This window comes from Phocoena sinus, chromosome 12 (genome assembly GCF_008692025.1).
Source record: "Phocoena sinus isolate mPhoSin1 chromosome 12, mPhoSin1.pri, whole genome shotgun sequence".
NCBI lineage: Eukaryota > Metazoa > Chordata > Mammalia > Artiodactyla > Phocoenidae > Phocoena > Phocoena sinus.
Genome location: NC_045774.1, coordinates 25,956,989 through 26,029,077, shown reverse-complemented (window position 1 = coordinate 26,029,077; position 72,089 = coordinate 25,956,989). Strand labels below are relative to the sequence as shown.

General features: G+C 41.2%; 1 long non-coding RNA gene across 1 annotated transcript; it reads right to left on the bottom strand.

The window, feature by feature from the left end:
• Positions 1 to 28,036: 28,036 nt before the first annotated feature.
• Positions 28,037 to 55,189, bottom strand: LOC116763804. Its single transcript, XR_004352623.1, has 4 exons — positions 55,041 to 55,189; positions 40,927 to 41,609; positions 40,154 to 40,218; positions 28,037 to 28,277 (listed from the first exon to the last, which is right to left on the bottom strand). It is a non-coding gene; the product is annotated as an uncharacterized LOC116763804 (long non-coding RNA).
• Between the last annotated feature and the right edge of the window lie 16,900 nt (positions 55,190 to 72,089).

Genomic DNA, 72,089 nt, shown 5'->3' with positions numbered 1-72,089 from the left:
ACTACAATAAGGTATCACCTCACACCAGTCAAAATAGCCATCATCAAAAAATCTACAAACAATAAATGCTGGAGAGGGTGCGGAGAAAAGGGAACCCTCTTGCACTGTTGGTGGGAATGTAACTTGATACAGCCACTATGGAGAACAGTATGGAGGTTCCTTATAAAAGTAAAAATAGAACTACCATATGACCCAGCAATACCACTACTGGGCATATATCCTGAGAAAACCATAATTCAAAAAGAGTCATGTACCACAATGTTCATTGCAGCACTATTTACGGTAGCCAGGACATGGAAGCAACCTACGTGTCCACTGACAGATGAACGGGTAAAGAAGATGTAGCACATATATACAATGGAATATTACCCTGCCATAAAAAGAAACGAAACTGAGTTATTTGTGGTGAGGTGGATGGACCTAGAGTCTGTCATACAGAGTGAAGTAAGTCAGAGAGAAAAAAACAAATACCATATGCTAACACATATATATGGAATCTAAAAAAAAATCATCTTTCTGAAGAACCTAGGGGTAGGACAGGAATAAAGACGCAGACGTCGAGAATGGACTTGAGGACATGGGGAGGGGGAAGGGTAAGCTGGGACGTAGTGAAAGAGTGGCATGGACATATATACACTACCAAATATAAAATAGATAGCTAGTGGGAAGCAGCCGCATAGCACAGGGAGATCAGCTCGGGGCTTTGTGATGACCTAGAGGGGTGGGATAGGGAGGGTGGCAAAAAGGAGGGGATGTGGGGATATATGTATACGTATAGCTGATTCACTTTGTTATACAGCAGAAACTAACACAACATTGTAAAGCAATTATACTCCAATAAAGGTGTTAAAAAAAAAAAGAAATAGAAAAGAGGTTTTTTTCCTTGTGAGGAGAACTCTAAGGATTTACTATTTTCACAACTTTCATATATAACATACAACAGGTTAATTATATTTATCATGTTGTATTTTACATCCCTAGTACTTCTTTATCTTATAACTGGAAGTTTGTACATTTTGACCACTTTCACTCAATTCCCTCTCCCCTCATGCCCACCTCTGGTAACCACAAATATGATCTTTTTATATGAGTTTTTTTGTTTGTTTGCTTTTCAAGTATAATTGACCTACAGTACCTTGTTAGTTCCTGATACACAGAACATGGTGATTTGATATTTCTGTATTACAAAATGATCACCAAGATAAGTCTAGTTAAGGTCTGCCAACCATTCAAAACTATTGCATAATGACTGACTTCTGTAATTTTATGCTTAGGATGGCCAGCATCTCCAAGTCCCAGAAAGACATCTTAGAATAAGGGGCAGAGACCTCTTCTAAAGGGACAGCAGTGTGCTGACAAGGAGGAAGCAGGTTCAGGCGTCTGGAGTACCTGAGTTCAAACCTGAGCTCTGCAATGTGCCCTCCGTGGGCTAAGTTACTATCCTTCTTTACCTACCTAGTATGTGAAAACAGGGCTGTGGTACTGCCTACAGCACAGCGTAAATTAGGGGACTTCATTTAATAAAGGGATTGATCAGGTTCCAACCCTAGCATCACTCCTAACACTAGACCTTGGACAAGCAAATTTATTTACACTCCAAGGGTCTCATCTGTAAAAGAGTAAGAACAGTACCTCCTTCAGGGGGTTGTTATGAGAATTAAATGGCACACATGTGTAAAGTCCTTAGCCCAGGCCCTGGAACATGGGAAACACTCAATAAATGCTAGTCTACTAGACCACACGGCTCCCCATCATCATGGCAAAATTCTTCAAGACAAGAACTTTAATCCCTTTTCAAACTGGAGTTCATGCTCCTCATGTGAGAGCCAGGTCAAAACAGAGCTGTGGTTACTGTGCTCACCTTTTCCTGGGTTGTGGAGGAGATCAGAATATGCCACCCCCAAATCTACCACTGTGTCATAAGGATGATTCTGAGCTGAAGGCAATCGAGAAGAAACAGATGCCTCTCTGGCCTCCCCCTCTCTACCAGGAAGGGTAGGATGATTCTTAATCATAGGAGACAACTCTAGACTCTTATCAGCCCGGAGATGACACCAGAGGGATCTACATAACCAGTCTTACTAAAACAAGCCTTATCTTCCATTAGTTTCCCGCATACTTCGGCTTTCCCACAGTTTGCCACCCCTAAAACTCTAAACCCCTTTTTCCTCTGTCTTGTCACTTCTCTACAAAAGTGATTGTTCTTAAGATATTATATAATTCCCAGTTCTAATCACCCCTTTGAGTTACTTATCATTGAGTTCTCCTGCGTGTATGTGCCATGCATGCATTAATGAACTCTGTTTTTCTCTTGTTGCTATGTCTTTTGTTGGTCTAATTTGTAAGGCCCCGGCCAAAAAACCTAGGAGGATAAAGAAAAGGGTATTTTTCCCCTTCCCTACAGTGGACCAGTCGTCCAAAACAACTCTAGTTCTGAACTATTGTCAGGAGCCAGACAATCCCTACACCTGCGGTGGTGTGGGTCCCCAAGGTCAACAGCATGTGTCCAGATCCAGGGCTTACCTCTCCTGTTCACTTCTATACCTCCTGTGGATTCAACACGAGGCTATCTGAGAAGAAGCATCGAACCACAGTGGCCACTGGTCTCATGAGGTATTGCTTAGGGCTAAGCTCACCAAAGGCCATCACCGTCACCAACACTACTATCCCTGTGATCACTGTGGACCTATGATGTGGTGAAGATGACCTTGAACCAAGCTTACTGTTTATGAAAATAAGGGCTGTGATTTTTAGAGTTCTTATCTGAGTTCAAATTCAGTGTTTCTTAAATGCGTCAAGTTCTAAACAAATCACTGTACGAGGAGCAAACAACCAGAGGCAGCCAGCTCTGCCATATGAAGCAGCAAACTATAAAGACTGAGTACACATTGAAAGGAAAGCAATTATGATGCCTGCAGAACACCGGCAGTCCCACTGTAGCTTCCAGAAGACAGAGCTCACCCCAGGCCAGGCTGAGCTGAGATTGTTTTGTATTTGGTGCAGGGAAGCAGAGACCTGAGGTCAAGGAACTGTAGTAGGCAGTGACCCATATTCTGGGAGAATAAGCCAATGTCCGACTAGAATCCTGGATCACAGAGACTCCCTCCTTTCCATCTTTCTATTCCCAGCATATGGCTCAGAATGGATCCTCATAAATGTTAGAGAATGATGACAGATATTCCATGGCTTAAAACAAGACAGATTCCTGAGTTAACGTTTTTACGTGAAGAGGTGTGTTATATGGACATAGGCAGGTTTAACACATACCTACATGCATGAACGTATGTGAATATAGTCCATAAAGATAAGAATTTGCATTTATTTTATACGACAAGGGCTGAACTGTGCTACTAAGAAACTAGCTACTCAGTACTAACTAAGCTACTGAGAAACTAGCACTCTTGAGTCTTCCTCTTTACCATTCATGGTAAGACCCTAAGCCACTGACTTCCTCTGAGAATGAGTCCAACACATACATTCAACATGAAGAAAGAGTCAAGCGTTTATTTCCAGGATGACTAAGTGTGTATATGTGTGTGTAAAAGTTTATTTTATAAGGTCATGCAATTCATAGGAAATTATATCTGGGTTAATACTGATTATGATACACTGAAGAATCATTTACTGTTTCAATTATATGATCTCATTTTAACCACCACTTTTTGCTGTGATATTCTGTAAGGAGCTGTTTCACCGGCACGTTTTGATGGAATTATCTAAGGAAATATTGTCATAGCTCCTATCCAGAACCCAAAACTCCTATCCTACAGGCACAGTGTCTGTCTCCTTTAAGAGGAAAAGGAAAAGGTACCTTCCATAAACCCTAGAGCCTTCTCAACACACTGCATTTGAATCCATACTTCATATAAGTACTCAGAATTTGATGGAAATTCATACTTTTGAGAATATTACTTGCCTTTTGAGAGTCCGTATAATATCAGAATAACTTCCATTTTCTGGTAGTACGGGCACTGGAAAAGTTCCAGAAAACTGAAATAGAAAAATGTCCTTTTTTGTTTTGTGGGTTTTTTTGGTTTTTTTTTTTTTTTTTTTTGCGGTACGCGGGCCTCTCACTGTTGTGGCCTCTCCCATTGCGGAGCACAGGCTCCGGACGCGCAGAATCAACGGCCACGGCTCACGGGCCCAGCCGCTCTGCGGCATGTGAGATCCTCCCGGACCAGGACACGAACCCGCGTCCCCTGCATCGGTAGACGGACTCTGAACCGCTGCGCCACCAGGGAAGCCCAAAAATGTCCTTTAATTAATGAAGAGAAAATAGAAACTGAGTTCTACAGAACAGTGAGTTAATGTTTATTCTTGGCAAATTTCCTAAATCTGTTATTAAGCATGTGGTTTAAGAACATATTTTTTTTAATGTAATTATCTGTAGGGGCCAATATGGGTTTTTAGAGGCATAAAATCCCAAAATAAAGTAATAGACTTTCATGATAGTGATTCAGAATGATTGCTTTCTCTGCAAGAACCTTCATAATGATATTGCATTATTCCAACTCACAAGGGCTGTCCCAGAGGGTGTCTTAGCCGTCCTTGTTTAAGCAAACTTCTCAAACTATTTTCTGGTTTTCACAATTTCCCTCTCTTCCCTTGGCTCTGTCTTCCAGCAATAATTTCTACTTTCAAGAACTCCAATGTCTTATATAATAGTGATAATGTTTTGAAGCTATTATATCCATGGATTTTTTATTTCCTTTCCCACATAGCATGTGTATAATGGGCATTCTGCTGTGATAGTCCGAGGGGAAAGGAGGAGAGTGAGTGACGCTCCAGAAGGGCACAGTTCAGGAGAAGGTTTCATCAGACAGCAAGATAACGTGGAATGCCTGCCCACTGGGTCTTGGTGGAGGGTGAGTAGGAGAAGAGAGGCAAAGAGGGAGAGCAGCAATTTCAGAATTGCAAGCCAACACTTTAATGGTGGAAATACCCATACAGGTATAGAAAAGACTGAGATCATGATGGGTTAACAGCACGTTTGGGATGCAGCCACATCAGCATGGAGAAGGAGCCACAGAGCAGCACTTGTGAAGGGCAGTGGATAAATGATGCACCTGAGGCGGCACTCCAGATTCCCCATGACCCACGAAGAACACACTGTAACTAGAACCTGCCATGGCCCATGCTGAGGTACACCAAGACCTGTGGTGAAGATGAAGACATGGAATATGTCTGGGTCTACAGTCTCCTAGGAGAGGTACCAGGATGATGGCCAAATGACCACACAGGCACCATGTGACTCTCAGATCTTGTCTCTCCTCCACCATCACAAACCACGGGAGCTTCGTCCCCCTGACATCAAGATGCCACCTTGGAAAGGAGCAGGGGGCAGAAAGTGGACCAAAAAAGATGGAGCAGTTCCCTGAAACAAACTATACTGGAAGAGAAAACAACATCATAAATTGTCAAACGTAAAGTCAGTTTTCCCCTATGTAAAAGGATACGTTTTCTGAAGTATAAAACCATGACTCTCATGGGTGAAGGATTTTATTAAGTTATGAGGAAACTGGTAAGATTTTACAGCATTTCACAGGAGAATTCAAACACACATATATATAGGCCATCAGGAAGACTGAAATGAATACCAGAATTGGTCAATATCCAAAGGTCAATAATTAACTGCATCCGCCCCAGACACAATTTGCAAGAGACATTTGCATTACTATCAGTATTCTACAGCTCACAGAGTTGTAAAATAGCTCAAAGTCAGTGACAGGTAGAGATAACTTAGAAGGGTGTACTAGATAGGACAGTCATCTTTTTTGCCCATTTCAAAGTCTTTCACAATTCTTCTACATATCTGCTACTAAGGGGTAGGGGCTCTTGCAGAAGCTCAAATCAGTTATAGAAATTAAAGTTGTATGTTCTTTGTATATTTTAGAAGTAATGTGTAGATTACAACTCTCTATGATATCACCCTTCAGGGACATTACTACCATCTGCCACTAACATCCATCTGAATGATCCCTCATCAATGTTCTGTAGAACCAATGGTGACACACTGAGCCAAAGACCCTCAAAACCCAAAGAGCTCCTGAGCAGGAAGCCAGTGCTGCCAGGGTTGGGACTTCAGAGGAAGTGAGAAAAACACTTCTCCCCAGCTTGAGGGCCAACCTCATTTATATGAGGAGATGGAAAACCATGCTCTACAGGCTCATGTCAACTTAGAGAACTGTCCTTTAGATTTTATTTGGAGCCCCTCTCCCTACTAAAGATCTTTCAGGTCCATCCAAAGGGCCATCTGAGTACAGGAAATGATCTTTAGATGCATACTCTCGTTCTTTGACAATCATTAAAGACTCCTGTTTATGGTACTCTTCCACCCATCCATCTATCCACGTATCCAGTCTTCTAGTTGTTCATACTAGGCCAGGCACTGGGCTAGGCTTATCACCAATTAGTAGAAGTTTCCTATGTCTTATCAACTGATACCCTTCCGAGAGTTCTGTCTCCTGATTCAGGGAAATAGCATGGTGTCTGGGGGAAGGGGCAAATAAACTCCAATTTTTTAGTTGTCTCTCTTTCTTTCAGACAAATTATTAACATCTGTAAAATATGAGGATGTAATTCTCACCACCTCATAATCTGCTGAGGTGCCACCAGGTGGTTGGGTCTCAGGTTCAGGCCAATTGCTGGGAACCCATACTCTCTCCCTCCCACTTACATTCTTATTTTACTTCAGTCATTCATACAAATTTTACATCTCAGTCCTGATGGGTTCACTAGCGTAATATAATCTTTCACATTATTATAACTAATGTTAAAATGTCCTAATTCTGTTAAATTATTGATAACCTAATTAACATGACTGCTTTGGACTATAATTATCTCATTTTTCTCTTCTTTCACTATACCCTTGTCATCAATGATTTCATCTCTTCCTAAATTTTTGTCACTTTCTTCTCAACTCCTGATTGCCTATTGCATTTTTCTCACTTCTTATTTATAGCTGGAGTTGCTTATATTATCAAACCCAGACTCATCACCTCCCTGCTGCCCCCACAGAATCTGCTCCTCTGATTCTAAGCATCATCTTGTGAACAGTGCAGCGTCCCAACATTCCAGTTTGTTCATAACCTGACACCTTTCCAGCTTTCTGTTGTTCCATAAACATTGTTCTCTGTCAGGCCAGTGCTAAGAGGTGGAGATAGAAGGAGATAGATGCCCTCCGGAAGTTCAAAGACAGTCTATGGGAATTAAAGAGACAGTTATTTAATTCAACACATGGAATAACTTTCTTAAAATTTTTGTTTCTAAAGTTGAATGGGCTATTCCAGAAAATGGTGAGCTTTCTTTTACTGTACTGTTCCAGCCAAAGCTAAAGACTAGCCTATTGGGGTGAGAGAGGGCAAATAATGTAGCCTCTAAGCATAGATGTTTCTGGTTACCTATTGGGACATTGAAGAGGCAGCTCTAACCACAGTAGGGAGATCAATCCTGCAGCTGCCTCCTTCTCCCTTTCCATCTAAGGAGAGGGCCCCCAAAGTTGAGGAGTAGAGAGGAGGGTGATAAAAGGAGACATCCTTTATCCTGGTGACCTTCACTTATTGATTTCCACCGGACTAAAAGAGCCCAAACAAAATTTCTGTTTGGGAGCACAAGACTTAAATCCATACCCTCTATCATTAAACAATTATTTATCCAGTGCCAGCCACGTGAAGTGTCTAGTACAGACTTAAGTGAGAGAATGTTTGCCAAGGACATAGCACTTAATAGCACAGTAAACAATGAATAGGAGTTCCCTTTGGCCACTAGTGCTGTGTTGTTTTCACTTACGTTACTCTGGTAAAGTCCTGTTATTTAATTTGAGGAGAAGCAAATTTTCAAATCGCAGTCTCTGTCCTACTCCTTGAAATTAAAATGAAAAACTCATCTGATCCTGACTGTATTATGTTTGTAGCGTAACCAATTTCTGTAATACCACTCATGGGCATACTATATCTGTAACTGAAGGCCCCCCTTCAGCAGTGAGGGGGTATTTGTGCGTGTTCCCCCATGTGTTCCAGATATACTATTACTTCCCTGAGGACAAGGATTATCTTTGGATTTTCTTTAAGTCTAACTCAGAGCCAAATATATTAAATGCTTATAAAGATGTTCATAAAAATGACAAAGAGGGGACTTTCCTTCGTGCAATGCTTGTCATTTTTGTCTCACTCTAGTTTCAGATGAAGAACAAAGTGTTCCATCCATCCTCACTCCAGTTTGTACTGAAGAAAAAAACATACATGTAAAGACTTAAATGTTTGATTAGCTGTACGTGAAGAGCTCCCATCTGGAAAGGAAGATGACAACGCTGATGATGAACTCACTGAGGAAATGCATTAGGTAAAGCAGCTTGTCATCTTTTTTTCCAAATCATGCGAAAAGGATTGGGGGACACTCCTAACCATGGTGTGTCAACCAGGAGGGTATTTTACAAGTTTTTGGATCTGATATTAATGACTGCAACTGTTTCCTAGCAAGCTGTAACCACCGATTATTCCAAAAAAAAAAAAAAAAAAAGTGAAGATGTCCAACTTTATGATTAATTTATTGTATGACCTCCAGTATCTCTCCTGCCATTGTTTCTTCGTGGATGGCACAGCTATGATTACCCTTGCGTCTGGCTACCTCCTGGAATATCATTATTTTCAGTCATGTGACATTAGCGAAGGACATCCAACTCTTGGTCATCCGTTTCAAAGAAATGCAGCCTGAGCCATTGCTGACACAACCCAGATGGCTTTAGTCGTGTGCCACAGCAGAAAAGTAGACTGCAGACTCTGCTAAATGAAGCAGGTGGCAGGTTCCCAAAGGCCCTGCATCCTGACGTCTCAGAAGCCTGCCTCTAAGTATGAGACACATAAACATTAGTTGGTGGCCACTCAGGGTTCTCTGCTGCCTCGGTCCTCCTGGTCATGCTGCTGGCTATGGCTTGACCTCAGGGCCTTATGCAAAACCATGAAGATGGAATGACTTTTCTCATGCCTCTTCTCTCCTCTCTCTCTGTGCTCTTTCCTTCCATTTGGTGCCTCCCAACCAGGACCGGGTAAATAATTTGGGGGCCCCATGTAAAATGAAAATGCAGGGTCCTTTGCTCAAAAATTGTTAAGAATTTCAGGATGGCGACAACCGAGTATTAAACCACACATGGGCCCTTTTAAGTGTGGGCGTCCTGTACAAATGCACTGGTCTCACGTCCACGAACCATCCATGCTCCCCACCCCTCACCAACAACCTCGGTCTCCTTACACTGCCTTAAGCTTTAGTAAGAAGCCGCACTCTGGTTGTCCCAGGGGAACCACCTTTCCTACAGAGCCCCATAGAGCCCCCTTCTCCTTTACTTCCTTCCTCTAGAACCCTGCTCTCTGCTGAATTCATTTGCGGTCAGGTACTGATGTCTAACCATGGAATAATGAGGAGTGAGGAGTTTGCATTGGACCCAATGCCGAGTCCCTAGTGAAAGAGTGTGAGGCCCTGGGACAAGCTTCTGGAGGAAGGTACTCAGGCCTTCTCAATCAAGCACCAGTTTCTTGCCTCTTCTTACCTGTGGTTTGGCCAGGAGTGTTGGGATATTTTTAATCCCTATATCCATCTAATGTGTATTGAGCGCCTACTATTTGACAGCCATTGTGCTAAGTACTGGGAATGCAAGGGTCAATGAGATTTGTTCCCAGCCTTTGAAGAGCTCCCTTCTACTGGGGTTACCAGAAACAAAAGACATAATCATGGAGCTGATCCTTGTCCCTCCCCTAGAAATGTAAAAAAGAGCAAGTGAAGAGGGAGGTGGGGAAGAATCTCTAAGTAACTATATATTTACTCCTCACCAAATTATATTTGAGCTGGGCAATGACTGAGATAGTGAATTGGGATGAAAAAAATCACAGCATTGGGTTTAGTACTGTAGAGAAGGAAAGACTTTTTGCCTACCCTCTTATGTTCTGTGCCTGGGCCTGAAAATTAAACTGACAAAAGATAGCTGAACAATTTTCTGAGCTCATATAGATCTGGGAGAAATTTGAGCACCTACCAGCAAGAGTGAAAAGACCTTGTTGAATACCTGGTGCATTCAGTGGAGACCAGTGAAGGATCACGCCTTAGCAGTAAGGTTAAATTAGCTCTAGAGTAAAAACTATTTTAGACCCTTCCTAACAAAGCTGAAAATTTAGTCTCCACAATCAAGCTGATGGCAAGTAATGTAATTGCCTGCTAAATAATGTTCAACATTCTTTAAAGGAAGACAACAAAATCCAAACACTCAAGAGCATAACGTTCATACCATGTGGCATTCAATGAAAAATTACTAGATATGCAAAATAAAGCAACAAGTCCTATAACCAGGAGGAAAATCAGTCTGCAGAAATAAAGCCAACATGGGTGATGGAATTTGCATATAAGGATTTTAAAACAGCTATTTAAATATATTCTCATATTTAAAGGCGAATATAAACACCATGAGTCTTTCAGTAATTACACTAAATATAAATAGCCTCCATTTGGGATTTTACATTTTATATTTGCATACACTTCGATTAAAAAGCAGAGTTTGCCAGACTGGATGAAAAGCAAGACCTAGTACAAGCTGCTTTGGAAAATACCCTTAAATATAAAGACAAGGATAGATTAAAAGTAAAAGGATAGAAAAAATTATACTATGTCAACACCAATCACAAGAAAGCTAGAATAACTATGTTAGTGTCAGATAAATGGATTTCAAGAAAAGGAATATTATCGGGGTCAAGAAGATCATTTCAAAAACAGAAGTAGAATCACAGATGCAGAAGACAAACTTACGGTTACCAGGGGATAAGGGGGTGGGTGGAGGGATAAATTGGGAGGTTGGGATTGACATATACATACTACTATACATAAAATAGATAATGAATAAGAACCTACTGTATAGGACATGGAACTCTACTCAATACTCTGTAATGCCTATACAGGAAAAGAATCTTAAAAAAGAGTAGATATATGTGTATGTATAATTGATTCACTTTGCTGTACACCTGAAACTAACGCAACATTGTAAATCAACTATACTCCAATAAAAATTTTAAAGAAAAGTCATTTCATAACAACAAAAAGGTCAATTCATCAAGAGGACATAAAAATCCTAAATATACATTTTTTTAATAATACAGCTTCAAGCTATGTAAAACAAAAACTGATAAATTGCAGAAAGAAATAATCAAATCCACAATTATAGTTGAAGATACTTGATTAAAAAAAGGTCAATAGAAAATCAGTAAAGACCTGGGGACCCTAACAATCAGCCAGCTTGACTTAATAGAATGCTACCCTCAGTAACAGCAGGATACCCATTCTTTTCAAGGGCATATGGAACATTAGCTAATACAGACCATATTCTAGACCATAAAATAAATCTCAATACATTTAAAAGGATTTAAATCATATAGAGTATGTCCTCTGCTCAAAATAAAATTAAAATACAACACAATAATAAAATGATATCTGGAAAATCTCCAAGCATTGGAAATCAAGCACGCTTCTGAATAACTCATGGGTCAAAAAGAAATCACAAAGAAATAAAACACAATCCAAGCAGTCCTTGCCTTGCACAGGTTCTAATATGCACGGATTTCAGTTACCATCAATAACACCAGTCCCCCAACAGCATGGTTCAAATGTCAGTTCCCACAGTATGCTAACTGTAAGTAATGCTATAAGGCAGCGGTCCTCAACGTTTTTGGCACCAAGGACTGGTTTAGTGGAAGACAATTTTTCTACGGACTGGGTGAAGGGGGGCCGGGGGGGCGGGGAATGGTTCAGGCGGTAATGCAAGCGATGGGAAGTGGCAGATGAAGCCTTGCTAGCTGGCTGCTCACCTCCTGCTGTGTGGCCCGGTTCCTAACAGGCCGCGGACCGGTACCAGTCCATGGCCCGGGGGTTGGGGACCCCTGCTGTAAGGTATAAACTTCATTGTGAGGTCATCAGTCCATAAATCACTATGCAAATAACAGATGAGCACCATGATCAGTGACCAATCACATCACTTCTCCCAAAATCTGTTGGCAATTCCTTGCCGTGTATTTATTATTCAATTCACACATATGTAGTAAAGTTGTTTCCTCCTTGTCTGCCACTAATAAGCCACGTGACATTTTACTGAAATGGGTGAGCCAAAGAAGGAACTGACCAACAAAGATGAAAGTGTATCAAATAAGTGAAAAGTGATCACCTTGGAAGCACAATTTGAATTGAACGCAAATGGAATTATCGAAGAAATAGCTAATGTGGGAATGTTAACGTTATCGCTTTCTGAGAGACTCTAGATTTGCAGTCAGAGGAATGTAGTGACGGTGACATAATGAGGAAGTGACACCGGCAAAAATGTAACTCTGAAGGAACTCTCAGATTTTTCATACCATTGAATGTGCAAAGGATAAACTGTGAGAAGCTGATCCAAACTTAGAAAGTTCTGAGTGTAACGATTTACAGGGGCGTAGAAAAAGTGCTCACTCCATATCATAAATTATACGATGAAGAGGCAGCAGCACTGTTCAGACTACTCCTGATTCATTTTTTTTTCCAATTGTGCTAACATAAACATAATATGAAATTTACCACTGTAATGTTTCAAAATGTGTAGTTCGGTGACATTAGGTACATTCACATCGTTGTGCAACCATCACCACCATCCATCTGCAGAACTTCTTAAAATTTTCCCAGACTGAGATTCTGTATCCATTCCCTACGTTTTTACGAAGAAGTAAAATACTTTAATTCTCAAAGTGCTTCGTTAGAAATATTAAAGTATTTTTAATTACAGTATGCTAAATAAATATTAATTTTACCATTTTAAAAAATTTCCTATACATTTATAACAAAAAAATTTGTTATAAAGTTTCCTGTACATTTATGACAAAAAAATTTTGTCACAAAAAAATTTTAATATCATGACAAAAAAATTTAAAGGTCACAGAACAGTTGTTATTTTTTCCATGTTTATGAAGACCGCTTTGCATGATTTTAGTTTGCATGGTCATTTTTATTGTTTCACTACTGTGTAAAGCAAGCACTGCGTCTATATCAAAATTTGTGAGGCGAAGTCAAAGTGATCCTTAAAGGAGAATTTGTAGTCGTGTATGCTTACATTAGAAAGTAAGAAAATTCTTGCAATATATACGAGCGTCTAATCATCACATTATACACCTTAAACTTACAATGTCACATGTCAATAATATCTCAATAAAACTGGGGGGGGGGAGGAAAGGAGAAAATTCTCCAATTCAATTATCTATATTTTCACCTTAAAAGCTAGAAAAAGAAGAGCAAATTGAACTCAAAGTAATTAGAAGGAAGGAAATCATAAAGAGCAGAACTGATGATATTTGTCACAAAATTTAAATAACGATCCTACCCAGCCATAAGACAATAAAGAGCTGAAATTAATACAGTAAAAATGGATAAACAACAGAGAAAAATCAATGAAATCAAATGACTCAGCAATATTATTCCTACATATTTATTTAAAAGAAATGAAAACATATGTCCACCCAAAGACTGGTACACTAATGTTCGTATAAGCATTATTAATAATAGCCCCAAACTGAAAATAACACAATGTTCATCAAGAGGTGAATGAATAAATACATTGTGGTATGTCTATTTTAATGGAATATTACTTTTCAGTAAAAATGAATGAACTAGTAACTTACACAACAATGAATGAACTACTAACTTATGCAACAAAATCTTAATATTTTGAAAGCATTATGCAATGTAAAAATTAGACCAGCCACAAAAAGTTACAGCCTGTATATAATTCTATTTATTTAAAAATCTAGGGGCTCCCCTGGTGGCACAGTGGTTGAGAGTCTGCCTGCCGACGCAGGGGACACGGGTTCGAGCCCTGGTCCGGGAAGTTCCCACATGCCACGGAGCAACTAGGCCGGTGAGCCACAACTCCTGAGCCTGCGCGTCTGGAGCCTGTGCTTTGCAACAAGAGAGGCCGCGATAGTGAGAGGCCCACGCACCGCGACGAAGAGTGGCCCCCGCTTGCCGCAACTAGAGAAAGCCCTCGCACAGAAATGAAGACCCTGCACAGCCCAAACTAAATATAAATAAATTAATTAATTAACTAATTAATTAATCAATTTTAAAACTCTATAACAGGCAAATCTGATATCATTGACTGAAAGTAGATCAGTTCTTTCCTGGTGCCTGGGGTGAAGTGGGGAGATGGTCTATAGAAAAGGATTGGAAACTTTTCAGGGTGATACAAATGGTCTATATCTTCATATGGCAGTAACTGAGTGTCTCTGTTTGTCAAAAGACATGCAGTTTAACATGTGTGTATTTTATTGCAAATAAAATACATCATAATCTTAATAATCGTGAGGAATACTAAACTGTGAGTGGGAAGGCTACGTTCATCAACTTTGGATTCTTGTGAACCAAGAGGATTGATGGTGGTGTAGGGGAAGTGGACACTTTTACAAGGCCGCGTGTTTGTGTTTATGTTTGTATGTCGGGGTGCGGGAGGTGACAGACAGTGGATGGTTCATTTTGCCGTCTCCCACCACACTGCCCCAAAGGAAGCACCCCTTCCTTCACTTTGCTTTCACTTACTCTTCAAGGCGCTTATTTTCCAGCAGACAGAACTTTTACCATAGACATATTTATAACACAAAAATTCAGTCAACAATACAGAAAGCTGCAGCCTGTGTTCTCTGCATTAAATGCCTGGACAAATCCAGAACTGAAGGAAAACACATTTTTCTGCCCAAGAGTAATTTACAGCCTAATGCTTTACTACAAAGTGAGTATTACTCTCTCCAAATTCCCAAACAATAAGCCACTTACTTCCTCAGGGTTTTTTCCAGGAACTACGTCTTTCAGGCATATTGAGGGGTGATAACACATACACACACACACACACACACACACACACTCGGTGCTGTACTTCCTGGGGGAATTCAGACCCGGTCTGAACTAGTTACCGCGTCTGGCAGTTCCTCCACAGCCTGCGGCTTAAGAGGATGTGGGGCTGCCACTAGCAGCTAGAAGTCAGGATGGAAAGCAGCGGGACCTCAAAAACTGTCCCAGATGGCGCCCAGTTTCCTGCCTCGAAAGACAGCCCTGCTTTCTTTGAATCTTGGCCCCAGAGCAAAGGGTAAAAGGCCTTATTGCATTTCAGGGGTCATGTTTCCTGGGCCTAAACCTCCTACTCTGCAAACGGATGCCAAAGAAGCAGGCTAGGCAGCATCTGCCCGTCGGCGTCCTTTCTGAAGCCAGTGGCCAGGACTTGGGCTTCCTCCAGCACCAGAAGTCAGTGCACGCTCTTGTCTGCTGCAGACACGTGTGTGCTATGGAAACTACCCTGGGCTCTGTCTCACCCAATCCTTGCTGTTTTGCTTCTGTTCATTCTTCCATGTAGCACTATTTGTAAAGCCCAGGAGCGGCCTACCCAGCTCCTTAAACACCTTTTTCGCAAGCTAATTTTTAAAAGTGGTTGTATAGTCGGCCCTCCGTATCTGCGGGTTCAGCATCCACAGGTTAGTTGAATCCATGGATGTAGAACCCGCCGATTAGGAGAGGAGATTTTACTGCAGCATTTGAATAAGGAACCTGAGCATCCACAAGTTTTGGTTTCCTCAGGACCCTGGAGCCGATAGCCTGCAGATACCAAGGGATGACTCTATGTGTTATTTCAAGGTTGGATCACATGGGCTGCTTCTTGGGGAGGTTACACACCAGTGAGCTTGGCAGAAGTCAGTTTTGTTTTCTTAAGATTGTTTTCTCAAAGTTTCTAAAGCTTCCAATGACATAGAGATTAAGTTCTAGACTAGGATATACTGCATCTACTCCTTTCATCCAGAAAATTGTATCATTCAAATTGATCACACCAGTATTAAGTATTCAATAATAGTTCCCCAAACTAAAGGAGCTACGAATTGCTTTTTGCTCAAGTTCCAAGTGTTGGGATACCACTGTGTCATTTGAGAAACTCTAGTTTCCCTGCTGGAGGCTGAAGCAAGTGTGGACAGTGTGCTGGTCACAGAAGCCAGACCAACAATGCAGAGATCTGGGCTAAGAGACTCTGCCCTGTGCCCGTGTACAGCTTTCTACTGGGATCTGAACTTGACTTCTGAAACCTCTGACTCACCAATCCAATGGAGCCCATTTTAATCATTTCCAACTCCCTCCCTCATGTCCTTCTTGAGACTGGATACGGTGAGGCAGACAGATGACCTACACATTAGGTCAAAAAACTCAAGACTCTAAAGTTGAATCTAAAGCCTAAATTCATTTTCTTTGTTGTAGCAGAATTTATTTTGCCCCCAGAAATGCTGGCCAAAAGATGTTAATCAAGTTCTGAACTGAACCAAAAGTCAGAAACAAATTTTTTGAATCCACCTGTTAAAGAAAAGATCTTGTACTCTTTTGCTCACTTATATTGCTGGCTAAGTTTTCGGCTTGAAAAACACGTAAGTTGTTTCATTTGTCACAACCATAGATCCAATGAAAATCATGTGTATTTGAAAATATTTACATCTTAAAAAAAATTCCTTGCACTGCCTTAATAAGGTTTTTTTTAATAAATCAAACTTAAAACGACTTAATCTTTAGGAGACATCTGATATGGAATCCTAGATTTGAAATGATAAAATTAGTGTTGTTTTAGAATCTGATTAAACAGGTACCATCGCTCACAAACATAAATTCCCATCAAGCTTACAAAAAAACCTTTTATAGCTAAGTAAAATGAGAAGAAGTAAATACCATATTTCATAAGACAGGAAAAATTTCCCCTCTCTGCATAGTACATTAGGTACATTACAGGTGAGTTTTCTTGCCCCAGAAAATTATTAGACTAAATATTAATGGTATTGCAGGCAGCAGTAACTGTGAACTTAATATAATAGGGTTATTTTATTGTCAGCCATTTTTTCCCCAATGATGTTAACATTTTCCTAAAAATAAGGTACGCATTGATAGCACCAAACAAGAGTCATCTAATGTTACCCTGACAGTGAGCTCTGATTTAGTGCTGGGGTAACTGATGGGAGTGGAGAATAGGTGGAGAGGGGAAGGGAATCCCACTTGAAGCACTGACAACTGGTAGACCTTTTGAACATCCTTGAAATTTGAAACAGGGATACTGGCAGCAAGAACAAAAAGAACACAAATCAACCCAGAACAAAAAGAAGTTGCTGTGTGTGCCAATTCCTCATTTAGGTGACTAAGAGATTGATAAGGTAAAACTTAGAATTAACTAGAAGTTAATGTTGGCCCCTATAAAAATGTGTTTTAGTACCTAAAACATCCATTATTAAAATGGTTCCAGGGCTTCCCTGGTGGCGCAGTGGTTGAGAGTCCGCCTGCCGATGCAGGGGACACGGGTTCGTGCCCCGGGTCTGGGAGGATCCCACATGCCGCGGAGCGGCTGGGCCTGTGAGCCATGGCCACTGAGCCTGCGCGTCCGGAGCCTGTGCTCCGCAACGGGAGAGGCCACAACAGTGAGAGGCCCGCATACAGCAAAAAAAAAAAAAAAGGTTCCAGACGGTGTTAAATTTCCTACTTAAGAAATGTCATACAATATTCTTGAAAATGCTATTTTTTTGTTTATAAGGATGCAAAAGCTTACCATCGGTTGATAGGCAGATACAATTTTGCCTTTGCCAACAATCTTCACACGTTTCATGGAATTAGATTTTCATCTAGTTGATCAAAGGAAATCCAAGAAGTAGGGTCCTGACTTCCAGTATAAAACAAGAAACAGGCCAGCTAAGATCTCTGAGGAGAAGTTTTGAATGTCACAACCAGAGCTACACTATAAAGGCTAAGGCTGACTTATGTATCAAATGAAGACACCCTCCCCCATAGGACTGATAGTTTATTATAGGGTCAGAATCACATTCCAAATCCTATTTAAGATATGTGTGGTTAACATTTGCCACCACTGTGCTATTAGGAACTATTCTTCAGGAATGGAAACAGTCAGGCTGCTCTCTGTACAAGAGTCCTCATGGCGCCAGGACAAAATACTCAGGGCACCGCTACCTGTCTAGAAATGAAGAGAAGTTGCTAGAAAATGGTCAAGGCAGTCAATCAAGATCTTGGGCATATTTTAAACTCATTTATAGTTTAATCTGTTGGCAGAAATGGTACCTTCAGCCAACTCTGGAAGTGAAACAACTTCAACTCACTCCTTTGACTAATGCCACCTCTGTTCTATACAAGACAGTAAGACAATTCTTAGAAAAGAAATCTCACATTGCTAGCATGCCCACAACCCCCAATGTCATCTAGATGGGGAAATTGGGTGGGAGGGGTGGGAGTGGGGTAGAAGTTCCTCTTAAACCCAAACTTCCCAGAAAATTTTTGTCTGAAGTTGTCAAGGTATTGGTAATTTTTTTTTTTATGAATTTACTCTATGTTTTACAAATGTTAAACTCTTGAGAGCTCTGTCTCACCAGAAGCAGAAATGCCCGGTATTGTGGGACAACAAGGCCCCCAGGGTATTTCCAACCAGACTGGCAGCGAGAAGCAGTACAATCATCTAGCAAAGGAAATATCATTCTTGTGCATTACCCAACAACTCGTGTTTAGCCCCAGCAGTGCAGAGTTTTAGAGAGTGATGTGGAGACTGGCCAGCCCCCAAAAGAGACCCCACAACTCAGCACTTTCCTTGAAGAATCCACTACTTCCCCAAATTTTGTTCATAATCTTGTAGGTGCAGAAATGATCTTGTAAGTGTCCTAGGGTTGGCTAGACTTGAAATGCTGACTCATTCAAACAAAGCCCAGAGTCAATGATGTATAAATCTAGAATGCTAATTTACAAATTTACATTCATGATGGCCTGAGTAGCCTACTCTTTCCTTCCAGACAAGCTACATTATCACCAAAGTGTTTGGTGAGCATGGGTGACAACCAAGGTAAACAGGACACAGGCCAAATACATGGTCACTGATAGAATACCTTCTTCTCACACATGTCTTTGTGAGTCTCCTTTCCCTTTGTGTCCATTGCTGATGAATCCCTTTTCTGGTTGACACACTTTTTCTCTTTAGCTATGTGACTTTCCCTTCAGTTTACCAATAGTCATTCAGTAGGATCACTCTCTATGGCTATGGTGGCCTGGTGTGCTGATTTCTTTTCTTTTTCTGCCTTTAAAAATATATATTTATAGGAACAATTCCCCATTCTCTGGGACTCAGAAAAAAAAAAAAGATCCAATCTGAGAGGAAATAAACAGTGGAGATCAGTGTAGCTCCATCCCCAAAATCACCAACCCCCAGGTCCCAGGCCTGGGTTGGGCCGATGTTGATGGGAGGTGAGCCTAGTAGTCCTTTGAACCCACCCTCTCCAGCCTGGAATTGATTTTCTTAATTTAACGTAGAGAGTGCAGTCTCATTTCAAGTTGTATGGGGCACTTCTCCAAGTGCTTACATTTTGAAAGGATGTGAAGATATTGGATGAAAACCTGAAGACCCTGTGACTCTTTGAGAGTTGGTAGCTCGTGGAGGGGCAGGGGACATTCACCTTTTCAAGAACCGAATAGAAAAGGTGTCACCAAGGTGATTGTGTATCTGGAGGTTTTTATCCTTAAAAATACTTGGTTACAGGATCACCAAGGTGCAACAATTGAAGGAGGAAGAAGGAAGGGAAAAAGACACACATCAACACCCGAAGTTTGGAGGCGTGGCAACCACACCTTTGTTCTGACTTGACTGCTTCTGGCTCAGGTGTAGTTCCTGTCTGAGCACCTCTCATCGTCAAGGTACAGAGCTCTGCGCTACTAGGCTTTCAGAGAAAATGAGGATAACTTGTCACAAATGAGTCATGAACTTTGCTCTTTTGCCCTTGCCAGAACTTCAATTTTCTTTCTTCATTGGCCTGGAATATCTAGAGGAGAGGAAGGCAGGGCACTGCAGGAGGAGATTAGGGAGATTTCTAGAAGGAATCCAAGGAGATGGAAGATAATAACCACCTTCTGGCATTCCAAAACAGGAATTTGCAGCATAACATCAGCTTTACAAACTTGCCTAAATCCTTGAGAAGAGATTGTCCCCAGGTCTTTATCCCTTTAGCTTAGCCATGAGCCTGCCTGACCAGCTAGATCACAGAGTTTTACATGAGGTACTTCAAGAACAGGAAGTGGGTTAGTGAAGGGCGGCGTGTGTGGTGGAGCAGGGGGGCTGTCTTCTTCTGACCCCAGAAAAGTAAGGAAGGAGAAGAAAAGGAAGAGGGAGGCCAGTAGGCAGATGAGTGTCCCATTTGCCCCTTCCTGGCTTTTGGCCTTGAGTGAGACTATATCCAGTCAATTCTTATTCACTGCAGTCTGTTCTATAAAATCACTGCAAAGACTGAATTAGCAAATACTGGACCACTGTTTCTGGGGTTAGGTTCCTGTGAGCTTGTGGTCACACATTTTTTTCCTTTTAAATAGATTTTTTTTTTAGAGCAATTTTAGGTTTGCAGCAAAATTGAGCAAATAGTAGAGTGCGCTCCAATGTCCCCCTTGCACTCTCCCCACACTCGCAGCCTCCCTGACTATCAATATCTCCCACCACAATGGTGCATTTGTTACAATGGGTGAAACTACATTGACACATCATAATTATCCGAAGTCCATAGTTTACATTAGAGTTCATCCCTGGTATTGTACATTCTATGGGTTTTGACGAACAATGACACGTAGCTAACATTATAGTATCATATCGGACAGTGTCACTACCTAAAAATTTCCTGTTTATCCCTTCCTCTCCCCTAATCCCAGCAACCACTGATGTTTCACTGTCTCCATCGTCAGTCATATAGCTGGAATCATACATTATGGAGCCATTTCAGCTTGGCTTCTTTCACTTAGTAATATGCATTTCAGGTCCTCCCATGTCTTTTCATGGCTTGGTAGCTCATTTCTTTTTAATACTAAATAATATCCCATTGTCTGGATGTACCTCATCGTTATGGACTGAACTGTGTCCTCCCAAAATTCATATGTTGAATCCTTAGCCCCTGATGTGACTATATTTGAAGATAAAGCATTTACGGAGGTAATTATGGCTAAATGAGGTCGCAAAGGTAGGGCCCTAATCCAGTAGGACTGGTGTCCTTATAAGAAGCATGCCACACAGAAAACAGGCCATGTAAGGACAGAATAAAAGGTGGCCATCTGAAAGCCAGGAATAAATCTCTCACCAGTGACCAAAATTTTCAGTACTTTAATCTTGGACTTCCAGCCTTCAGAACTGCAAAAAAAAATGTTTCTGTTATTTAAGTCATACAGTCTGTGGTATTTTGTTTTAGCAGCTGGAACAGACTAATGCACACAGTTTATTGATCTTTTCATGTACTGGAGGACATCTTGGTTGCTTCCAAGTTTTGGCAATTATGAATAAAGCTGCTATAAACACCCATGTGCAGGTTTTTGTGTGGACATAAGTTTTCAACTCTTTTGAGTAAATACATTGAGTAAAGGACTGTGACTGCTTGATCGTATGGTACGAATATGCTTAGTTTTTAGTTTTGTAAGACACTGTCTTCCAAAATGGCTGCACAATTTTGTATTCCCATCAGTGATGAAAGAGAGTTCCTTTTGCTCTCCATCCTTGCTAGTATTTGGTGTTGTCCCTGTTCTGGATTTGGACTATTCTAACAGGCGTGCACTGGTATCTTATCACTGTTTTAATTTGCCTTTTGCTAATGACATGATGTGGAGTATCTTTTCATACACTTGGTTGCCATCTGTATATCATTGTTGGTGAGAAGTGTGTTCAGGTCTTTTACCCATGATTTTAAAAAGTTGTTCCTTTTCTTATTGTTGAGTTTTATGAGTTCTTTGTATATGTGGAATAAGAGTCCTTTGTCAGATATCTTTTGAAATACTTTCTCCCATTCTGTGGCTTGTCTTCTCATTCTTTTGACAGTGTCTTTCATGGAGCAGAAGTTTTTAATTCATTAACCAGTTGATATATAACCCTGTTTAATGTGTGTATCTGTTTAAAAACACCTTATTTAATAGATATTGTTAATTCAAGAACACTGAACTCACAGCCAACAGCTCTATAATGCATGAAGGAAGCTTATTTAAAACATGTTGTCTTAGTCAGCTCAAGATGTCATAACAAAATACCACAGACTCTGTGACTTAACAGAAATTTATTTTCTCACCGTTCTGGAGGCTGGAAAGTCCAAGACCAAGGTTACGGAAGATTTCTGGTGAGAGCTTTCTTCCTGGCCTTCACAGGGTCACTTTGTCCTCACATAGCTTTTCCTCTGATTGCAGAAAGAGAGCTCTCAACTATTCTTATGACATTAATCAAGGCTCCACCCTTAAGATCTCATTTGACCCTCATTACCTCCTTAGATGTCCCATCTTCAAATACATGACACTGGGGGTTAAGATTCAACATATGAGTTTTGAGGACACAAGCATTCAGTCCACACCATATGTATTTTCTCATGTGTTCAGTACATACAACATGTATTTTCTCGTAAGGCACTTCACAGCCTTCTTGTCCTTAGGAAGGTTACATAGCACTTCAGGACTACAGTAGTGGGCCATTTTAAACAGTAAAATCATCAATTCAAAACACAGAAACATGAAAAATGTGGCACTAAGTAGAACATGAAAAGAACACTTGCATACAGTGTGAGCGCTGAAACAAGAAGGCAAAGTGTCACCTTATAGGACTTCACCTAGAAACATACACAAAGGGCAACTCAAATTTTTCACCACTCTGCATGTGTCCACAAATGGTGGTGAAAGTGCAAGAGTGTTGATTTGGGGGTTAAAATAAATTTTAGCAAGTGAGCAAATTCACAAATATGAAATCTGCTAATAATGAGGATTGACTGTATATATTTTAGGTAAATTGAAGGAATCACTCAGAGCAAGGGGCTCCCCAACCCACCCATTTTGATCTTAGGAGATGATTATAGTGCAGAAGGTACATGACAACTTGTGGTCATCTATGTACTCAAGAGGGTGAAAGGACATGAGCAGATAAGAAAGGCCTAGCTGGCATTCTGGAACGTCTCTTGTTTCTTTTGCCCCACAGGATGCTGGAGTTGAATGCAGAGGACCAGCCACAGGCAAGGTGAGCCCACAGCGAGTCCTGGGTAGATAGCCAGGCCAAGGAGCTGAAGGGAATACAGCAGAAACCCAGGGGCTGTAGTTCATTAGTGTTGAAGAGCAGCAGAGTCAGTGAGCAGGAAAGGCATGACAAGTTATTTTCAAGAAACTTGCTGGAGCCAGAGTTTTCCACCTGCAGATTTTAGTCCTGAAATGCAACCGGGCGTCCTGGGCAAGAAGCTGCCTACTGGAGATGGGCAGATTCCTGCCAGTACAACCCATGAACCCTCATGAAGCCAGGGGCCTGTCCAAACCCTCCTCTCCTCCCCCAGTGCAACAGGGAGTCAATAAGCCATGCTCTAGACTCCACCATTTCAGCTGGGTGAAGACCAGGCTAACTGAGCCACTGAGCAGCTTTATCCAATAGTGATTTAAGATAGCCTAAGGCACTATTAAAATCACTGGAGCTTTAAATCAGACTGGACATTTAGCCTTTCTCCTACTTACCAGTGGGTGGGGACTTCGGAGGAGAGCCACTTTAGTTGAACAAACAATAAATTCCTTTTTCTCTGTATATCTCAGCTCTACTCTGAGCTGAACTATGTCGCCCAGTTACATGAAAAACTTTTTTTCAGTTGGTGATTTTTTGAATAGTGGTCATAATCCAGTGAGGGAAATAGATGCTCCATCATTAATCATAATGAAAAGGCAGTTTATGATGAGTGTTCTATGCGTTAGTTAACATTGATTTGTTTTATCCAGAAGGCAGCAGTGAGCTTTGGCAATGCTGTTAGCAAAGAAAGATATTGGATTGGTACACGAGAGAGCTGATGCCGTCCAGCCTGACTGTCTGGAAGGCTGCTACAATACGTGTGGATGTAATTCTCGTGGTTTTCAGTGATGACTGCAGCAGAGTAATCTGTCAGGTGCACAAGCACCTGATCCCTACCCTACCATCTTCTTTCGTCCTTCTCACGCACTCTCTTACGTCCACATCTCCATCCTGAGTCCCAGGCATCTGGCCTGGAACACCTTATATAACTGATTCTCTCCAGTAGTTATTGCTTCCCTTTGGTCTGCTCACTTTTTTAATTGACCAGCAATTCTTCATGTTGATGCTGATTCTTTTCTTGAGATTTAATATGTGCTGATTATTTTTCATTGCTACCCTGCCATTCCCATCAATTTACTGTCCTCCTCTGCCCTGTTCGGTGCTCTTGAAGCACTTGGGGGAATGCGTTCAGGATTCTTGCTGGCCTGCTTCCAGTTGGGTTCCACCTTGGAGGGCTCTCTCTCCCTTCCTCCTTGTACCTTCCCTGCTTTCACTGAGTCTCCGGCATTTGCTGCATCTCTTCTTCACCACAGCCATCCTCATCAGGCCTATTGTTCAATGGGATTTAGTGACACTGTTGCCCTCCTCTTGTTCCTTTGGTCCTGTGGGTGGTGATGACTTCCCACTGTTGCCAGGCTCTGAGTGCTTTAACAACTCCTACTGCTTCCCTTAAACCTGTCCACACCCATATCATTTCTTCATTGAGATGTCTTTATTGTCACAGGAGTTGGATTCTGCTTCCTGGTACTCCAAGTAATCTCCAATTTACTATTTGTGATACTTCTTTCAAGCCTTGAGTTTTTCTTAGTTCAGATCACAGACCACCTGCTTTCAGAATCATCATAGTTGCTGGCTAAAAATGCAAACTCCTGGGGCCCTTCGCAGCACCTTCCCAATTAGAATCCCTGGGAGAGCTGGTGAAGATCAGGACACCTTCATTTTGACCGGCTACTGAAGAGCTTCATAGCCAAACTGAAGCCAAAGAACTTTGTACCAGGCTCCCCTCTGCTTGGTGTTGACTAGCACCTGAGTGTGTTCTTGGGTACATCAGTAGCTTTCCAGAACCCTTGCATAAAGTCCCTTTTTATTCTTTAAGATGAATCAAAGATTAATTACATGTATTTCAAGTGATTTAAATCTCTAAGAGAAAAAGGAATCTATAAGTAAGATATTTTTGAGCCAAGCCCACTAAATGTTTGGAGGCTTGCCTGTGTGAATCCCTGTCTATACTCTTAGGAGCATCCAAAATGTGTCTGTTAAAGGGGACCTGAAATGTACAGTCCAGTTTGCTCAGTCACGAAATGGTCCCTATTACAAATGCACCCCCATTCCTGCTACACTCACTGTTTGGGATGCTGAGAAACTTCAGAATAGCAGTAAACAGAGCAGCCTAGTTGCCATCTGGTTCAACTTACTCACTTTGTAGAAAGGAAACAAAGCTGAAAGGATTTGCCCAGAGTCTCACACACAGTTTGTTTGTTCAGTGTATTTTTCGATAGGTTTTCCTACTTCAATAATGACTTTAGGTGTTGCTTAGATATAGGTAGGGATGAAGTTGACCCTCTGGGTCCAGTCCTTCCACTGACCCTTAGTTGATGACATAAGATTGAACTGTCACCTTTTTGTTTTGTTTTGTTTTGTTTTTGAGATCTGTATTAGTTTCCTATTGCTCATAATAAATTACCACACACTTAGAGGTTTAAAACAACAATCATTTATTATCTATACAGTTTCTGTAGGTCAGAAGTCCAGGCCCAAGTGAGCTAGGTCCTCTGCTTAGGGTTTCACAGAACTGAAATAAAGGTGTTGGCAAGGCTGCATTCCTTTCTGGAGCTCGGGGTCCTTTTCCAAGTTTATGTGGCTGTTAGCAGAATTCAGTTGCTTGTGGTTGTGGGACTGAGGCCCCTGTTCTCTTGCTGGCTGTCTGCCAGGGCCACTCTGTGCTCCTGGAGGCCACCTGCTGTTCGCTGCCACATGGCCTCCTCCATAGGCCCTCTTTTGCTTCCAATCATTCTGTTTTTTTCTGTCTCTTGACTTCTAGACCCAGTTGTAAAGGACCTGTGTGATTCCACCAGGCCCACTAGATAATCTCCCATTAAATGAACTCAGAGTCAACTGGTGAGTAAACTCATTACAAGAGTGATGTGCCCTTGATCCAAAGGTTCTGCCCATATTCAAGGAGAGGGATTTATACAATGAGTGTATGCCCAGGGGCAGGAATGTTGGGCCCACCTTACAATTCTGACTATCACAAGGCCTTAAAGCAGCAGACATTTATTGAGTGCCAAACACTGGTTTAAACCCTGTTAAACATAAACTGAGGCATACTTTTACATTTTAAGAGTTTATCTGAGCAAAATTCAATTCCAATTGGGCAGCACCAAACTGGAAGTGGTTAGGAGTGCTCCACCAGTAGGAGCCAATGGTAAGACTTTATGGAGAGGGTACAGGAGCAAAGAAAGGAAATTATTTGATTGGCTATAGCTTGAAGTCTAGTTGGCTGTGATTGGTTGTCCTTAGCATTTTGATTTTGTAAACTTGAGGCATTTACAGGCATGGATTTTGGTTTGTGTATGTACGCCACTGACAGCATGAGAGCTACCTCATTCTAATGGTCTCCTTGTTTAATTAATATAACAACTTAATACATGTTTTAATTCATATAATTCTTACAGCAACTCTAAGAAGTAAATATTATTATTACTATTATTCTCCTCTTTTTATATACAAGTAAGTTGAGGTATATAAAGGCAAATACAAATTAAAAATTAGAGGTTTCAGCCCCTCTGTTGAAAAATAAGGGAAGAGATTCACAGCTCTGCCCTTTCTTGCAGAACTTCTTTCTTTGTCCTTTTCAAATGTGCATAAATCTTTTTAATGGCTAGATAAGCTGCTGGCCAGACTCACAACTCAATGACTGGGAGCTATCTCTTTGAAATGTAATCATCAAGAAAGCCAGTGACCAGTGTTCCAGTGTGCTGGGAAGAGATGGGTCTACTGGTCACCAGACCGTCAATTGCAAAACCCACCTAATGTAACAGATTGGATCCCCTTAACTATATGAGTGAGATTTCTTTCTGTTTTAGCAATCCCTTTAGCAGGTTGCTTGTGATGTGTATCACATTCATGTTTAATCAATAATAAAATTGTTTTCTTTTCCTTCTACCTTTGTAGCAAGGTTTTCTGGGTTGGGAGGAGATTGTGTTTTTAATTATGTTTTCCCAATAGGTAGAGAGAAGGTAACTAACTTGTCAATGACATCTTGCTGCTGAGTGGCAAGGTTCAGATTGTGAGCTCAAGAAGCCCATGTATCTACCCATCTCACTATCTTGCTGTTGTTTTACCAGAAACAACTTATGGTTGCTAACTGTTCCTTAATGGAGGCTTCTCTATGCACTGTTCTATGACCAGTAAGGCCTCATATCTAACCATTTAGAGCAGTGTTCCTTAGGAATATTGACATTTTAGGCCATGTAACTCTGTGATGTGGGAGTTGTCCTGTGCATGGTGGGATGTTTAGCAGCATCTCTGGCCTCTACCCACTAGATGCCAGTAGCACACCCAGTTGTGACAATCAAACATGTCTCCAGACATTGACAAATATTTAGGAAGGACGGGGCAAAATCACCCCAGGTTGAGAATCACTCCTTTAGTTGAAGAAGTAAGAAACACACACACACACACACACACACACACACACACACACACACACACACACACCATTGCTTGGCAAGGAGCAAGGACAAAGAGGAACCACAGACGGGAGAAAGGCATTGACTTTCACAGAAGGGCTGAGGGCCAACTGTCTGGTAGTTGAAGCTGCAGCTTTCTAAATCTTGATTTTGCAGAAACAGGTAGAGACCAGGGTTGGGTTAGCTTTGGCCTCATTATTCTTTCATCCTATTCTTTTTTTCTGGTTGGGTTGAAGAAGTGCCAGAGAATAGCAAGTCACAACAAAAGTCATTCTCCTTACCAAAGATTTGGGCAGCTCAAGTTTGTCCTGTATTTCCCTACTTTGATGAAATTTAAATTGTTAAATCCCCTAAAGCAGGGGTCCCCAGCCCCTGGGCCCCGGACTGGTGCCAGTACCATGGCCTGTTAGGAACCAGGCCACACAGCAGGAGGTGAGCGACGGTCGAGCAATCAAAGCTTCATCTGCCGCTCCCCATGGCTCCCCATCACTTGCATTACCGCCTGAACCATCCCACCATCTCCCCTGTGCATGGAAAAGTTGTCTTCCACGAAACCAGTCCCTGGTGCCAATAAGGTTGGGGACCACTGCCCTAAAGGATCTTTGTTGGTGGGGGGATTCATGAGTTGGGTCAAGGACTACACTTTAGACTTTATCCAGCTGCAAACCACAGCGTGAAGGTGACTTCATCCTGGAAAATTCTCAACCTAAAGCCTAGGAAGAATTAAATAAAAGAGTTTAAAAAAAAGATTATTTCCTGCTGTGTTCAAAATCCTGTGTCTTTCCTGTTACTAACAAGAAACTTACACACACACCGGCACATATATCTCTTGGGGCAAGATAACTTATGAACTGAAAACCAACCCAATGCACTTTCACCTCTTTGCCTGAACACTCTATACTTTAAATACACTTCAGAACTATTGCTGTCTTTGTTCCGTGGCCATTTCCTTCCAAACTGTATAAAGGACTATTTCTTTCAAGCAGTCAGCAAATAATATGTATCAAAGATCTGCTATCTTGCCCATACTTTAGGAAAGACAAAGAATCATAAGATCCAGTCTCTCCACTCTCAAAGTAGGGCACTGCTGTGAGAAACTGCCTGTGTATCTGAGGTGGGAAAGCATTTGCAAAATTTTCCAATCCAGGAGCTCTTCTGTTCACAAGCAGGTCAAGTTTCAAAAGTTTATTCATTTATTCTTTTGTTTATAAGTAAAAGGAGGCCAAAAGGTGGTTAATATTGTCTTGTTTCATTTTTTTGTTTGTTTTTGTTTTTGTTTTTGCGGTACACGGGCCTCTCACTGTTGTGGCCTCTCCCGCTGCGGAGCACAGGCTCTGGACGCGCAGGCCCAGCGGCCACGGCTCACGGGCCCAGCCGCTCCAAGGCATGTGAGATCTTCCCGGACCGGGGCACGAACCCGTGTCCCCTGCATCGTCAGGTGGACTCCCAACCACTGTGCCACCAGGGAAGCCCTGTCTTGCTTCTTGATGTATTTCCACCAAATAGAATGGAGAATGATTTTGTTCATGTTTTAGAATTTGATAAACTCTTTTCCTCTCTACTTGGATATGTTGTCATTGTGTTAAGCATCTTTTTTCTAAAATAAAGCAACTTTAACTAAAATGAAGATCTACTGAGGAAAATTATATCTCACTTGATGAGATTTCCAATGTTCTATGAAACCTCTTAGCAACTATGTTTTGATGTTATACAAATCTTAACAGGCATTAAATTTATGAAAACCTCAGTCACATTTTCACCATGCTAAAGCCTGGAGTTATTGAATTCACATTCTACGCTTCTCTAAATTTACCTCGGGCTATTTTGTGCCTAGCCTCCTGGCTGGGTGGCCGGGTGGATCTGTTTTATTTCTGCCACCACAAGCCTAATGCTGAGTCTTTACACAGGTCCCTCCAGTACTTTCCATTAGGTGCTGCCAAGGTCAAAGGCTGCCTTCGAAGTCTCAAACACAGGAATCAAAGGCAACTTCTAACCTTGGGAAAATCCCTGCTAGACTGATTATGACATCATGGACAACAACACAAGAGGAGGCTGACCTGACCTCTCTATCTCTCAAAAACCAAGTTCCTGGTGGTCATTATATAATCTAGGGGAGAAAAAACTATTCCTTTACCCTCTTAGGTTCTTTTTCTGCAGGCTGTGAATTAAAATGACTGAAGGAAACCAAAATACGTAACCCTAAAATATGCCACTTGGGCATATTGATTATTTTGGATTATAGGCAGTTAAGAAACAGCTGGTACAAGAAGGACACTCTGATCCTTCTTTTTCTTCCTGAAAGCTGGAGATAAAACTCCCTTGTGAAAGGTGCCCTCCCTGTGTCAGAAAAAAGGAAGACATTCTTATCACCCACCAGAGGTGGGGAGTTGGGGGCTAAGAAATCTATACAAACAAACCTTGTTTTACTAACACTTTTTTTTCCTAGAAACTTCTTCACCATTTACTACCCCCAACCCAAACCCCTGTGTTGTGTGAATTCTTCACAAATTTATTGTTTCTTTGTCTAAAAAGTATAAAAGCTTCCCGCTTTTGTCACTTAGGGGGTTCATTCTCTTGAGAAATCTTCCATGTACATGTAAAAATTTAACCCAATGCGTATGCTTTTCTCCTGCTAATACGTCTTATCACAGTTTGATTCTTAGGGACAGTCGGAGACCCAACAAACTAGAGGAGAATTTTACCTCCCCTACAAGACAAAAGACAGAAGAAATGCATACAAATTTATTTGATGTTAACATTTTTATGTGACATAGAGGTGGGGGAAAGACTTTATAGGAAAGAAATTTTTAAAAAACCCAAGACTTGGGAGCTTATATACCATCTTAACAAGGGACAACAAATTGTTAAGAAATGACTAGGCAAAGGAAAGGAGTTTAGGCTTCTAGGGATGTTAATTATGTGAAGTGACTAGGAAATACACTAGGGAAACTAATGGAATTTTGGGAGCCAGGGCACACCAGCCAAAAATATGTCCCAGTGGCATATTGATTATCTAGAACAGAAGTTACTTAAGAAATGTCCAGTGCAATATGGACGTTCTGACCTCCTTTCTGTCCCACTGAAAACAGGAACTAAACCTCTCATGTGAAAGGTGCAGTCCCTGCATCTGGAGGTAGAAGGACACCCCGATCACCAGAGAGAGGGAATTCAGGCCGAGAAGCCTGTAAAACAAACCTTGTTACTTCTTTACCAGCCCAAGCCCAAACCCTGTTTAGATTCTCACTAATTGAGCACCCAAAGCCTAAGTTTTTTGTCCTGTCAATTACTTACCAATTTATTGTTTCTTTGTCTAAAAAGTATAAAATATGTCTGCTTTGTCCACTTCTTAGGTCCCTTTTCTATGAGAAAGTTAAAGTTTGTTTCTTTTTCTCCTGTTCATCTGTCCTGTGCAATTTCATCATTAGTGCAGCCACAAGAACTCAAGATGGGTAGGGGGAAATTTCCCCTCCCCAATGCAAGAGAAAGGTTATTTTCAAAAGGTCTGTTTGTTCAGACTCATCTGAACATCAACTCCCCTTCTCCAGTGATAAGAAGTTTCTCTTCTTCCTGGTACTGGGAGGGCACCTTTCTCATGGGAAATTTACGCCTGGCTTTTGGGCAGAAGGAGAAGGGCAGAGAGGCCTTCCTGAACCTGCTGTATGTCAATTGCCTTCAGCTCAAAATAATCAATATGCCAAAGTGACATATTTGAGGGTGGCATGTCCCGATCCCCTTCAATGGGCTCCAGGATTTTCTTGCTGGATCGTCATTTACTTGCCCCGGCAGCGGGCAGGGTTGGATGTTTGAGTGGTTTTCAGGATATTCTCAGGGATGGCCCCTGGGTGTAGCTGGGAGGTCCTCCACCTCTTGCTTCATTTGCTGTGTTTTAGTGAAGGAAATGGCATTGGATCTTAAGCATGAACTCAAGGGCTGACCTTCACATTTGCTATATTGGCCCACCCGATACATTTATTTCCATTTCCTCAGTCCTTTGTTCTCTCTAGTACTGATTACCGAGGCGTGCACAGATGGATCATTTTTCACAGGTGGCATGATTCACTCTTTGCCCTTTATAATATCTGTCCAGCAATTCGTCCAATTTTGCCTGCAATGCTTGCCATGGTCTCACAATTTTCAACTTACTATCTGTACTTATGTTTTTGTCAGAGTGACACATTTCTTCTAAGATAATGATCCTAAAACATCTTTGCAACCAAACCTCATCCGACAGAAAAATATAATGGCAAACCTGACTGTGCATGCCCGTTGAGAGTATCTTTTGGTGCTGGCACAGTTGAAGTGCCTCCTCTCTGGAAGAGTTTTATTCTAAGTTTATAAATTATTTAGTAGACAGGGCTTCTGTGGTATCAGTTTGGAGTCAGTTACACCAAGAATTCATTGCTTATCTTCTCCTTGTCTCTTAGAAGACAGTGGGGTGTAACTCAACAAGGACGGACTAGGAACCACGGTCCTTCCCACACCCCATAGCTCATTTGTTCTTGGACCCAGGTCTCTGCACCTCAATTTGGTCACCTTTGAAATGAGAGGGTAAACTAGATTATTTGAATTTTGCATTCCAATGCTTAGATTCTATAAATGCTATTCAAGGCTGTGCATTTCTGTTCATCCAAAAAATTTTTATTGTGTGCAGGTATACGGTGCTAGGTGTATTATGCAAAGAGGAATCAGAAAAGTTGCCACTGTTAACAGTTAATAGAGAGTTAATAGTCTAACAGAAGACGTAAGTGCGTAAATAATAACACACAATTTATAAAATGATAGACAACTCTAGAAAGGAACAGAGAAAACAATTTCTACTTCAAGTTGGTCGTCCATTTTTGGAGAGCCAGTTAAGATGCTACCCCTCAGTCAGATTGCTTGTATAAGTAAGATTAAGGGCAAGGTAGACAGCGATTTAATACTTTTTGTTTTTGTGTATGTGAGAATTTTTATGATTATAAAAGTAATGCATGAGAAAATGGGCAAGGGACTTGAACAGACATTCACAGAAGGCTAGTCAACATATGCAAAGGGGCTTCAGCTCATTAGAAAACAGGGAAATGCAACTAACCATCCTGAGAAACCACTACACACCCACCCAAAAGGGCTAAGATGATATCACGTGTTCACCGAAATGGGCAACAATGAGAACTCTCATAAGCCGCTGGTGAGTGTGTAAATTCATACAATCACTCTGGGACACTCTGTGACATTACTACTAAAGCAACCAACCCTCTCCACACTGCAGGACATAGATATTCTACTTCTAGGTTCTACCCCAGCAGAAATGTGTGCACTTGTGAATGAAAAGACATGGAAAAAGAATGTTCATAGCAGCGTTATTCATCACAGCTGCACTGTCCATCAGCAGTACAGCAGGTAGATACATTTTGGAAGATTCATAACTGTAAATACTATGGTATTTTTCTGTACAGTCCTTTTTGTGCATATGTAATATTAAAGATACACCCTCTGTGCCCTTCCGTTAAAAATGTAATAACACAAGCATTTCTTCCTAAGATAAAAAGTTATTTGTGAACATTTTAATGGTCACACGGTAGTTGACCGTATTCTTGTTACCATGATAATTAACATGCACTGTGTGCCAAGCACTGTGTTCAGTACTTCGTTTTCTCTATCCAGCCTGATCCCAGAGTGCTGTGCTTCAGCACAATCATTGTTTCATGTCATCACCTACGGCTGAAGTCCAGGCAATCTGCTTCTGCCCAAAGCCCCAGCCTCTGAGGCTGCTGGTCCGCTAGTCCTCAAAGCGTCCTTTTATCTCCTTACCAAACCATTAGCAAGCAGGGCCACAACCTCAGACCCACTGGCCTAGCCAATTCCATCTACCAGAGCAATGCTAATACTTGGAACAAAGTGGACATGGTACCACACTTGCTGCTCGTATGGCTGTCCTCCAGTTTATCTATTCCTTTCTGGAAATTTCAACCTTATCATCTCACTCTTACTCTCACAAGTCTGCCTCAAAAATTTGACTGAAGACAGGAGATTAAGAACCCTGACAATGTACTTCCATAATCTTCCTATTCTTTTTTTCCTTCCCACTATCACCCAGGCAGGAAGGAGCTTGACATTCCCTCTTGACTTGACATTCCGTCGTCTCGGCTGGAGCTCCTCTTCCTTAAGGCAGTAAAACCACATTAGACCATGTGACCGATGGGAATGTGACCACATTAGACCAAGAGAGACCGATGGGAATCTCTTCTCTGCCACGGAAGGAACTCTATGGTCTGAGTCCTCCAGACTTAGCCCTTGATATGGGACCAGAAGACAATACCAGCAATTGGTAAATATCCCAAACAAAAATATATTGCTCTACTATCCAAAAATTTATCTTTGTCTTACAATTACTATTTTTAGTGTAGAGTGAATGCCTGCCTCACGTCTCTCCTGAACTGTATTTATGGGGTTTTTTGTTGTTGTTGTTCTTGTTGTTTTTTTGCGGTACGCAGGCCTCTCACTGTTGTGGCCTCTCCCATTGCGGAGCACAGGCTCCGGACGCACAGGCTCAGCGGCCACGGCTCACGGGCCCAGCCACTCCGCGGCATGTGTGATCTTCCCGGACCGGGGCACAAACCCGTGTCCCCTGCATCGTCAGGCGGACTCTCAACCACTGCGCCACCAGGGAAGCCCTATGTATTTTTTTTCATCACTACATTTACAGGCCAGAAAGAGAGAGAAAGAAAAAAAAAAAAGAAAGAGAGAAGAAAAGAAGTAAAAGAATCTTCAGTTACTTTAATTTGCACATTTTAAATTTCTAACATTGAAATATTTTTCATTTGTTAACAATTTTTATTTATATTTCTATGCAATGTTATATCCTTTATTCATTGCCTTATATGGAATTTTTTCTCATAGATCTTTATGACCATTTACTTTTAAAAATTAAGCACAATAACATTTTGTTTGTCATATTAGCTGAAGATACATTTCCCAATTTTTTCACCTTTTAATTTGATTTATATAGTTGGTTTCTGGTAGTTTAAAACCTTATATCATCAAATTGATGGGTTTTCTGTTTTCCATTGCCTTTAAACTTGAAAAGTCCTTCCACATTCAAAGACCCAATAAATATTTACCTTCATTTTTGAAAATGTTTATGGTCTGATATTCTCATAACTAAAGCTTTAAGTGAAGTTAAAAATCTAATATGAGTACAATTACTCTTTAAGTAAGATACATTTCTGAGTTGGAAACTGGTTTTTTATTGACTCTCTACAATGTACCACACATTTTATATACACCTGCATTTACTCTACCCCCGAATGCTTGCAGACGGACATTACTGTTTTCCCTTCAAAGGTGATACAACTCAAGATGAGAAAGGTCAAACACAAACTTGCTCAGACAGTGATCGGTGCAACTAGATTTAAACCCAGCTGGGACTATCCATGAGATATGACTGGCTCTGAAGACCATGCTATACGTTGTGGACAGTGTAGTCAAGCATTTAAAAAACCAGCTCATGGCTGCTAGTGTTTAAACTTAACTGATTTCTCCAAGTTTCGGCTTCCAAATTCACAATGCCCCCCAAAATAATTTAAATTGAAGTGAAGGGAACGATTGTGCTGCATTTCCTGAAAAAATGATGACGTTTTACTCTTCTTTTGGTCTCCAGTCCCACTCCTAAACAATATTATTAAAAAGCAAAAGGGGGCTTCCCTGGTGGCACAGTGGTTGAGAGTCTGCCTGCCGATGCAGGGGACATGGGTTCGTGCCCCGTTCCGGGAAGATCACACATGCCGCGGAGTGGCTGGGCCCGTGAGCCATGGCCGCTGAGCCTGCGCGTCCGGAGCCTGTGCTCCGCAACGAGAGAGGCCCCAACAGTGAGAGGCCCGCGTACCGCAAATAAGAAAAAAAAAGAAAAAAAGCAACAACAAAAAATGTCCTGAACCATTTTTCCTATCTAGCTATAACATTGCACTAAAGTCTGCGCTAGTACTGCCCAATAGAATTTTCTCTGATGATGTACATCTTCTGTATCTGCCCAATACAGTACTGTGCCACTGGGCACATGTGGCTATTGAACACTTAAAAGTGTGGCTGCTGTAACTGCTGAACTAAATTTTTAATTTACTTTAATGAAAATTAGTTTAAGTTTAAGGAGTCACTGGCTACTAAGTGGCTAGTGTATGGACAGAACAGGTCTATAGATTAAGTCCTTGTGATTATCAAAGACTTTCAAATACCAAATTTTAAACCTAAAATTTCTTCCCTTATGTTAGTCCATTGTAAGCAAAATAATTGTAGTTTAGCATCTGGTTCACTTTACCAGAATGGAATTAGTAGTCACATCCACCAGTAGAATGTCAGTAAGAGCTTCCTCATGGGCTGCTATTTCTAAAAAAGAAAATGCATAGACTCAATAGCACATGCATGATTTATGTTAAAACTGCTCACAGTGGGCCATGCCAAGTGGGAAGAATAACCGTGTCCATCATCGCTGAATCCTAACTCTAACCTGCCCATATCTTCCCCATCGCTATCCAAATCTTCCTGAAATCCTTAATAAAAATGGTAGCTGACATCAGAAATATTGAAGGCCTAGAGAGAGACTCCGATTTCTCTTTGAATATTCACCAGTAGCTTCACTGCTTCCAGAAAACAAAGGTCATAAAAACCCAAAATAAGGGTGAAAAAAACAAAAGACCGAGAGTACAAGAAGTCAGCAGAAAAAATACACTTTTCTGAATTGGACTGGTTACCAAGAGTCTCAATTCAAACTAAATGAGGTCTTTTCCACACCTTGGCAATCGTAAATAATGCTGCTATGAACACTGGGATACATGTATTTTTTCCAATTAGTGTTTTGGGTTTGTTTTTTTTTTTGATATATAGCCAGGAGTGGAATTGCTGGATCATATGGTAGTTCTATTTTTAGTTTTTTGAGAAACCTCCATACTGCTTTCCACAGTGGCTGCACCAACTTACATTCTTACCAAAAGTATACGAGGGTTCCCTTTTCTCTACATCCTGGCCAACATTTGTTGTTTGTGGTCTTTTTGATGATGGCCATTCTGACAGGTGTGAGGTGATACCTCATTGTGGTTTTGATTTGCATTTCCCTGATGATTAGCAACGTTGAGCATCTTTTCATGTGCCTGTTGGCCATCTGTACTTCCTCTTTGAAAAAATGTCTATTCAGTTCTTCTGCCCGTTTTTTAAGTGGGTTATTTGGTTTTTTGATGTTGAGTTGTTTATATATGTTGGATATTAATTTCTATGGGTCAAATCATTTGCAAATATTTTCTCTCATTCAGTAGATTGTCTTTTTGTTTTATCATTGGTTCTTTGCTGTGCAGAAGCTTTTAAGTTTCATTAGGTCCCATTTGTTTATTTTTGCTTTTGTTTCCATTACTCTAGGAGACAGATCCAAAAAAACATTGCTGAAATTTATGTCAAAGAGTGTTCTGACTATGTTTTCCTCTAGGAGCTTTTTAGTATCTGATGTTACATTTAAGTCTTTAATCCATTTTGAATTTATTTTTTGTATATGATATTAGAGAATGTTCTAATTTCATTCTTTTGCATGTGTCTGTCCAGTTTTCCCAGCACCACTTATTGAAGAGACTGTCTTTTCTCCATTGTATATTCTTGCCTCCTTCCTCATAGATTAATTGACCATAAGTGGATGGGTTTATTTCTGGGCTCTCTATCCTGCTCCATTGACCTGTGTATCTTTTTTGTGTCCATCAACAGATACATGGATAAAGAAGATGGGGTATATACATATATACAGTGGAACACTAAGTCATAAAAAAGGAGGATATTTTGCCATTTGCAGGAATATGGATGGACTTGGAGGGCATTATGCTAAGTGAAATGTCAGACAGAGAAAGACAAATACTGTATGATATCATTTATATGTGGAATCTAAAAAGTACCACAAACTAGTGAATGTAACAAAAAAGAAGCAGACTCACAGATATAGAGAATAAACTAGTGGTTACCAATGAGGAGGAGGGGAGGAGCAACATAGGAGTGAAGGAGTGACAGGTACAAACTGTTGGGTATAAGATAGGCTCGAGGATGTATGGTACAGCATGGGGAATATAGCCAATATTTTGTAATAACTGTAAATGGAATGTAACCTTTAAAAACTGTATAAAAAATAAGAAGTAAAAAAATTGATGTAGCAATTAAAAATTAAATAAATAAAATAAAGTATATATGAAAAAAAAAGGTCGATGAGGTCCCTCTTTGCAATGCATCCCACCCTTCCCTTCAGGACTGGACCTCCGGGGACTTGCTCTTTCATTGCAAATGGCCAACCAAACGTTTCCATCCTGCTGCTGCACCAGAGCCTTTTAGGTTTGGCTCTGGTCCCTGAAAGTAAAAAGTATTTCTGTCTGGTTCCCAGAGTATCTACCTCTGGCTTCGAACTGTGGTGCCCTGTTCTGAACAAGGTCCTACTTCACTCCTTTTCCAAGGTTTTCCACTGTTTGTGACCCCTAAAATTCTCCCTTTATTCCTATTCCATCAATCTTTACACTGGATGGTTTACCCATAGAGTTTTCAGCAACCAGTTGTTAAAAACGTAGTCTACTTCTCCTGTGTTTGGAATGAAGTAGCTACTGAACAAATATTTTGTGAATGACTCATAACCCGGGAACATGTAAGCTGCTGAATGAATGATCAAGCCCCTCCCAGCCAGGGAATTGATGTCACCATCACCCATTTCAGGGTAGAGTCACAACTACTAAAATACCTTAAATATCTGTGACAGGAATAAAATTTTTGAGGCATTAAGTCAATACTTCTTGTTTCTGGTGATTCATTTTCCCTAACTGTTCTGGAAGTTGCTACCCATTGGACCCAGGGCCAGAATTGGATGAGAACAAGAGCCATCACTGCACTTTGTTTAAAAATGAGGTCTTGGGCTTCCCTGGTGGTGCAGTGGTTGAGAGTCCGCCTGCCGATGCAGGGGAACGCGGGTTCGTGCCCCGGTCCGGGAAGATCCCACATGCCGCGGAGCAGCTGGGCCCGTGAGCCATGGCCGCTGAGCCTGCGCGTCCGGAACCTGTGCTCCACAACGGGAGAGGCCACAACAGTGAGAGGCCCGCGTACCGCAGGAAAAAAAAAAAAATGAGGTCTTAAAATATTATAGTTAGACAAAAGTCTAAAAACAAACACTCCTGTTTTGCAAAAGCTGAGTCTTGCTGAGAAAAAAAAAAAAAAAGGTTAAAAAGGAAATGTGTGTGGTCTGATGAGCTGGATGTCAGAGGACTGGTTCTGGGGAAGAAGGGAGAGACAGGCAGTTCTTAGTCCCAAGAAGGGATTAATCGCTAAGCCCCCATGACAGCCTTCCTGGGCTGCAGAAAGGAGCTGATTGAGGGGTAGGGGAGAAGGGCCAGGGCCAGACCTGGGGTAGGGAGAATCAGAGAGGTTTGGGGGAAATCTGTGAACACAGTGTGAACAGGGAAACTAGCCAGCTTCTCATAGATTTCCAGTCATCCTGCCCTGGGAGAATGGACCTGGGGCCACCCCAGCCCCCAGGGGTATCACACACTGCAGTGTGGTACTAAGATGGCAAAGAGAGGATGGGACTGGGGAGAAGGAGGATATAGGTACCAAGGGAACCATCTGACTGGATGAGGCTTGGAGACAGAGTGCAGAATCGACAGACCCATGGAGACCATGTGAGCGGCCCACTGGACATCAGCAAGGGACGTCAGCACGATATCCAAGGTGCATGGGGCTGATCACCCCTATATGAACAGCAAAGCCTGGGGAGCCGGCTGCTCCACAGAACCCTGTGGGCTGCAGGGGGCAACCTAGGGACCAGAAGTCCTCCCCCCTTTACCTGGCACACAGTTCTCTAGTCTAGAACAAGAAAAGAGAGAGAAATTCTTGAGAGGGGAGAAACTGCCCTGTATGAGGGTTTGAACTTTGAATGGACCCAATATTTACCCCAAAGAACTTTTTAGCCTGGAAAGTATGGAAATTGTCATCACTGCAAACAGGGGTTCCAAGTAAGATGAGCTCAGTGAAGGAAAATAAAGATGCATTTCTTCATTTTTTAATTTATGCATATCTGATTCATGGTGTGTGAATTTTGACCCCACTACAAATACATCGCTATTTTTTTAACTATCAGTATATGTATTGAAATCTTTTTTTTTAGTCTAAATTAAGAAATCAAACTTTACTAGTATTTAATATGGAGATTGACAATAGTGCACATATTTTGTGATCAGAGTACATGATCAAAATGTGTAGAAACCAACTTCCTCAGAGACTATTTTTCCAAAAAGATTAGGAGGAAAAAAAATGCTTCCTACTCCTCATATTAGAAGCAATGATTACCAGATTGCATCTTAACTCTAGAAAACTAACTCATTCAATACACAGTGGTTTCTTACTATGCACCATGCAATGTGCAAGCTCTGTAAGTCCAAACTTAAAATGTAATATTCATTTGGGACTTGGTGAACATAATACCCTCACTGCCAGAGAAAATGGAAAAATCCTTAGAAAGATGATACCTGCATTAATTATAAAAATAAAACACAAATGTCTTCACCTTGCTTCTAACAAGACCCCAAACTAAGCTTAGGTGTGTACTCACTGGTCACCAACGTGTTGTGACTTCATATACAGTTAGTACCACCACCTCCAACTCTTCTTCATTACCTATGAATGGATGTTTACAGAGAGTATCGTGTCATTTGCATACAATGACAATTTTACCTCTTCCCTTCCAATTTGGATACCTTTTATTCCATTTCTTGTCTGATTGTGTGGCTAGGACTTCAATATCATGTTGAATGGAACTGGTGAGAGTGGACATCCTTGTCTTATTCCAGATGAACGGATGTTTAAATTACCACTTTAGTCCTTAAAATTAAGCAGTATCTCTACAAGCAAAATTATTCCTAAAGTCATAATATATCACTGTGTGATATATTCACTGTGTGAATCACAGTTTACACTGTGATTCACATTATTTCACTTAATGTGATGGCAGGTAGGGCATTTATTACATCCATTCTACAGATGAAGAAACAGGCTTCACTGTTCAACTGTCTTTCCAAACCAGGACTAACCCAGACCTTCAGACTCTCATACCTGCAACCACCCTTCTACTCAAATATCTACCTTGGCTACCACCATTCCTGGGATAACTGATTTGATCTTTGCCACTTATTTAAAGTGGGCTCTGTCTGCTTTAATGTGGAGTATAGTTCCATATCCTCACTTTGCACAAATACTCCCCCGACCGACATTGTCCACACTGATCTCACCTTCCTCTCAATGCCCACAGCATGTCTGTTCTCTTGACATAGCCATTTCATAATCTATCATACTCTCCCTTGAAAGAACTCTTTTTCTAGTACTCACCCTTCAATATGTTTACATCTTGTAGTCCTCAACTAGATGGAGCTCCTCAAAGATCTTTTCCTCTCCAGCCTTCTCATACTCCCTTGCAGAGTACTTGGCACACCACAGGACCACATATATTTGCAGATTCGTTGATAGGTTGAAAGAGTTCTCTTCCTTTCCTTTGAAAGGAAAAGGGTCCCAGAAGGTCCCTGAACCCCTGGGACAAGAGAAGAACTCCAAAAAACAGGCAACCACTCTGAAAGGGAATATGTCTTGCTTCACAATTTTTCTTATGACCATCCTTGCTGAGACCCCAGCAATTAATTTTTATTTAATTCAGTCCAGTGAAGATTGGGTGATTTCATTCTGCCGACAAGAATGCTGTTCTGTATTTGATGACTAAAACATATATGTGTAGCTTGCAAATATTATAGTAATGTCTTTATATAAAATCAATGCATTCCCAGGGTACTCCTGTGCCTTGCAAAGAACTATCAAATGTAATTGGGCTTTCTGACCTTGTGACACAGCCCATCAGCCACAAAGTGCCTCCTTTGTTTCCTTTTCTTAAAAAGTACATTCAATCTGCTCTGGACTTTCCCGTCTGTCAGTGCAGCTTGAGGTGACTTCCTGCCATGTCAGCCGACCGTGAGTCACGTCACTGCTGCACGTTAGCAAGGCTGCTTCTGCATCTTCAGCAACTAGGGAAAGAGAAGGATGGACGTGAGCTATCAGACACCCCGTCCCAGGGAGACCGCTTTTCTCCATGTTCATTTAAACCTCACGGTTATAAGCTTTGCCCCTCTATCTCCTGACTTTGTGATGATGCTTCAAAAGACAGGAAAACCAGTTTCCTCCTTTCCAGAATGAAAGTGACCTTTTAAAAAAATCCACCTCTGTAGTGAGTGAATCATTTATCTGGGCAACCCCTTTCTCCGAGGGGGTCCTTCCTTTGAGCCACACTTCAGGGATGTCTTCAGTGTAGTAAATGGCAATGACAGAAGTGCTAGTTCTGGGATTCAATGTGATGTAAGTAGAATTTAAAAGAAATTTCAAAATCACAGGAAAGGAACTATGAGGATAGATAGGGTGGATGTGAAATACAAAGAAAACTTCCTGGATTGGGGAAGCCATTGGAGCAAAATCATGAAGAAGTTGGGGGCTCAAGAATAAGCAAACTCTAGGAAGTTGGAGGAGTCTGGAGTCCACTTTTGCCTTCTGCAAATATCTTGCATGTTATTTAGCTACTTGGGAGTTTAAAATCCTTATTCAAAGATGATAAGGGAGCAGTGACACTAACCTATCTCATCTGATGCTTTTGAAAAAAGCCAACAAACTACTACTGTGGTGCACTCAGCAGACGTAAGTAAATTAGAAATGCTTTTTTCCCTATTAGGCCAGTGACACAACAATCCAGTTACACTGTCATCACCTCTGATTTATCCAGAGATATGGCTCATTAGCAGTGTCAGGGTATTGCCTTGGATTTGTGTTTGTTAGATTTTGTTTTTTCCCCCTTTTCCAGGGATTGTTGGCACGAAAATGATTGGGGGAAAAAACAGGTGAATTAAAGGTAGGAGTAGAAGAGTGAACTTATGCTCTCATTTATGATCCTAGCAAAAGGTATGTTTGTTGAGGGGTGGGGAGGAACTGGTCAGCCAAAACCCTCTTGAGACTTAAAGTAGGGAGGGTCACTGACCCTGACATAGTGAAGTTGAGAAAAGGTCTATACGCTTCTCACGGTAGAATGCCCCATCAGCATTCTACTCGTTTCAGTATCACTAACGATTAAATTACCTGTAACCATTCTAACCAAAGCACCACCAGCTCAACTATTGATATACGTGTAATAGAAACAGATGGCAAGCTTTCATTCTTGGTTTTTTTCTGTGTCATCTCAATTTGAAACTTTCTTGTCCATTTACTGGACCATACATCTGATCATATAGCTTGATACTGATTTCATTAAAAAAATGTGTCACTTTTTTTTAATTGAAGAAAATCAGGCTAATGCCCATCAAAGGAATAGGTGATGATTAATGGAAATTGGCTATAAATTACAATGTTTAAAAAAGGTAGAAGTCTATTTTCTTCATATAAAAGTCTGAAGGTAGAAACCTTGGTCTGGTATGGCAGATTTGATCCCCAAATGTGTCAGGGACCCAGGTTCCTTCAGCATTTTTCTTCTGCTGTCCCAAAGCTATGGTCCTAAAGTTCTGGTCCAAGACTTATATTACATCTGACTTATATTAGCAGCAAGGGAAGGTAATGAAGACTAAGGGGCTTGGGTGCATATGCCATTAGTCTGTAAAGAGGGTTCCCAGAAGCTACCACCCACATGGCACTACCCTTTATATCCCATTAGTCAGAAGTTCAGCACTTGGACACACCTAGCTGCAAGGGAGGCTAACAAATGCTGTTTCTTTCTGCGTAGGCATGGACCCAGCCAAAAGCCCATCACCGATGAAAGTTACTTACTGAAGGTAATTTCCTATCTCAGCCACAGAACCAAAGGACGTGATATATCACTTAGGTTCTACATACCTCCATGTAATATGCTAGTAAAGTCATCAGCACTGGTATAAAAGTTTGAAGACAAAAATAATAATTTACACTCATTACAGCTATTTGTAGACCATTTGAGGATTCCAGACAGACATAGCCATCTATTAGCTCTATAACATCATGTGTACATCTAACTACTTCTTTACCCTAACCTTTTGGGATTAACGATACTAATGATTCATGCTGATGAAATAAATGTAGCCATCAGCATCTTAGATCAGCACCTTTAAGCCCAAAGAGAAAAGCATGTATGCAGATCAGGGTTATATCTTTAGAGCATTCATTGAAGTTAATTCTTGGCATCCTGTTTTGGAGAAATTCGGATCTGTACTTATATGTATGCTTATATATCTTGTTTAAATTAAAAATTTCACTTTTCTGTATTCCTTCCCATAAGGTCTAGTGATATATGGGCACTCCTCAAATGTCCTTTTCATAAAAGTTAAGAAATTTCAGTAATACAGATTTGGTAGCTAGTACTACTGAAATAAATTGGAAAGTTCAAAATTTTATTAAGAAGCTTTACCAATTATTTAGTGTGAACTGCTCTAAGAATACCCACTGGCTCTCACTTAGAAATACCCTAAAACCTCTGTCATGGGGTTTGGACATCTCAGTTGTTTCTGAATTACCAATGGCAACCTGCTGATCATTCTCTAGGGCTGGACCTGTCATTCCTAAACAGGAAATGAATAATGACATCGTCAACTAAACTTGAAGTGGAATCTTAAGGAAACAGTTTACCACTCTTTCAATTAAAATGAAACTACCTTTTTAAGATAGCATTTTCTGTAGAAAATTTTTATAGGTCCTTAAATATGACTAAACCCCCAAACCAGGGAAAGGCTAAAATTCTGTCCTGACTCAAAGACAGAATTCCACTACCAGAGTCACCTACCACACTTCAGCAGCACCCTGGATTTTCCTGAAAGGATCCCCAGCCAAGGATTGGGCAGGTTTAGCCATGTGCTTTTACGAAACCAGCTGATGACACAGTCACAAAGACTATAGCTCAAAGGTTGTGGATTGGGCTGATGCCAACCCTGGTAAGATGCCTTCCATTCAATACAAAGAACTGTAAGCTCTTTAGATATCAAGACACTCCTTTAGTTCAAACATCTATGTTGTCTGCTCATGGTAAAACACCACTTTCAGCTCTAGCGTTTTTACGAAGGGTATTTAGTCCGCTTTGGCTCAATTCTGGCCTTTCTTGGTATTTATGGAAAACACATGTTCATTTTCAGCTGCATCTGCTCATTTTCTTTTAATTCTTCTTATCTCTCTGGATTGCTTCTAAATCAAGAATCATTCTCAAAATCACAGCACAGAAGTCAGTCTAAAGCAGCCGTCATCTAGAGGAGCCTAAGAATCTTAGACTTAAACCATGTTAGAGGTAGAAAGGCATTTAAAGATCACCTAGTCCAAACTCAGTTCAAAGGAGTGAGGGTGCCCATATCAGTGCTCACAAGCAGAAGTGCAATCAGACCTGGACCCCAGGAATTTTCAATTCAACTAACTTTGACCCAGTAATTACACTTCTAGGAATCTAGTCTACAGATACCCTGAAATATATACAAAGATATTCATATACAACCACGCTCATCCTATTAATAAGAGGAAGCATACCAGTAAAAAGATGATCATGCAAAGTGATGGGCTATGTATAGGTGAAGGAAACACAGAAAGAGTGAGAGAACGCCCAGGAGCCTGATTCCACAGTGGTTACCTCTAAGGAATAGGATTGGCTGACCAGTAGGGGAGGAAGAGGGCCATTCACATTTTATTTTATATACTCCTGTTAAACATTTTTTAAATGAAACTAGTAAGGGGTAAAAGGAGCACAGGTGTGACTCCCTGACTCTCAAATGACCATCCTCTCATTAAAAGTATCAGTGTTAACATTTTCCCACCTTACTATAGGTGTTTACCAGTTTGCCCCTTTCCCAGTATCCAGATAATGTAAGTGTATACAACATTCTTTACTGTTGGCTAATGCTAGAAATGTGATTTTTCAAAAACATTCAGTATGATAGAAAATGATTCTTTTTCCCCACCAACATTCCTTACAGCCTGTGGAGGCCATGTGGGTGATGGTATGTAGTTTTGATAAAACAGGGCTCTTTCCTCCCTCACTGTGACACTCCATCAGTGAACTGGTTATGAACTTTTGCTAGAGTGTTTCTTTCTCTGAACCTGCACATGGGGATGAGTCCTGGCCATGATAATATTAATATTGTAATTCAAGTTTTCTCCGGGCTTACCCAACTGCACAGATAACAAGAACAACCCCAACTCAAGTTTCCCTGGTTCTTTCCGTAGCTTGGGGACAGTAGACCTTCAACCTCCTGCAAGATAATTTTCAAATATTTCTGAAGGTCCCTAGAAAAGTATCTTCCATGTGCTGCTGAGTAAGATCCCTCCACCAAGCTAGTCTAAGGGGTCTTCCAGCCTTTTGATGGCCATCACTGTCCCCTGCTTGGCACTTCCAGCTACTTTTGCAGCCGAGGCCCTAGAAATCAGAGATGTTCAAGCTGCTTGGCATTTTCTTTTAGGTTAGAGGTGTGCTTCCTCTCACCCCCCACCACTCATGCCCAGCCCCAGTGGCAGTACTCAGCCGTGTGGCTTCTGCCCCAGTATATTATAGAATTATTAGTGATTCAGAATTTCACTTTCCCTTTGTAGTTCCCCTCCTGTTCAAAGGACTCCAGCTTTCATTCTTAAATACGTACTGATAGCCTGCTCTGTGCAGACACGTATAATATGTACAATGATGGATAAAACAGCCAAGGACCCAGCTAGCATGGAATTTTTATTCTCTTCATGGAGAAAGATAATGAACAGTGAAATAAAAACAAGTAAATATACAAACTACAATTGGAGATAGGTGCTGTGAAGGAAACAGAGAAATAAGGAAGGAACTATTTTGGTAGGATGGTCGGAAAAGGCCTCAGAAGTAGTGATGGTTTATATAACAACTAAGACATTGAAATGCCTGGTTTGGAAAAAGGGAGGTGAGGAGATGGGGGAGAGAGGAGAAATAGGAACAGAAGGAGGAGGAGGGGCGAACATTTTTTTTTTTTTTTTTAACATCTTTATTGGGGTATAATTGCTTTACAATGGTGTGTTAGTTTCTGCTTTATAACAAAGTGAATCAGCTATACATATACATATGTTCCCATATGTCTTCCCTCTTGCGTCTCCCTCCCTCGAACATTTTTAATTATTAGGAACCAGGAACATTCTAAAAACTTTACATACATTATATCTTTTAATCCTAACACAATCCTACGAACTAGGATGACCTTTAGCCCTGCCTCACAGATGAGTCAAATGAAGTGTGGAAAGGGTAAGTAAGTGGAAAGGCAGAACTTGAACACAGGCAGTCTAAGACCCTAAGGAAGGAAAGACTTTGAGTTATTTCAGTAACTTACAAGCCATTGTGGCTGAAGCAGACAGCAGAAAAGGGAAATCAGCACACAATGGAGTTGGCAAGGCAGGCAGGGACTAGACCATGCATGAGTAAGTAGTCGTATTTCATCCTTGGAGTTATTCATGGTTAACGTTACTCCAAAGGAACAGTGCTGTACTGCGGAGCCAGCTGTAGTCATGAAAATAATGATTACTTATATTCTTTTTGTAAGCAGAAGTATTAGAAAATGAGAGTGCCTTTCTTTTGTTGTGAATAAGACATGAGACTTAATATCCCAGAGAATTATGATCCAGCAATCCCACTATGGGGCATATACCCAGAGAAAACCATAGTTCAAAAAGACACACGCACCCCAATGTTCATTGCAGCACTATTTACAATAGCCAGGTCACGGAAGCAACCTAAATGCCCATCGACAGATGAATGGGTAAAGAAGATGTGGCACATATATACAATGGAATATTACTCAGCCATAAAAAGGAACGAAGTTGGGTCATTTGTTGAGACATGGATGGACCTAGAGACTGTCATACAGAGTGAAGTAAGTCAGAAAGAGAAAAACAAATATCGTATATTAACGCATATATGTGGAACCTAGAAAAATGGTACAGATGAGCTGGTTTGCAGGGCAGAAATTGAGACACAGATGTAGAGAACAAACGTATGGACACCAAAGGGGGAAAGGGGCGGGGGTGGTGGTGGTGGTGGTGTGATGAACTGGGTTATTGGGATTGACATGTATACACTGATGTGTGTAAAATTTTTTTTTTTTTTTTTGCACTACGCGGGCCTCTCACTGTTGTGGCCTCTCCCGTTGCGGAGCACAGGCTCCGGACGCGCAGGCTCAGCGGCCATGGTTCACGGGCCCAGCCGCTCCACGGCATGTGGGATCTTCCCGGACCGGGGCACGAACCCGTGTCCCCTGCATCGGCAGGCGGACTCTCAACCACTGCGCCACCAGGGAAGCCCCTGATGTGTGTAAAATTGATGACTAATAAGAAACTGCTGTATAAAAAAAGAATTAAATAAAATTCAAAAATTAAAAAAAAATTAGGCCAATGAATGATCCTACAATGGCCTCTAAGTGCTCAAGTGAAAGAAAGAGTCACACGTCTTACTTTAAATCAAAAGCTAGAAATGATTAAGCTTAGTGAGGAAGGCGTGTCAAAATCTAAGATAGGCTGAAAGCTAGGCCTCTTGTGTCAAACAGTTAGCCAAGTTGTGAATGCAAAGGAAAGTTACTGAGGAAATTAAAAGTGCTACTCCAGGGAACACCTGAATGATAAGAAAGCAAAATAACCTTAGTGCCAAGATGGAGGAAGTTTTAGTGGTCTGGATAGAAGACCAAACCAGCTACAACATTCCCTTAAGCCAAAGCTAATGCAGAGCAAGGGCCTCATTCTCCTCAATTCTGTGAAGGCTGATAGAGGTAAGGAAACTGCAGGAGAAGAGTTTGAAGCTAGTAGAGGTTGGCTCATGAAGTTTAAGGAAAAAAGCCGTCTTCATAATATAAAAGCGCAACGTGAAGCAGCAAGTACTGATGTAGAAGCTACACCAAATTATCCTGAAGGTCTAGTTAAGATAATTAATGAAGGTGGCTACACTAAACAACGGATTTTCAATGAAGATAAAGCAGCCTTATATTGGAAGAAGCAGCCATCTAAGACTTTCATAGCTAGAAAGTAGAAGTCAATGCCTGACTTCAAAGCTTCAAAGGACAGGTTGACTCTCTTGTCAGGGATTAATGCAGCTGGTGACTATAAGTTGAAACCAATGCTCATTTACCATTATAAAAATTCTAGGACCCTTATTATGCTAAATCTACTCTCGCTGTGTTCTATAAAAGGAAGAGCAAAGCCTGGATGACAGCACATCTGCTTACAACATAGATTACTAAATATTTTAAGCCTGCTGTTGAGAACTACTGCTCAGAAGATTCCTTTCAAAATAATACTGCTCGTTGACAATGCACCTTGCCATGCAAGAGTTCTGATGGAGATGTACGAGATTAATGTTGCTTTCATACCTGCTAACACAACATCCATTCTGCAGTCCATGGATCAAAGAGTAATTTTGACTTTCAAGTCTTATGATTTAAGAAATATATTTTGTAAGCCTAAAGCGGCCACAGATAGTGATTTCTCTGATGGATCTGAGCAAAGTAAACTGAAAACCCTACGTTTCCTTCCCTGTATTCCTGTTCATGGCCACTGACACCAGTATCTATGTCCTAGTAAACCAAGTTGGAAATCTTGACGTCAGTATAGATTCTTCACTGTCCTTGTGTACTCAAGTACTCACTACTGCCTTTAGATTATGTGTGTAAATACCTCTTCCCTCTTTGGCATTACTACTTTCGTCAGGTACTGAAGTTGTGCAAAAGCATCCTAATATGTCTTCCTGCCTCTAGTCTCACTACTGTTGTTTCTCAGACTATCCTGTAGTCAGAATAAATAAAAACACAAATTTGAAAAAAAAAAAAGATGCTGGAAGAATGAATTACACTTTTCTGGCACATATGTTGACCTTATATATAACTTAGGAAATTGTACCATCCCCCAGTGCTTACCTGTAGCAATTCATCCCCTGTGTCACAGAATTATGGGTGACAAAATTAAAGAGCATTCTACTTGGGGTTGAATCCTGGGTTAATAACCACAGAGATGAGGAAGGGCAAGAAGAGGAGCCAGTTGTCAGAGTGAGCTGGTCCTCTGCTGACAGCCAAGAGTTCTGCCTTGATGGGATCAGCTCTGAGTACCACCCTTACTCATGGCCACAGGCTACAACGTGGATCTTCTCTCTGTGCTACCTAACTTGGTCAATAAGTCCTGAAGATGAAGAAGTACCAGTGTCTGGTGCACCCAGTGCAGAATAAGAATGAAAAGGGGTGAAGTGACTGCTTTTCTTAAAACTCCAGTAAGTTACATCACTGGAAAGAATGAAAAGGCAACTGTTTTTTTAATCCTAAGGTCAGCTTTTTGTTTACTTGCTCTCCTGGATCCTTTTAGAGGATTCCTCCACCTCCTAGGAAAACACAAATTGCTCCCCCCGCAAAGAAAAATTGAGAAGATGTACTCAATCTAATCACATAAGCTTGAGTCTAACCTCAGCTCTAGTCACATAAACTAGGAAGAACAGACAGGGGGTTTCCCAAATTCTGTTTGCTTGTAATGATAAGCCCTTATTGGTTCGCGTGTTCTTCCTTCTTGTTGAAGAGTGTGGACATCCAAACTCCAGAGCCCCCTCTCCAGCAGCCCCGCAGTTTCTGTTTGGGGATCCACGTGATTCCTAAAAGGCTACTTCCATCTTGGTGGGAAGGAAGGCACATGTGTGCTGGGCTAAGCCATCAGCACACCTATCCCCCAGTCACCATGACTGTGACTGAGCCAGTTCATTCAGAGGGACTCTCAGGACTTTTGCTAGGAATGCGAGATGAAGCCTCCATGTCCCTCCTGCTGTATTTGAATTAGAAACCCTGGAGCTAGAGTCATCTGGGGACCACAAGAGGAGCCTGACTTAGGATAGGGTCACTGCTAACAAAAACAAAGTAGACAGAGAAAAGAGTGAAGAGCTAGGTTCTGGATGACATCATTGAGACAAAGGACCCCACCCCAGCAGAAAACTGGACTTTTCAGGGATGCGAGTTGATTACATTCAGTTCAACAAAAATTTATTGAGTGACTGCTTACGTGCCAGATATGGTATCAAGCACTTAGAATACATGAAACCGACAAGAATCACTGTCCTTATTCAGGAGACAAGCAATAGACAATAAACATAACAAGTAAACTGGTAGTGTGTTAGAGGGTGATAAACGCTGTGGGAAAAGGAAACGAAGAGCAAGGTAAGGGGGTGGAGAATGAGGGATGGGGGTTGGGGACGGGGTCTCCGTGATTTAAGCTGGAATGAGATGGGTCTCTTTGTTACTTGCTGTCTATTACTTGCAAATAAACACCTGAGGACATTTTAAATACTTGCAACGCCCCAACCCCACCCAAACAAACCCCCAGATGCAGCAATTATAATAGACACCACCACCACCACCCCCACCCCGCCAACGAAAGAAAAGGATTGTTAATTATATTTGTTTAAGATTCAGGAAGGGAAAAAAGTTGTATTTGAATTCAGGATAAAGATTGAACGAATTGATTTCAAAACACAGATCCACATTTTGTGGCAGGATGTGGGGAAACTCTTGAAACACTTCCATTTCAATCCTGTAGCACTTTGATAGAAATTACAATCCTTTCCTAAAGCAGCAAGATTGTTCTACTCCCACTGTTTCTGCTTCTTGACATATAAAAATAACCACTTGTCTCTGTTTCCAATTTTGATTTATGGAAAATACAGCAAATGAATGTCCTCAATGCTTCATAACTTGAGATGTTAGATTCTGTGATTCATTTTCCCAGGGACCAACTTGCAAGAACTATGATAAAGTCAAACGTTATCATAGAACTAAGCTGAAAGGCAAAAAGCAAGAAAGGAAGGAAGCAAGAAAGCAAGGAAGAAAGAATGAATGAGAGAGAGAAAGAGAGAGAAAAGTACCTTAATGTAGAGATGTCTGTTCCCACCCACCTTTCTGTGTACTGTGGCTAGTGGCTTCCTGTAAAGGAAACATTTTGTCGACTCTTGTCTTAGTTAAGACTGGCATTCCCCCCTTGTACAACTGTGCAGTGTTGTGTAAAAGAAGAAACCATCACCATAGAGACTCTGGTCTCTTGAACACTAGTTAGGGTAGCAGTGTCTCTCTGTCTCTCACCATAGAACTTACTTTTTAGTGGGTATCTGTTTGTAGGCTGTGTGTTTTTAGATCCAACGTCAGACGAACTAAAGCTATACTCCAATAATGCCAGAAAGACATAAACATGACTGAATTGGCGAAGTGGGTTTTCATGCAAATGCGTTGTGCCATTACCAGTTTCAGATCTCAACGCCAACTTTCCCTAGATGCCTCAGAGTTTAGCCTCAGTGAAGCTGAACTGCGTTACGCAGCAGGCAGAGCCAGGGAGAAGGGTTGGGGAGGACAAACACAGAAGGTATCCTCCCTCTCAAAAGTCTCTCCCTAAAACCTAAATGATGAAAAAGCACCGGCCCACTTCAGGAAGACACACTGAAGCTAGAATTATATTGTTCTTACGTTTGTGAAAAGAGGCACCTTAAATCATCGGAAAAGGAAAGATTATTCAACAGATCACGTTGAGACATTGGTCAGCCTTTTGGCAAAAGAAGGTCCTCCCAACCTACCATTAAATTCCCAGTGGCTGACACCCAAGGACACATGCACACAAATGCACACACCCAAGTACACACACACACACACAGGCAAAGAAATCTAACTGTATACATACCAAAAAAAAAAAAATTAGCTGAATATTTGATCACTGGTGGTGAAGGGACTCTAAGAGTCATGTAAGAAATCCCAAGGAAAATGATGACAGACGTGATCACATGAAGATATTAAACTTAAGAAGAATGTAAGATGAAAAAAAAGAGAGAAAGAACATGAGACGAAAATACAAACATCTAAATAGAGGGGAAAACCTTCAACGGATATCATGATAATAATCTAACATCTTTAAAACACAAAGAGTTTATAAAATGTGATTACAAAAACATGAAAATTCCAGAATAAAAATGGGCAAAGGACACCAGACAATTCATAATAGAGCAAATATAAATGAGTTTAAAAATAGATGAAAACATCTCACTATTTAAGGCAAAATTGAAACAGCAGAAGGGAACATTTCTTACTACCAAGTTAGCAAAACATCATTTCTTTTTCTAATAGTGCTGATAAGAGTACAATGAAACAGGAAATTTCATTCACTACTAGTAGGAATGTAAAACTTTCTGGAAAGCAATCTGTCTTTTTTCAAGAGGGCTCAAAGATGCTTATGTCCTTTGACCTAGCAATCTTACTTCCAAGAACTTATCATCAGAAAGTAATTTAAAAATTACAAGATATGGACAAATAATCACTACTTATAAAAACCAGAAGCACCCAAAAATGTCCACTACTCATTTCAATATCTTATTGAACACCTAATATGTGTCAAATGCTGAGCTGGAACAGAATCCAAACACAAAACAGACGTGGCCCTCATCCTTGCAGAATTTACAATCTGGGTGGAGATAAACGGTTAACTGAGTAATTACGACATTTGCTACCAGACCTCAGAGCAGAGAGAACCTAACCAGAGGAAGTGACATTTAAACTAAAATGTGAAAAGTGTGTGAAGTTCAGCAGAAGACAGGGATGATAGAGGGAAGAGTGTTTCAGCAAAAGAAAACAGCATATGCAAAACCTGGAGGAACAACCAGCTAGAGAGCTTGGGAGTTCAGCAGGGCTGGGTCAGCCAGGCAAGGAGAGGTGGGTGGGAACCAAAGGGCGACAGGCTGTAAATCACGTTTAAAAGTTTAGATTTTACCCTGAAGGCACTGGTTTGATCAATTATGCCACATTCATTACATGAAAATATGACCTATTAAGAGAATAGTTCCCATGGTGTTCTATCACCTGAGGAGGCTCAGAAGAATACAGAAGGTGATTTTAACTCTCTTCACCTCCTCAAGGACATGGAAGTCTCCAGTTCCAGGCTTTGCTTACCACCCTCTCCTTGGGCAACTCCCACCCTTCCCTTCCCAACTCAACTAAGAGGGTCTTTGTGTTCCTGAGTAACAAGAAAGAGTACCAAGACTCTATTTGGCACAATAGGACCTAGTAGGAACCAAACTGGAATCGCTTTCCTGGAGAAGGGAGAGACAGACATGAGGGAGTGCCCCCTATCCGGGAGAAGAGATCTTTCCAGATGGGAGAATGGCTGTGATGGTGCTAAGGGAAGCTAAGTGTTAGGTACCAGGTCTTGAATTCATGAATAAAGACGTGAAAACCTCCCCATCACGGGGACAGCCCCACTTCTGAATGCACCACTAGGGCATGGCAAGGAGCTAGGGCATGACAGTCAAAGTGGACTGAAAACCAGAAGACCACACACCTGGTTTCAGCCTGTGTCAGGCTCCAGGATGATGATGATGTGTGTGTATGTTTGTATCTTCAGGAGAACAGTAGAACCATCTCAAAACACAAGTGAGGTTAACTTTTCCAAAGAACCTTGGTGAGTATGGTCAAGACAGACCTTTGACTAAGAAATGAGGAAATCTGTGATCCATACAGCATGATCATGAAAAAATAAAAGAGAAAACAGAATGTTGATCCTCTGTTACAAATAAGATAAACATTACATAACCAATAATAAATGTATTTATGAAGAGTTTGTAAAAATTAAAATTAAGTAAAAGAAAAAAATGACAAATTGTATAGAGTATATTGTCAGCTTTGCTTAAAATACACACACACACACACACATGCACACAGAGTCAACAAAATGCAAGAATATACTCCAGGCTTTTAATGGTGGTTATCTCTGAGTGACATTTTTTTCCTCTGCTTTAATGCATTTCCAAATTACTGGATAAGCATATTTTATTTTTATAAATGTTTGTTATATATCTTAATCATTTTAAAATGTTAAGCTCTTAAGAGAATAAGCCTAGCTCAGTGCTTAGCCCATAGTAGTACTACATAAGTAATATTCATCAATAAATGAAGTGAAACAACTTCACTGCAAGAGTGTACACAGACTGTGAAAACTATTCAAATGTTTTTGACCTACAGAGTGTGCATGGGCCCCATTGACTCTGACCAATGACTTACCTGCTATTGTTTTCCTGTCTGGGGGCATCAGATGAAAACAAAGCTGATGCTACTCCTTTGCTCTCAGCAAACACAGAAGAAAAACGACAAGGCATTTATTGCTTTAAAATCTTCATGTCTGTAGCCTCGTCACTACTGATTTTTCAGGCCTGAGGAACGGGGCCTGAAATTTCTACTTACTTTCTTTTTTAGATTACGAGTCATTTGAAAATTTAGCCAAATTAATTAAGAATACTCTATCCAAAAAAATCTACAACTTTACTTTCAGGATCCTCTCAATCTAAGCTAAAGATAAGAAAGCAGCATGAAGGTGCTGCTGTTACCTGGTTAAATCTGACAACGGTGAGACGTGTGGATGGTAGTCTACAAGTTTAGAAACAGGAAACAGCGCTTGCAGCACTTGCCATGGGGCATACTCACCGAGAACGTGGCTATGTAGGAAGCCAAGATCAGAGGAGTAGCACAGAGGAGGTCTTCGACAACAAAACAGTTTATGGTGAGAGGCAGTGTTGTGAGATTGTGTTTATGTGAACACACAAGCCCTCTCAACCCACGTCTGGTGCCTGGAGTGTTTTCTTCCTCCCCAACAACTCTATTGTCAGAGGGCATCGTGTTATTAATCGCGGAAGCATGTCTGTGGCTAGTAACGTATCAAACAGAAGTCTTGATACGATCTGCAGCTTATCAGTTGATTAGGTTTCACCCACAGGAAAAGCCTGGCCGCAGGCTGCCACAGGCCTGCCAAGCATCTTGTACAGAAGAGTCCTTGTCGCAACCCTGGCAGGAGTGATGTAAGCCAAAAACACACCTGATTCCATCGGCTCTCCATAGCAACAGGGCTAGATAATGAAGATCAGCAGAAAGAGGCTGACCCCGTGACAGAGGGAGTTTTCGAGGGCAATGCGTCAACAATACCCCAGCGACAAGTGTTTGTTATGGTGATAGACGGGGATGCACAGCAGAGCAAGGCTGCCGGAAGAATTTGCATAGGGAATACAAGATTCCTGCCCTGGAAGAAGAAACAGAGAAGATATAAAGGTCTCTGGAGGAAGAAGGCAAACGGGCATCTGCTGAGTTGGAGCCTCTCTTCTATTTATCGGATTAACAGAATACTTCCCTTCTAAACATCCCGACACCTTGTACAGAACTTCAAATCTCTGCCATTTAAACTTGTCAGTTGTAAGTAGAAGAAAGCTGCAGGAAAACTAAATGAGAGAGGAAGGGAGTCATCTACTGTGTATCCTTCCCCCAGGCAAGGTGGGTCCCTGAACATCGGGGCTGGGATAGTTTTCTTTTGACCTTTATTAGAAGCTGTTTGAGATTTTTTGTTGCCTTATTTGCTTGGGTGTCTATCTCCCCCACAGTTCCTGAGGGCAGTACTAAAGTCTCTATTTCATCTTTGTATCCATGGTACCTGGCATAGAACAGAAGCTTAATCAATATTTACCAGTTGCTCGTGGTGATGGTTGCGTGAAGTACAGCTAAGGGAAGGGACATTCTCCTTCTAGCCTTAGACAGATGTGGTAGTCTCTGGGAAGTTCCCGCCCAGATCCTGGACTCTCTAGTCAGGTTAGTCAAGAGGTGGACTTCTCCTGGTGTCCTCTCTAAGAGAGGCAGGCAAGCCTGACAGTTTACAGCATGAACTCTGGAGCCAGATGACCCAGATTAGAATCCTGGCTCCACTTCAAGCTGTGTGAGCTTGAGCAAGTTACTTACCTTCTCTGTGCCTCTGTGAGGATGAAATGAACTCATTAGAATGGTGCCTGTTTCCCTAGAAGAGCTCTTTTAAGTTTTGTTGTCACTATTTCCAGTATTGCTGCTCAATCTTAGGAAGAGAAAATTCCAGGGGATGAGAGACTTTTGCTTCAAATTTTGAGTTTTACATGCAACCCTGCAGTCTTATCCCCTGGGAGTCCCTTCCTGGATGGAAGATGAATCAGGTATCTAAGCTTTTCCCCTAAAGCTGTCAGTTAAGCCACTGTTAATCCCCAGGAGTGCCTCTGAGTTCCTCACTAACTTTTGCAAATGTATAGTTAAGTCATTTGAAAAGAAAAGATAAATGGTCCAAACCAATCAATCCACTGTAACTGTACATGAGCTATTCAGTTTGCCCTTGAATTATTATTATCTCTTTACCAGGTGTGATTGCTACTTATTATCTAGAACCTCGCCAGATACTATGGCAGGAACTGTAAACAACCAGCACCCAAAAGACTGAGGGGACCTAAAGCCAAGTTGGAGAAACAACGTGAATATTGGGTGATTAACAAACATACAGGTCCAGTGATAGAAATGATACCTTTCTAAAGAAGGGGTTTATCATATAACATGCTGCTTCTTGAGGGCTTGCACTTGTAGAATTGCATTCCCTTCTGCTGTGCCATCTTTTTTAAATATATCTAGCTATTGGTCCTGGTTACTTTTTTTTTTTTCTTTCTCTTTGGACCAAAGTAAGCCTTAGAGTACTGACTTCTGGGGCCCAGTAACTTAGAGGTTAGAGTGATGAGAACTTTACATGGAGAAGTAATTTGCATGTATGAGTGAGGAAGGTGTTTTGCAGGTATGTTACAGGTTTACTTTATTATTTTTTTTTTTCTTTTTTTTTTTTTTTAACATCTTTATTGGGGTATAATTGCTTTACAATGGTGTGTTAGTTTCTGATTTATAACAAAGTGAATCAGCTATACATATACATGTGCTCCCATGTGTCTTCCCTCTTGCATCTCCCTCCCTCCCACTCTCCCCCTCCCACCCCTCCAGGCTGTCCCAAAGCCCCGAGCTAATATCCCTGTGCCTTGCGGCTGCTTCCCCCTACCTATCTACCTTACTACGTTTGTTAGTGTGTATATGTCCATGACTCTCTCTCGCCCTGTCAAAACTCACCCTTCCCCCTCCCCATATCCTCAAGTCCGTTCTCCAGTAGGTCTGCGCCTCTATTCCTGTCTTATCCCTAGGTTCTTCATGACATTTTTTCCCCTTAAATTCCATATATATGTGTTAGCATACGGTATTTGTCTTTGTCTTTCTGACTTACTTCACTCTGTATGACAGACTCTAGGTCTATCCATCTCATTACAAATTACAGGTTTACTTTAAACCATTTAACTTACGCTCCAAAGTAACTGTAATTTAATGTTGGTAGTATAGCAAATTATGAATAGCTTTAATTGTATGTTTAAAGTCATATGTTCACAAGCTTAAACCTGGATATCAGAATTTAAGCAATTCTTGAAATGTATGAATGACTCCTTAATATACTGATTACGATGCAAAAAAATAAAAAATAAATAAATAAAGTAAAAAAAACCCAAACATCCAGGTCCAGAGAGTGGTTGTGTTATGCACCCTCCCCCAAGACACACACACACCGTGAGCCCACAGTGTTCCAAGGACACGTTAAAACTTACATGATACCTGGGGAATTTGATAAAGTTCTCTCTCAAAGCCAGTGAAATAAGGTCATCCATAACTACAAACCAGCAGCAAAATATTGCCTGGGGAAAGGACTCTGACTGTCCTTCATTTCAACGACCTTGAGCAGATTCTCTTGGAACTGCAAAAAAGAAGGCAGGGAAAGAGCGAGAGGGGCCACCATGGTGGTGATTTCCAGATGAATAGAATCCAAAGGTTGAAAATGTCTACTAAGAATTTTAAGTCATTACAACAGTCGCCTCTTTTATCCAGGATTGTATTCCTACCGCGGGGCTGCAGTGTGATAAAGTAAGAGGATCAGCTCTCGGTTTTCCCTGTTATCATATTACAAACATATGGTACATTCGTCACAACTAATGAACCAATATTGACGCATCGTTCTCTTGATTTTTCCCTAATGTCTTTTTTTTTTTCTGCTCCAGGATCCCATCCAGGACACCACATTACATTTAGTTAACTAATATCTCCTTAGACTCCCCTCAGCTGTGACAGTTTCTCAGGCTTTCCTTGTTTTTGATGACCTTGACAGTTTTGAGGATTACTGGTCAGATATGTTGTAGAATGTCCCTCGATTGGTATTTTGTCTGATGATCCCCCTGTGATGAGACTAGGTTAATATATTTCCGCAAGGAAGACCGCAATGGTTAATTGCACTATCCCATCCTATCAAGGCTGCATACCGTGACTCGAGTTCCCGCCATGAGGAGGTTCTTTGCAGGTCTAAAGTAAATCACTTTTGTCAGAGTAGTCATTCTCAAAGTGTGCTCCCCACATCAGAAATGTCAGCATCACCTGCAACTTTTTAAAAATGTAAATTCTTGGCCCGGTCACAGGCTTACTGAATCAGCAACTCTGGGAGCGGGTCCCAGCCATCTGTGTTTGAACGAGTCATCCAGGTGAATCTGATGCACCTGAAGTTTAAGAAACACTGTGTCAGAGGCTGCCTGACACGTTTGGTTCCATGTACAGAAGAATGCTTCTCACTGCTCACCCATGGAGCCGGTGGCTCTCAATCCCACTGCATGTCATGAATAGCTATCACCACACAGCATCCCCAGAGACTCTGATTCATTGCAAGCTTACACAGGGTTGAGGGCTCCTGCATCTGGCCCTTTGTTGACAGCAGCACCCCAACTTCTACTCACACTTTCCATCCCCCGACACGCTCCTTCTTTGCCCGCCTCAGACTTCAGAAGAATGGATCAATCAGTAGCCTGATTTCTTAGAAAACATCAAACAGGATTAAATACTGTAGAATTTTAGAGTTGGTAATAGTTATAAAGGTCAATTAGTTAAGTGATTTTAAAACTTTTTTTTTGAGCAGATCTCTTTTTTTCAAAGGAAATCTTATGGGAAAACCCAATATAGAAAAAGAGAGAAAGCCTAGCTGCTCTGATGAAGGGTCGGGGGCTGGACAATGCTTCTGGTCCTCCTGGCACAGGTGGGCCCTCACTGGCCAAGTTCAACCTTCCCACGTGATGGTTGTCCACCTTTGCCTTGATCACCTGTAGCGGTCAAAGCTTCTTTACCACTAAGCTACTTCCATTTTCAGTATAGCTCAAAGCTTTTCAAATAGTCTTCTTTCCTTTGAGCCCAAATCTGCCTTCCTATCACCTCTTACCACTAGTAATAGTCATTTTCTTGGTGCTGAAGAGAGGAGACCTAGTTCCTTTCCCACTTGAGGACTTTCCTCATTTCATAATCAAGCCCGCTGCCCCCTAAATAGGGGTTCTCAGCTCGACTCATCTGAGGAGCTTTTAAAACTCCTGATGTCCAGACTGCATTCGAAATCAATAATTCGGTATCTCTCCGGGTGGAACAAGGTAGAAGGACTTTTTAAAGTGTCTCAGGTAGATATGATGTGCAGCCCTGGCTGAGAGTGAGAGGCTGTGCCAGAACCTCCCCTGCCCAGGCAAACGTAGCCACGTCTTCTACCTGATCCTCAGTTGACACCGTTTTATAGCTTCTCACCATCCTCTTTGCTTTCTTTTCAGAGCACTGCATTGTCCGGATCCAAACAAGTCATAATAGAACAATGATTTGTATCAGCTGTTTCTGTAGACCAAATGTAGAAACTGTTAAGTGTAGAGTTGATATACTATCAAATGCTTCCTTGCCCAAGGAAATTAAAAGGTGTCTACTGCTTCATAACTCAACCAATTAAGTCCTACCCACCTGTTTCCCCTTCCCCTGAACAGGGAAGATCAGACAAGCCCTCCTACTTTTCTCTAAGGGAGCAGCCATCACCTTCACAGCTAGTATATTTGCCCTGCCTTGGTTATAGGAGAGGTAGATGGTGTAATGGCTTTTGATGAATGACCCAAGCAACTCCACCCAAATGGCCCAGTTCTTTGGTGAGGATTCCTCACTCCTCCTCTATCCCCAAACCTATTAGCAAACGACTGAGCTGTGCAACACACAGGCTGTATAGGATGTCAAGTTCACCAGCCTCCAAGTGATCCCTTCTGAGTCCTCTTACCCAGAATTTCCTGAATGAAGTTAAAGTCATACAGGCCAGGATCCAAGGAGTTTTGCTAGAGCGGGTGGGGTGGAGCTCACTTAGGTGAAGCTTTGAAGTATCTCAAATCCTCCAGAGCCAATGACAATTACTTGTCTCCACCAGGCTGGAGAACACATTTCAGCAGTTCCTATCTCCATCTGTTAACTCCTGTTTATTAGCTGACTCATAGCCATTAACTCCAAGGAAGCGCAAAGAGGATAACATCTACATAACCATGGGTTTCCACCAACCGCTCCAGGCTGCCAAGCATTGTTAAGACAAACATAATAATTGTGCTGAGAGCTTCATCTCAAACTCACATGCTCCATCCTCAGCTGGGCCCTCAGTTCTTCCCTATAATTATTTTATTTTTTTCTTACTTAACTCACTGTGCCATGCCCTATGTCAGTGTCTCAGAACCTCCTCCCAAAGCTCCAGTTTTCTCATCTCTAACATGGGAATAATTATAGCTTCTACCTAGTAAAGCCGTTCTGAGTATTAAATGAAAATAATGATCATATGGTTATAAACACATGATATCATAAGTACCTAATAAATGCTGTTATTATTATATTATGTATATGTTATTACATATTATATGGTGTTATTCTTATGTAACATAAATAATAAAGTGACAAAATAATAGTATAATATTCTACTCATCTCAGGGTCAAGAGACTTTTTTTAATGCCAGTTATCATGACAGTCACCGTGACTTTTAAAAATTAGTAAGACATAGTCTTTGTTCATCACACAGGGAGAAAGAGGTGTAGAACTTAGAGTTGACACAACATTTTGATGTATACTCTCTGAAGATCCCAGCTCCCTCCCTCTGGATTTCCCTCATCTCATGACCGTTTCCTTCTTTGTTAAGACCAGGGCAAATCAATAGAAGCCCTTCAGTGTTCCTCTCGATCTCAGAATTTCTCCAAGTGTATCAGGTTCTTGTTTTTTTGTCCTCTTGTCACAGAAGAGCACATCAACTCCACTTCTCAGCCTTGGCCTTTCCCAGGCTCACTGTGGTGCCCCAGAGAGGGTTTCCCCTCAGCCTCTGCTGTAAGCTCTGAACACTGCAGCCCACAGTTTAAAACTGAGTTCTTGTTGTTGAAGAGATTAGAATAGAGTTGAAGCTATGAAAGAAAGAAAGAAAGAGGGAGGGAGGGAAAGAAGGAAAGAAAGAAAGAAGAGAAGGAAGGAAAGAGAGAAAGAGAGAAAGAAAGAAAGGAAAAAAAAAACCAACAACCTGGAGATAGTTCGTACCAAGTGCCGTCTGTATGAGTCATGCAGGAAAAAAAAAAGAGGTGCCACAACCTTCAGCAGAAGAGAACCTTTGAGCTCCAGTTAAAAAAATATACTATTCCCAATAGGAATAAAGTTAACTCTCCAAAACTTTGTAATCATATTCTTAACACTTTAATATCTTATAGTTTTTGTTTGTTTGTTGCGGTACGCGGGCCTCTCACTGTTGTGGCCTCTCCCGTTGCGGAGCACAGGCTCCGGACGCGCAGGCTCAGCGGCCATGGCTCACGGGCCCAGCCGCTCCGCGGCATGTGGGATCTTCCCGGACCGGGGCACGAACCCGTGTCCCCTGCATCGGCAGGCAGACTCTCAACCACTGCGCCACCAGGGAAATCCTATCTTATAGTTTTTATAAAGTAATTTCACAAAAAAATTGTTTCCTTAAGCCACTTAACTCAGTGAGGAAGGTTAAGGAATATTCTGCCTATTTTATAAATGAAAAAACTGAGGCTGAGCGAGATGGGGGTGGTTAGGAGAACTGGGTTAGCTAGTAAGTGCTGGTCCCAGGACTTTCCCCTGGGTCTTGAGACCCCCCCCCACACCTGCTTTTCCTCCCAGGATGTTAATATTTATTAGTTTATTATGTGCTGGAAAATTAGCATTATGTTTTCTCACCTCCACTGTACAACTCTGAAAGGTAAGTCTTACTGCCTGCATTTTAGAGATCAGGGTAACCTTGTGGGGAGGGGCTGGGGAGGGAGGGAACCTATTAAGTAACTTGCCCCAAATCTCACCTCCAGGAATCTAGAGTTGGCATATAAATCCAAGCGAAAAATGAAAGCTAAGTTTGGAGGAGGTGCCAGTGACAGCAGCTAGAAATGGACGAGACAACCGTGTTTAGATAACTTGTGTGTGTGCCCGAAACTGGGCCATAGTGCAGGATGGTGAGGGGAAGACCCTCTGGGTAATGGCCAGAAATACACAGCTATCTTCATAAGCACTAATTTCTAAGTTATTTCTGGAAAAAAAAAAAAGATTTTATGTATCCCTTGGTTTTTATTGCTCTTTATGATCACATGAGATCCAGAAATTCTTCAACAACCCCGGTGCATGGCAGTAATCTACATGTCCATTCAGACCTATCACTCACATAGATAGCCTCTGACAAATAATATGACTTATGTTTTTCAAATAAATTCCATTTTTTGCATTACATTGGACATGTAGACATCTTTTAAAAGTACCTTAATTAATTTGAAGCTAGGACGTCAGCAAAAATCTCTTTTGAAGAAAAAAAATAAGGAAGAGGTTATGAACCAATTTAAAGAATACATGTTCAACAAAATACATTAAAAATAACACTACTTATAGTGCAGCAAAGTTTATGGCAGACACTTGACATGGCAGCCTCTTTGGAATGTTAAGTTTTGAAATATTTTGATGGGTTGGATCTCAAAATTCTAAGGCATGACTTAATAATTTTCTACTGGGTACACTGTACTTTTATGAGGATTTCATCCATTTTTCCCTTTCTGTGTTCAGGCTGACCTGGTTGGTGACTATGACTCAGATGATTGACAGGTTGTGGTTTGAAGGCTAACAGGTATCTCTTCAGAATTCTAAGCTCCTTTGTCATCGACCATCCCTGGGGATTCCAAAGTGTTACTAGCCTTAAAGGAACTCCCCTTCCTCAACAACCACAACTCCCAACAAGAAAGGAGCAACTTCTGGTAGTGAAAATGGGACATTTCAGAAGTATCAACTAATAGTAAAACCAAGTCACGAAAACTCTCTCTGAAATGCACTCTTTGCCATATTAGGAAATGAAGCATGGGAGATAGAAGCTTTGTAAGAAGTAAACTGAATTAACTTTGTAAAAAGCTTATCAACCAAAGATTTTTGTTGTTATTGCTTTTTACCAATGAAATATAGTAGAGAGGAATAACCTATATAAGGGCTGAGTATCCCACTTTTGGGGATCAGACACAGAGAAAGCAATAGCTCCTTGGCATTTTTTAATCAAGTTCGGGTCTGATCAATATTTATGAATACCTACTAAATGCCACCCTGTGTTATCAGGTATTGGGAAGTTAGTAATGCAAAGTCTTTCCCTTCAAGAAGCTTACTATCCAGTGGAGGGGTTCCTACTATAGTCACAAACTTTTAAACATCTATTATCAGAGTTATTAGACAATATTACCTGCTAAGAGCTTTGCTCTGTCCTCAAAATGAATACATGAGAGGACCCAAGGACGTGTGAAGGCCTCGCACAAAGTCCAACATACGTACTCACTATAAACTTTCATTTGTGGTCTTATTTTTCTTAATCTGTTTCAGGTAGAGACATATTCATTTATTAATAATACTAGAAGTACAGTGTGTGCATCCCAGAAAATACAACATACTTATTTTCAACTCAGAAACTTAACTCTCAAGAAATAAGACACTAATTGGGATCAAAAAGAGACTGATCTAAAAAGTAAAGGGGTGCTGGGAAAATCATCAGAGGGCCAAAGTTATAGTTAATTCAAGCCAGAGATTTCCCGGATGTGGCTTAGTATCAATACACTGAATGCACAGATTGGAGAGTGTAGGAGTTTGTGCAAATAGTTTTCTAGAAAGATTATATCATACATAAAATACTTGAACTTTTCAGATTCAAAATTCCCAAGTGGAAGAAGGACTAGGGACTTTTTTAAGGGACTAAATGACTCGACTTGACTCTCCGACTCTGTTTGATGAGTGTTCGAAAGCAAACAGAAAAAACAAAACAAAACACACACACACAACCTGCCTAACTCTGTCCTTAGGTAATATAGTCAAAACATCCATGGAAGTTTCTAAATTTGTGAATTATATCAAGTGGTGGCATGTAGAGTTTGAGACTGAATTTTCTATTTCCTTTAATTCCCCCACAGTGATGATCAGTCTGACTCCCATCACGGACATTCACATTTAGTGACTATGCCTTTTGAAAGGAAGACTCAATCAATCAAACAATCAGTGCCTCCACAGACACAGATGTATGTGTGGATATTTAGGCGTGAGGACTTGTGGATTTTACCTTTTAAATTCCACATCGGGATATTGTAATGAACTAATTCAATGCTTTTCAAATTTGCCTGCTTCTAAGAATCACGAGGGGCCATGTATTAAAAGTATCAATTTCCAGGTTTCTGTCCTGAAGATTCTGATATGAGAGAAATGTAGAAATCTCTATTGTTAACAAATAGCTCCTGGTGAAATTTGTTATCAAGCAGGTGTAGGATATACCAAACTAACTGATTTATGCTGCTCTGTTTATAATATTTTATTTGTTTGACTGAGGGTTTTATTTTATTTGTTTTTATCACAGGCTTTCCCAACGACCCTTTCTTTAGTCCCCACTTCTGCTTCCCCACATTTTCCTCTCTTTGAGTCTCATCTGCTTCCTTAAATGATGGCCATGCGGCCCTATCTCAATCTTTATCCCTAACCTGAATCTCTATTCCATTTCCACTTAAACAGTCACCATCGATAACACTCCCATTAGAATCCTAACTGTCAGAGTAATAAGCGTTCATTTCAACAACTTTTAAAACCCTGGAGAGAGGAAACAATTTCATCATTTCAATAGACTTTAGGAAAATTTGAAGAAAAAAAAATGAACTTGAGGAACTGCAAACATCTGAGGTGTGAAGTCAGGGAATATACCAAAGGAACACAACCCCAAATCTCTTGTTCACACTTCCTCCAGACTCACTTGTAAATTATTTGCACATTCTTACTTCAAAGGAGGTTATTTTCTTCTTTGGCCAGAGTTTTAAGACACTGTAGATGATACTCATGTATCCTGATCATAGCTGGCTAGATATGTGAATGTGTTACTCCCCCCTAATGTGGGACCACATGAAGAAATTTACCTATTCATTCGCTTTTTTCATTCATTCAATAATTTACACAATGCAAATGCGTACTCTGTGCCACGTGCTCGTAGTTGAACTAGTATACAAAGACTAGTGAGAGGAAGGCTTCACCCCCAGCTAACTCACAGTTCATTGGAAAAATAGGCATATAAACAAGTAATTATGCTACAATAAGACTATTGTATTAAGGTATATATGTAAGATGCTATGAGAACACAGAAAAATATATGGTGGGTATGGAGTGGGGTCACCTTTAGAGAGGAGATGATAATTTTTTTTGCAGTTATCTATTGCTGAGGCTATTTTTTAATTGTATAAATAATATAACATTAAGAAGGATAGTTTTTCACCACTTTGCATATTAACAGTTTTTCTTTTCCTATGTTCCCATCCAGTCTTTTTGTCTAGACGTAAATAAATATATTTATGTATATACAATATACATACATATTAGAATACATAACATATATAGGTAAATATATTTATATTTATGTGTATATAATATACATATACTAGAATACATACATTGGAAAGTTGAAATCATAACATCTGTAATTGTGTGTTCCAAAACAGTGCATACACTTGGCTGTTTGAAACCTAAAATATGTTTTCCTATAAAAACAAAATTATTAAAGGTTGTTAGCTTTCCTGGAATAGCCTATGTAATACACATCACCCTACTGCTATACTACTGTGATTGTACAGTGGAAGAGTAATTGTGTAGCAATTAGAAAAATATATTGTTTTTCTAATACATTTCTCTAGTAAAAAAGAAAACAATAAAATGATTTTTAAATATTTTAAAATGTATTCCAAATGCTCATTCATCCCTGAGATGGGAATTTAATAGATAGCCCATGGCCAGGTGACGGAGAGATGACAACCGAATGCTAGGGGGATGGGCAGTTCTGTTTCCCTTTGATAACATTACAGCTGGGGGTATGAGCAACGGAAACCCAGAGCTAGTGAAAGAGGGCAGGAGTACAGCTTGTTTTTCTAATTTGGAGATGGATGCTCTCCCTGTGTTGGGGAAAAGCTGAGCAAGCACAGATTGAGGTCAGCCTCTGGCTAATTGGGAAAACTAGCTTCCTGAAAAAGCAGGGCAGGTGTTTAGCAGAGTGGACAGAGAAAAAAGAAAGCAAGTGATCGGGTCCACACTTCAGATGGTTGGCTGGCACAAAAAACTGTTTGCTTTGCCTGCCTGAGACTTGGCACCTATAGCAGGGAAAATAGAATGATTGACCGCAAGGCGTCCCCCATGCTCTGGATCCTGGACCCCAGACACCCCGAATCTGCTGAGTTGGGAAAACAGTAGCCCAACAGTAAAGTGGCTGGACAGGAATTATCATTGCTGTCGTGGTTCCCAGGCATCTGAAAAATGGTAAGCATGGAGGTCCTGGGGGGGCACCAGTCTTCCCATTTCAAAGTTAAGTATATCTTAAGGAACTTCAGTTGTGCTATGGTATAGTTGTAAATTTGATATTTCCAATACAGAGTACATCTATGGATAGGTACTTTGGGTTTATTTTTCTGAGCTATATATGTGCAAATTAACATCATTGGCGACCAAAGCTTTAAGGTAATTAAATTAAAAGGCATCTTTTTATTCCACAAATTTCCTACTATACCAGTTTAACCATGAATCAAAAAAATACACATGAGCATATACAATGAATAATCCATTTGACTAGAATACAGAGTAAGCGAAGAAAAAAGGTGGAAAGTTAGATTGGAATTATATTGTGGATGGACATGAAGGTTTAGTAAAGAAGCTTATAAACTGATTTGGTAGGCAATACAAAGAATTTCCAATTAGACTATGATAAAATTATAATACTAAGTCACGGTCATGGTACAAAATTCAAATAGTATGCTTTCTTATTAATTCTTCCAAAAGTATTCTATACAATCACAGTTTTTTGAGCAGAGACTTGAGGTGATCAGAACTGACATTTCAGAAAGATTGCTTTAGAGGTAATGTGAAGGCTGGGTTACAAAGGAAAAGAAAGGATGGAGATTAAAGGAAGAGATCTGGCAACAGGAGAATTGACAGAACTCGGTGACTGATTAGTAGAAGGTACCATAGAGAGTGAACAGAGCTGATTCCCAGGGTGTAAATCTATCTCAGTGAGGGTGGCGGGACTGTGCTCTCATTGGCTGACAAATGGAACACAGGAAGTGTGCCGCTTATAGATTTGTTTTTGAACTGTGGTGAATATGGGGTTACCAGTAGGGCCCTCATTCGGAAATACGAAGCAGCCCAACCTGGAACTCAGGAAGAGGCTGAGGATAGAGATGCACGTTTGCAGCTCATTCACCTGGAGATCACAGTTGAAATCTCTGGGATGGGTCGTGTAGCATTCAAAAAAACTACTTCCCAGAAAGCAAATAAGAAGTTGAATGAAGGAAGGGGAGCCAGAGAAAGACAGAGAAGGAGAGACCAGAAATGTGGGAGGAAAACCAAGTTAGTACGTTCTCCCAAAAACCAGTAATAGACTTTCTAGGAAGGTTTATCAAATGCCACAGAAATGGCAAGGCCATTGGGTTTGCTAATAAAGGAGTCACTGGCAAACTTTGAAATGGCAATTTCAGTAGAGCAGGGTGGGTTGGAAAAAATCCAGGATGGGTTGGAAAGAGCATGGGAAGTGCAGAATTCAGAAGGGGCTTGGCAGTGAAAGCAGCAGCTTCATTTATTCATTTATTCATTAACTTATCCACTCATGCATTCATTTATTCAACCGATAAATTAATTTGTGCCTTAGCACAAGGCACTGGGGAGCCAGACACTGGAGATAGATCTCAGCCCCCAAGGAGCTTACTTCCTAGTGTGGACAAAAGAAATGAGTTAGCAAAAAAATAAATTAATAATGCTGTGATAAGGGCAATTAAGACGATAATTCAGAAGGACCTACTGTGTCGCACAGGGAACTATTCTCAATATCTTGTAATAACCTATAATGGAAAAGAATCTGACAAAGAGTATATATATATATATACATGTGTAAATGAATCACTTTGCTGTACACTTGAAACTAACACAACTATACTACTATGTAAATTAACTATACTTCAGTAAAAAAACAAAGAAAAACAAAAAAGAAGACAATTCAGTGAATGAGAGTGGGGTCGGGGTGGGTGTGGTAGGAAAAACTATCCTAGGATGATCAGGGGAAAGTTGAGAGAGGTGGGCTTTTTGGTTTTAATAGGAGAGACAGAGCCCAATTGTAGGCTGGAAGGAAAAATCAAAGTAGAAAAAGAAAAAGTGGAAGCTAGAGTAGCAACAATTTACGGAGCAAAGTACAAGAGAAATGAGACCGTCTTAGAGTTACCACTAACTGTAACCACCACTGTAGGTCAGGAACTGCACTGGGGACCAAGCAGGCCAAGTCAAGTAATACACAGAGCTTATAACCATTTTGAAGAACAGAGATCTGAAAACAAATTATTGCACCTAAGCATAATAAGTGCTCTGATAGAAAGATGCTCTTGGTGGACTGGGGGCCTGGAGGAAGGAGAGACCAGGACTACCTATGGAGAAGGGGGAGAAGGGGGCTCAGAAAAGGCTTCCTGAAACTTGTGAGCTGAATCTCAAAAAATACCAAGTCTCTGGGAAGTAAGCTGGGTGGCAAAAGACGCTCTGGGCCGAAGAGCACCTTGTCCAGAGGCACGCAACAGCATGGCGGGTTAGAGTAAGAAGGGCAAATTTGAACGGCCAGGACATGAGATTCAAGGGTGGCAGGAGGCAGGAGAAGGAGGTGGCACACCTGAAAAGAAAAGTCAGAGAGGTGGGCAGAGGCCAGGCCACAGAGGGCCCTGTTTTGTCCCTAAGGTTGGGCTTTCCTCCTGTAGGTAATGGGAGTCATTGCGAGTCCCAGTTTAAAACAAAGCAACGACAAGGTTAGATGTTAGGTCTGAGGCCATGTGGAAAAAGGATTGGAAGAATTCCAGATGAGAGGCAAGGAAACCAATTAAGACAGGGAAAGTGGTCATCTGAATTTGAGAAACAGTTATTGGGACAGAGAGAAGGAAACTGAAAAGAGAGACTAAGTTGGTACAATTAATGGGATTTAGCCAACTGTCTGAATGTCAGAGTGAGAAAAGTGAGTCCAGAGAACCCCTGGATTCCTGGCACGGGTGACTCATGGATGGGTTGCCAATCGCAGAAACGGGAAGTGAATGTGACATAAAAGCAGGCTTGGGGTTAGGAGGATAAAGTTTGAAAGTTGGTAGGAGGACTGAAATAAACAATATACCAAAAATGGTTGTCAAGTAACACGAGGGTCAAGTAGAAGCGTGAATGAGTAGTAAACTCACCTGGACATTACCTAGGTTTCCCAGCAAAGTTCAAGAGAGGAGCAGAGAAGGTGAGCTTATCTTTACTCTGGAGTGAGGGATGGGAATGTGAGAATCATAGAAGGCCAAGCAGAAGGATAGCGATCAGGTACTAAGAAGGCTCTGGTTCAAAGTGGTTGCCCTTGAGCTCTGTGCTGGGGGATGAGATGCAGAAGTCGGAGAAGAGCCCAGTGAGTGAACAAGAGTCAGGGACAGTGAGGGGAGTGGAAGGTGCTCTGAGCTCAAACAGCAGCTCAGTGGGAGACAAAGGGATAAGTAGTCTTGGCCACACAGAGAATTTCAGGATTTAGGATAATACAGATGGAGCGCTGTCAGTTAGTTGACTTTCAGTTCGAGGTGTGGCCGCATTCAGTTGCAGCTTACTTGCACTGAAGTGATGCAATAAGTTTGAGGAGTTGATGTGAAATGTGGATACTGAAGTAACTGGGTCTCCTGGTGGGAGAGGGGAGGGGCAATACTGAGGGAGACAGAGCAGTGCCCTGAGAGCCCTTCTTGTGGTTTTTGAGGCCCGGTGCCCTCAGCCCCCTCCTAGTCTCTCTCCATCCTGCCCAGGCTGTGCCCTGCCACTCTGGTCCAGCTGGCCTTCTTTCAGTTCCTTGAATGCTCTGGACTCCGTTTCACCCCAGGGCCCCTACAAATATAATTTCCTCTTCTCAGAATTTCGAACCCACTTCAGCTCCTACTCTCCCTTCCTCCACTCCAATCAGATCTCATTTTTTTTTTTTTTTTTTTGCGGTACGCGGGCCTTTCACTGTTTTGGCCTCTCCCGTTGCGGAGCACAGGCTCCGGACGCGCAGGCTCAGCGGCCATGGCTCACGGGCCCAGCCGCTCCGCGGCATGTGGGATCTTCCCGGGTTGGGGCACGAACCCGTGTCCCCTGCATCGGCAGGCAGACTCTCAACCACTGCGCCACCAGGGAAGCCCAGATCTCATTTTGAATGTCACTTCCCCCAAGAGACTTTCCCCAAGTCCTCAGGCCGTAAGTCTGCATTAGAACCCTCTCTTAGACTTCCTCATACTACCCCGCCCTTCTCAGTACTTACCACCATTGTAACTAATTATTTCTGTCATGATTTGCTTACAGCCAATCTCTCTCTCGGATGGTCAAGCTTTCTGAGGGCAAACAGTGTATCCACCCTGTCTACCAATACAACTCCACTCCTAATAGAGTACCCAGTTATTTATTTTTATCTACCCTTGGTCCAAAGGACCGGAAACAGCACAGTACAATTGTATGGAGTATTTTGATATAAAACACTGAAACAATATTGCATTAAATGAATTTAAATTACTGGATCACCTGTCTAAATGGATGTGAAGGTAATTGATTCACTGGGTGTGGAAATAGCTAATCTCCCAAATCAAGACACTAATTTTATATAAAAAATAGAAGAAGCTTCTACCCACCCAAAGGACTACCTTTCAGTCTTTGCTGAGGTACACCACTGACAAATCAATCTTCTTTAAATACCAGTTTCATCACAGCTCTTCCCTGCTTCAAGTTTTCTCAGACTCCCTTTCCCCTCCCTAAACAAAGCTGAGGTCCTCTGGTGACTTACGGTGGCCCCACAATGGGACCGAGTCCAGTTTTTTTTCTACTCAACTCAGGCAAGTTTTTTCACTCTCACATTAAACTTCTGGGCTCATTTCTCACCTCCATGACTTGGCACATGTAACTCTGGCACAAGGGTCTCTGCTGGAAGGTCCTTGCCCTTCTCCAGAACCCATCTGACACCATCCCTGCTGTTTTAGACCTGACCGCCTAGAGGAGGTCATTACTTGCCTTGCTACTGTCTCCCCCTTTGAATTGGATAGAATTTGATTATTGGAATCACAAAATAGCGCTTGACTGTATACAGAACTGGACTGCTCGGTATAGATTTTTGGCAGCTACGCGTATCTCAGTATCTCCTAATAGATACTAATAAATTCCTCATCATCTAACTGAAGTGAACCAAAGCTTAAAATAAATTACTTTGTATTCTCTAAACTATGATGTTGGTCAGGTTTTCTTTTTACTGAATGTCCAAACACCTGTAA